Source organism: Megascapheus bottae, chromosome 1 (genome assembly GCF_031878675.1).
Source record: "Megascapheus bottae isolate mThoBot1 chromosome 1, mThoBot2.hap1, whole genome shotgun sequence".
Taxonomy (NCBI): Eukaryota; Metazoa; Chordata; class Mammalia; order Rodentia; family Geomyidae; genus Megascapheus; species Megascapheus bottae.
In genome coordinates this window covers 103,668,409-103,737,415 of record NC_143509.1, presented here as the reverse complement: position 1 = coordinate 103,737,415, position 69,007 = coordinate 103,668,409, and the positions used below count along the sequence as shown (strand labels likewise).

The window sequence follows — 69,007 nt, the reverse complement described above, 5'->3', positions numbered from 1 at the left end:
AATCTCAGTGTAGTTTTTGTTTGCATTTCCCTCATGGCTAAGGATGTTGAACATTTCTTCATGTGTTCATTAACCATTTGTACTTCTTTTGAGAACCGTCTGCTCAATTAATGTGTCCATTTTGTAATTGGATTGTTTAAATTTTGGGCTCTTTGTGTATTATGGATATGAATGCCCTGTTGGATGAATAGCTGGGAAAGATTTCCTCTAATTCTGTGGGTTGTTTCTTGATACTGGTAATGTTTCCTCTGATGTGAAAGGAGGTTTTTAATTTGATGTAATCCCATGTGTCAGTTCTTGCTCTTATTTCCTGAGCAATTTCAGTCCTATTCAAAAAGCCATTATCTGATCCTGTGTCTTGAAGGGTTTCCCATGTTTTCCTGTCATCACTGTAAAGTTTCAAGTTTTACATCAAGATCTCTCAGGGCTTGTTCTGGAAGATGCTGTAGGCTGAAGAATAACTCATTGCACGTACTAGCCCTGAAAGCTCCCAGCCACCTCACTGCCATCTCTCATAGTGTAAATACCCCAGTGCTCAAGTCTATCAGTGGAGCTCCTTCTCTGCGCAGAGGACGGGTCCCGGAGCTGTGGGGTCTGTCTATCCCAGAAGTACTCCTTGAGAAGGATGTGAATTGGAGAAAAGGCCCACCTAGGAGGCAGCCTGCACACAGGGCCAGCACCATCGAATCCCCAAGCCCAAGGGTATCAAGTGGGTGTGGTGTCCAAGCTCAGAGCCCTCCTGGGAGCCTGGACCCCACAGGACTGCAGCTGTGTTTCTGCACAATAATAGAAAGCATGCTGCCCACAGGAATCCACTTCTGTGGCAGGGAGTGGGTTCCCCCTTAGCTGTGCCCTGTGACTCAGCTGGGTGTGGATCCCTAGACTTCAGATACTGGCCTACAGCCTGGATGGCAGGGCAGCCGACTCCACCAGGTGCAGGGGTGTTCAGACAGAACAGGCGGGGCGCTGCAAAGAGAATGAGAGACGTGGGGACGCAGTTATGCTGGGCTCTGTGTAAGCTATGTGTGACGTTTGTGTCACTTGTGGGATGTTGATTTTAGTGGAAGAGGGACACGTGAAAAGAGCCTTCCAGAAAGAAAGATTCAGAGCCAATTCCAAGAGATACAGTGCTCTGGTCTTTCCAGCACCTCCAAGAATTGACTGCCTAGAGGTGGGGCACCACGTGCGGGAGGAGCGTGAATGCGGAGACATGCTGTGGTCTCAGTGGAAAAGCCTCAGACAGACTGACAGACGCTTGCACACCCATGGAAAGTTGGACAGGCAGCTGAGCCACATGGATTCCCATTTGTGCGAGCGCTTCTTGCCGCTGCAGTCTCCCCGGGTGATCCCTGTACCTACTGCTCTCCTCCTCTGAGGCCTCTGGCAGGCTGTCTCCCCGTGTGCTGCCAGCTCAGAGCCACCTGCTCTCCTCCATGCCTAGGCCTGCCTGGACAGGGCAGCTCCCAGACCCCACCCCGGCCTGGCCTTTCCTTCAGAGGAATGGGGGCCTTAGCTGCCAAGGTCTCCGGCTGGCTGGTCGCCCCACCCCTCCCCTCTGAGTGACATCCTATCCCAGGTGAGTCAGGGTAAATCAGCCGGTCCCTGCAGGTTCCATCCATTACTGAGGTTTCCACTTGGCCTAAGTGTTGTTTTGTTCCCAGTAATCCTTCCAGATGAGGATGCCTGACCCTGGAGCATGGGGCTGTGGTCCAAGTGACACTGTAGCTGTCCTCGCTGCTGTGACAGGCTGGTGTGGCCCGTGACCTGGGGTCCTCGGTGACTTTTGAGCTGTAGATACCAGCTTAGTCATAGGACCCCAGGGCTGGAGCTACAGAATAGCAGAATAGCATCTGTCTGTGGCTCTGGGGGCACAGGGATCCTTTCCCCCACACAGGCCCTGTCTGTGAGCGGGATGGCACCTACATCCTTCTCCGGCAGCATGGCGCCCCGTGGCCTCTCAAATCTCCGCAGATGGGAATGTCCTCTGCTTGGAACCAGAGTGTCACAGGGGCTCCAGAGCCAGGCTTCTCGGGTTCACCGAGGGATTCCCCTGGATCTGACAGGATATGGAAAGTCTTGTTCTGGCCAGAATTGTTTACCTCATCCTGGGAACATCCAGCTGAGCCTTTTGGAAGAGTGGAATTCCCCTCTCGGCGGGTGCCATATTGCCTGTTCCCTGTGGCTGGGCCAACAGCAAGGATGGGATTCTACACATGTTGACCTTCCTCGTCCGCACATGGCCCCGTGTGAGTACTGCAGCACTAGAGCGGCCTGTGGTCCCCGTGGAGACTTTCCCTGTGGATCTGGCCTCTCTCTCCATCCTGGCCCCAGCCGCCCCGCCCCGCCCCGCCGGTGTGCCCATGCCTCCCACCGCGCTCCACCCGCTTCTCGTGCCAATCGCCACCAGAGGGATGGCCTGCTGCACCTCTGTCCAACCTGGCGGTCCAGGGCAGGGCCTGGGGTCCACAGCGGACATCCTGTGAGTTTAAGTTCGTGTTCTGACACTCGGGACTCCGTGAAGGTTCTTATCAGGCTGGGCCTGGTAGGTGCTGGGCAGAGCCTTGCCCCCCTTCAGAGAGCATGCCATGCTGGCTTCCTGCCGTCCCTCCTCCCAGCTTCTTATCAGCTTATTGTCCTTTACGTAAGGACTCTTCCTGCGCAGTCACGCAGAGCGATGAAGTCACCGCTCTACATATCTGGCCAGAGGATTCCAGGAGACTTCCTATTTGGGGAGTGAAAAGGAACGCGGCCTCCCGGGCCTCCAGGAAGGGGAAAGCCCTGGCTTCCTGGTGCGAGGGAACAAACAGGGGCTGTGGCTCTCAAACACAGCTGAGCACGTCAGAGCGGGCCGCCTGGGACTCACACAGCCAGCCAGGCCCGGCCCTGGCGCCTCTGTGTTGGTGTCCCAGCCCTGTAGGACATGCCATGGGGACACATTGGGACCTGGGTGTCAGCCCAAGCTGAGGCCCCCCCCACCCCAGGTCTGGGCCTACCCTTGGCCTGCACCCCTGCTGCTGGGTCCTGCACCCCTGCTGCTGGGTCCTGCAGAACGAGTTGGAGACTCAGATCTTCTCCTCCACGTGGGGCTCAGAGTCCCTGGAAGAGCTCGTTGGGCAGCCTGACCCCAGGCTGTGTGGCCTTCTTGCCTGGCTTGGCTAGTGGCTGTTGTGGGGATGGTGGGGAGAGAGGGCTGGTGCTTCCTCTCTGCCTCTTGTCACACCTGTAAGACTGCAGGGGTACTGGCTGGCAGCAATCCCTGTCCTCTGTCCTCCAGTCTGGGCTGGAATCTGCCTTGACAGGGGCTGCAGCTCCCCTTGGGCTTTGCTGCCCTGTTCACCTTAATTTGACTCAGCATTGTCTGAGGGTCCCCTCTGGACAGATGCTGGGTACCTGATGTCCCCAGGAGCCCCGATGGTGACAGTTGGCAAGAAGTGGCCCAGCTTTTCCTCCCCAGGTGTGAGTTGCCGAGGTCCCCGAGTGCCTCCCAGTGAGTCTGAGAGTTGCCATTCGACCTTTTCTGTTGCTTCTTCCATGTGGACTCTGGGGTTTGAATGTAGGGCCTTGTGCTCTCTAGAGAAGTGAGCTGCATCTCCAGCTTCCTGTCCTCCTCAGAGTCTTGAATCCCATCTCCAGAGCCGTCCATGAGGCTGGGGTTCGAAGGGATCCCACAAGCCTATTGCTCTTGTGAAGAGCTCTCCCAGATTCTTTGCCCTTGTTCTTCTGGGCACTCTAGCCATTGCTGGGTAGAGCGGAGGTGGGGCGGCCCTGCCACCTGAAGTGGCCACTGCCTCTGATTGCAGAGCTGTGGGAAGGGGCAGGAGCCTAGGGTTAGACAGAGGGTCTGTTACTCATGGCCCAGAAACACCTTGGCCAGCACCTAGAGTGTTGGCACAGCCCTGGCAGGGCATGCTTTTTGTTTTCCTACGCTTCCTGGCTCAGTTGAGCCCAATGTTACATAAAACTCCTTATATAACCAGGGCACACACAGAGACAGTACACGGAAAGTACTGAGCAAGTCGAAAAAGCCCCAGAGGGCCTGGAACCTGGGCAAACAAAGGCCAGGGAAGTGGTGCTCCACTGCCAGGGAAGCACCGGCCACCCACAGGAAAGGGATGCGGGGAGGGCACGAGAGAGAAAGTGGTTAGACAGACAGATGCAGGGGCAGTCACAGGGCCGCTGAGCGTACCACCCACGTGGCCTGTGGATAAAGCAGCAGTGTTACCTTCCAAATAAGGCTATTGCAGGGGACCCGACTGGGGTCAAAATCGAGGTGTCAGTGGACCCTGCTGCATTCCAGGCTGTTGGGAAAGCGCTTCCCTTCCCTTCCCAGCCCTGTCACTTCTGTGCCTGCCTCCTCCATCGTACCTCTCTTCCTAGCCTCACCGCTTCTCCTCTTCTGAGTACTTGACCTTGACCAGCCATCAACAAATAAGCCCCCATCGCCAGCTGCAGACAGGGGCACTGTCTGCCTGGGAAGCTCACGCTCTGTTCCAGGTCCTGGCTCTGCCTGTGAGTCAGCTGTGAGCTCTCGAGCTGACCCGGCAGCAGGGGGGCTCTGCCTCCCAGGCAGGTGTCACCCTCAGACCCCTGGGCCCACCCACATGCCTCCCAGCCCCTTCCCAAGCCAGGCACCTCTGTCCCTGCCCCTCACCTGTGGCAGAAGGGGCAGAGCGACATGCAGGTCCCACACCTTCTTCAGCTCCTCCGCTGCCGAGTGGAGGTGGAGGCTGCCTCCGCCTGTGAGCGACTGAGCTGGGGGCACAGTGGTCCCCAGGTGGCCATGTGGGGTGACTTAAACAGCTCCCCGTTCTACGTCTGGTCTCACCATCCTGGCATCCCCAGGCCCACTGCCCCCCCCCCCGGGCATCCAGTTCCTCTGCTTCTCCTGGCCAACGTGTAGCAATCCACGACGGTACCACCTGCCTGAGGTCCCAGGTGGGGAAACTGAGCTCGGGGAGGGGACCGACTCATTTGCTTCTCTTTTCGGATGGGTGCTGCCATCACTTTTCCCTACTGGTTCTGAGCCAAACACAGCCCCAAAACAGCTTCTCCCTAGGCTGAGTCTCTACTTCTGGCTTTCTGGTCATCAACCCCTGGACACGTGGGTCCAATCCTGGTGTCTGTCACCACCCCACCTTGTTTTCTTTGCCGTGTCCGGCTCCCTCCTGGAACCTTGTGTGGCTGAGGTTCATGCCCAGTAGCTCCACATACCCACTTTTAGGGCAGTTTTTATCCAGAGTGGTGCCCAGGTGCCCTGGCCCTCTGCTTTACTGTCTGATTAGTCCCTTCCACTCTGCTTTCTCATTTCCTTGTTTCAATATTTTGTCATAGTCCATGCTATTGGCGTTTCCCCTAAATCTCTCTACCATTCGGTGGCTATTTAGAGATTCCCACATACTGACCTCTCAGGATGTACTCACCGTTCACCCATGGCCACCTCAATGTGGAATCCTCATTCCAAACAGACCGTGCTGGGAAGGGCCGTGCAGTGTGTGTAGTGTGTGGTTTAAACATGAAGTGTCCCCTGCGCTAACTCATGGGCTCAAGAGGGCTCTGACGCATGCGTCCATAGACGCCTGCTGTGCAGGTGCTCCTGGGAAGTGACAAGGAAGTGACACCAGCATCCTGCAGAGTTCCTTCCTCCTCAAGCTACAGCGCAAGCCCACAGTGACAGCACTAAGACCCCACTGACAACACTATACTTTTTTTTTCCTTCGGTTGTGGGGTTTGAACTCTGGGCCTGGGCGCTGTCTCTGAGCTCTTCAGCTCAAGGCTAGTGTTCTAACCTGGAGCCACAGCGCCACTTCTGGTTTCCTAGTGTGTCGTTGGAGATGAGAGTCTCAGGTCCAGGTCTGGCTTTGAACCTTGGTCCTCAGATCTCAGCCTTTTGAGTAGGTAGGGATACAGATGTGATGCTGGCCGCAAAACTATGCTTCTAACTACCAACATTCCTGCATAGTGAAAGGTTTTGGTTTTTTTTCTGTGTGCGTGTGCGTGTGTGTGTGTGTGTGTGTGTGTGTGTGTGTGTGTGTGTGTGTGTGCCAGTCCTAGGGCTTGAACTCAGCGTTTGGGCACTGACTTCTGACAGCACTACTTCTGACTTTTTTGTGTGTATGTGGTACTGTGGGATTGAACCCAGGGCTTTGTGCATGCGAGGTGAGCACTCTATGAAGAGGCTACACTCCTGGCCCCAGGGAAAGCTTTTTTTTTTTTTTTGTGGGTCATGGGGCTTGAACTCTGGGCCCGGGCACTGTCCCTGAGCTCTTCAGCTCAATGCTACCGCCCTACCCCTTGGGTCACAGCCCCACTTTCTGTTTTCTAGAGGTTAATTGGAGATAGGAGTCTCAGGTCCATTTGTGCCCAGGCTGGCTTTGACCCTTGATTCTCAGATCTCAGCCCCTTGAGTAGCTAGGATTACAGACGTGAGCCACTGTGCCTGGCGCCAGTGAAAAAATGTTAAAAAATAGTTTAAAATGTATCCCCAAATCTATGGTTCTGTTTCTGTTTCTTCATTGCGGAAGCCCTGGGAACTTTTCTCCTGGGTCACTTTTCCGGTAGTCTGCGGACTTCCTGGACTATCTCTCTTGGAGCAGGCCTCTGGTGGCCAGCTCTCCTAGATTTCTTTTGTTTGGGATTCCTGAGTGTGTCTCCCAGCATGTGGTGTCATTGAGTGACTGTCCTTGCCTTTACTGCTTCTACTGTCTTTTTTTTTTGCCAGTCCTGGGGCTTGAACTCAGGGCCTGGGCACTGTCCTTGGACACTTTTTGCTCAAGGCTAGAGCTCTGCCACTTGAGTCACAGTGCCACTTCTGACGTTTTCTGTGTATGTGGTTCCAGGGAATCGAACCCAGGGCTTCATGCGTGCTAGGCGAGCACTCTACCACTAGGCCACACTCCTGGTCCTCATTCCACTGTCTTTTGGACTCAATGTTTTTATTTGCTTTCACATTTTCTATATTTGTCTATTTTGTACTTGATTTCCTCTTTAAATCAGTAGTTCTTTTGTTTTCATCCTCTCTCTCCTTCCCTCTCTCCCTCTCCCTCCTCCCTCTCCCTCCTTTCCTCTCCCTCCCTCCCTCCTTCCCTCTCCTGACTTGCACAGGGGCTTGAACTCAAGGTTTTGTGCTTGTGAAGCAGGCACTTTACTTGAGCCATTCCCCAAGTTCTTTTGCTTGAGTAACGTTTCAGGTGGCCTCAATGTTCCCCCAGGACCAGCCTCAGACCTCAGTCCTCCTACCTGAGCAGTGGGGCCTCCAGGTGTGAGCCGTCAGTGGAAGACTTGTGGAAGTCCTTTTGGTGGACTGAGCTGGCTCCGAATGGCTGTCTCTGGAGTCTCTGGGATTCCAGGTAGGCACCACTGGAGACTGACCTAGCCTTCAACAAACTTCTAAAGAGTTGATTTAGGTTTTTAGAAAGATTGAGAAATGAGCCGAGAGGTGCTGACGCCCCTGCCCTCCCAGGGGAGGAGGGTGTGTGCATTTATCAGTATTTGGAGAACTGTGGTAATTCTAGAGAAAGATTGAGAAGAAAATACAGAAAATTCCCACACAGGTTCTCCCTGACCCCTTAGTTCTGATTTAACCAGAATATCATGTGCTCTGCAGCCTCTTCCATTCAGAACCGTCACATGTTATGCAGTTTCTGCTGTCTTTTCATGCCTTCATGACTTTTGATGAAAAGTAGAATCTGATGAAATCCAGAGTTTACCTCATGTGGAAAGTGCTCATGCCTTAACGCCTGTGGAGTTGCAGGATTTACAGAGCTTATGCCACACTCCCTAACCACCCAGGATACCCCACTGCCCTCTGCCCAGTGGTGGCACTTTGGTGTGGCTCCCTGGTGGTGCAGGCATTGTTCTGAGCAAGCAGCAGAGGCCGGTCCACAGGGGCTGGGCTGTGGCCGCGGCACAGGGCTGAGGTCTGGGGATGGTCAACGGTGCTCTTGTCATCATGGAGACTAAACAGCTGTTGGTGGGTGGTTTTGGATTGCAAGCCAAGCAGCAGAGAGCGGTGGGAACAGCGATCCGGTTTAATTCAGAAACTCATAAACCCACAGAGCTGTCCAAAACTGGTCATTCAGAGGGAGGGGGAAGTCTACACAGCTGAGAACTACCTCCAGGGCTGGCAGCTGGGCTGAGGGGAGGGAGAGGAAATCTGGTGTGGTTGTGGGTGGCAGGGAGAGGGTGGCAGAGGGGAGGCCCTGGGAAGGCCAAAGGGGGAGTTTGGCTTTGCTTATGGCCTTGTAGGATGTTATCAGAGTGTCCTCATTGCTGGAAAAGAGGGTTGGGCTGAGCCACACCCAAGCCTCCTGACCAAATGGGTACATGTATGAGATGGTGGCAAAACCAGAGGTCATAAGAGGCTGTGGTCTGGGCGGCAGGAAGCTAGTGGGGGACAAGGGGGGACCTGTTCTTGTTCCTTTTCCCAAGTTTGGGCAAGTGCAAGGAAGCTCTTGATTCTGTGACCTGGATTCTTCCAGCAGCCAGTGTTGTGTGAGTGTGACACGGTGCCTCACCATGCACCCCAGTTCCCATCTGTAGCCTGAAGGACTCAGCCAGAGGGCAGGTGCGCCTGCCATGTGGTCATGGTCGCCATGTTAGACCCAAGGGCACAGCCTGCAAGATCATAAACCCCAGGGGCAAACACCATCTCCCGGGAGGGAATCATTTTTGGAAGAATACTGGCGTGATGATGGCCGTGTGGAGGGAAGCAGTGTGGCCTGCTCTCGTGGGCTGTCACAGTCAGCGAGGGCACAGTGCCCAGCGGGAGCCCGGCCCAGGAGACCCGGGTCTCCTCGTGACGCATGCTGCGTGAGCTGACAGGGCACGCACAGCGCTCTGCGGATTGCAAGGTATCGGCATCTTGACCATTCTAGAGTGATGAGATTCCAAGAGAAGTTAGTGCTTTCCTCCTCCCATCCCGTGTGCCCGCTGCTCAGACCCAGACTCCACATGGCTGTGGGGGGACAGTAGTCCATGGCTTAGCAACTGAAGCCTCAGCCAGGTGCAGTGGCTCAGGCCTGTAATCCCAGCTACTCAGGAGGCTGAGATCTGAGGATCCTGGTTCAAAGCCAGCCCTGACACTAAATTCCATGAGACTCTTATCTCTCACTAACCACCAGAAAACCAGAAGTGGGGCTGTGGCTCAAGGGGTAGGGTGGCCTTGAGCTGAAGAGCTCAGGGACAGCGCCCTGGTTCAGAGTTCAAGCCCCACAACCAACAAAAAACAACCCTGAAGTCTCCTTTGAGCTGTGGGCATATCACAGCTCTCCTGCTTGTCCTCTCTCCTCTCGTTTCCTCCTCTTCCACCCTTCCCCTACTCATTCCTTTGTTGAAGAAGCCTGGCTACTTGTCCTGTAGAATCTTCCGTTCTCTGGATCTTGTTGGCTGCATGCCCTTTGTGTTCTTTAACTGACGTATGTCTTGGTGCTGGAGATGCTCATAAGGTATTGGAGCAACCCAGAGCTTTTTTTTTTTTTTTGGTCAATCATGGCAGTGTCCCTGAGCTCCCCAGCTCAAAGTTACCACCCTACCCTTGAGCCAAGCCCCACTTCCCATTTTCTAGAGGTTAACTGGAGATAAGAGTCTCAGGTCCTTTTGTGCCGGGGCTGGCTTTGAACCTGGATCCTCAGATCTCAGCCTCCTGAGTAGCTAGGATTGCAGGCGTGAGCCACCGTACCAGCTAACCCAGAGCTCTGATTAGACTTCATTGATGAGGATGCTGGCGGTGTGGATGGGGATGAAAATGATGATCCGCTCGTTGACACAGTGGTGCTGGTAATGGTGATCGAGGTAGGGAGTTGTGGTGATGGTAGTGGTGATGGTGGTTATGTGACGATGCCAGCGGTGATTGTGGAGGTGATGAGTGTGGTAGAGGTGGTGGGGGTGGGGGTGGAGGTGGAGGTGGGGATGGTGGTGATGGTGGTAGTGGTGGTGGGGGTGGGGGTGGGGGTGGTGGTGATGGTGGAGATGGTGGTAGAGGTGGAGGTGGAGATGGTGGAGATGGTGGTAGAGATGGAGGTGGGGATGGTGGTGATGGTGGTGATGGTGGTAGAGGTGGAGGTGGAGATGGTGGTGATGGTGGTGATGGTGGTAGAGATGGAGGTGGGGATGGTGGTGATGGTGGTGATGGTGGTAGAGGTGGAGGTGGGGATGGTGGTGATGGTGGAGATGGTGGTAGAGATGGAGGTGGAGATGGTGGAGATGGTGGTGATGGTGGAGATGGTGGTAGTGGTGGGGGGGGTGGGGGTGGTGATGGTGGAGATGGTGGTAGAGGTGGAGGTGGGGATGGTGGTGATGGTGGAGATGGTGGTAGAGATGGAGGTGGAGATGGTGGAGATGGTGGTAGTGGTGGGGGGGGTGGGGGTGGTGATGGTGGTGATGGTGGTAGAGGTGGAGGTGGGGATGGTGGTGATGGTGGTGATGGTGGTAGAGATGGAGGTGGGGATGGTGGTGATGGTGGTGATGGTGGTAGAGGTGGAGGTGGGGATGGTGGTGATGGTGGAGATGGTGGTAGAGATGGAGGTGGAGATGGTGGAGATGGTGGTGATGGTGGAGATGGTGGTAGTGGTGGTGATGGTGGTGATGGTGGTGGAGGTGGAGATGGTGGTGATGGTGGTGATGGTGGTGGAGGTGGAGATGGTGGTGATGGTGGTAGAGGTGGAGGTGGAGATGGTGGTAGTGGGGGTGGGGGTGGTGATGGTGGTGATGGTGGTAGTGGTGGTGGGGGTGGGGGTGGGGGTGGTGATGGTGGTGATGGTGGTGGAGATGGAGGTGGGGATGGTGGTAGTGGTGGTGATGGTAGAGGTGGGTGGGGGTGGTGATGGTGGTGATGGTGGTAGAGGTGGAGGTGGAGATGGTGGTAGTGGGGGTGGGGGTGGTGATGGTGGTGATGGTGGTAGTGGTGGTGGGGGTGGGGGTGGGGGTGGTGATGGTGGTGATGGTGGTAGTGGTGGTGGGGGTGGGGGTGGGGGTGGTGATGGTGGTGATGGTGGTGGAGATGGAGGTGGGGATGGTGGTAGTGGTGGTGATGGTAGAGGTGGGTGGGGGTGGTGATGGTGGTGATGGTGGTAGAGGTGGAGGTGGAGATGGTGGTGATGGTGGTGATGGTGGTAGAGGTGGAGGTGGGGATGGTGGTGATGGTGGTGATGGTGGTAGAGGTGGAGGTGGAGATGGTGGTGATGGTGGTAGAGATGGAGGTGGGGATGGTGGTAGTGGTGGTGATGGTAGAGGTGGGGGTGGTGATGGTGGTGATGGTGGTAGAGGTGGAGGTGGAGATGGTGGTGATGGTGGAGATGGTGGTAGAGGTGGAGGTGGGGATGGTGGTGATGGTGGTGATGGTGGTAGAGGTGGAGGTGGAGATGGTGGTGATGGTGGAGATGGTGGTAGAGATGGAGGTGGAGATGGTGGAGATGGTGGTAGTGGGGGTGGGGGTGGGGGTGGTGATGGTGGTGATGGTGGTAGAGGTGGAGGTGGAGGTGGAGATGGAGGTAGAGGTGGTGGTTATGAACTGGCAATCGTGGTGGCTATGGTGATGGAGGTGGTGAGATGCTCTTTCTGGTGGGGTATGCTCCACCAGTGTCTAGAGTAGTTCTGAAGCCTCTGTGTGGGTCCAGGCTTGCCACTGGGAGGCCCTCGGGGGTCACTGCCCGGCTTGGTCTCCCGTGGGGCCCTGTGAGGGTCGGGGTCTGTCAGGCACGCAGGACCAGGCCAAGGCAGTGGCACAGCTGGGTCCAGAGGGCTTGTCTCTCGAGGGCCATGGCTCTGGGTGATTTTCTGACCCCTGTAGCCTCGTGGCTGCCCCAGGTTCCTGTGTGGTTGGCCGGGAGCACACCGGCATCTTCTCGGGTCTCACAGCTGGCCCACAATCACCTATGTGGCTTCAGGCCCTGTCCATGGGGCAGGCAGGCTACCTGCGTTAGGGAGTCTGGGAGAAAGAGCCTGTGGGGAGGGGCTGGCTGCCCCACCTGCCCGGGGTCGGGGAGAGTGAAGCCATGTCCAGAGATGGCCCACCAGAGCTCAGCTCGCACTCTGTCCTGCAGCCTGGCTGAGAGATGGTGGGGCAGGGAAGAAAATGAGCTTGGCGTCGGGCGTCAGAGGGAAGAGAGCTGTGGTAGGAAAAGGAGCGCGGTAAGGTAGCAGCCCCTCTGCCATTCATCTTTGCTCGCTCACTCGCTCGCTCTGCGGTCACCAGGCTGCGGTATGGGCACCGTCTGGCCACAGCTGACAGGATGTGGCCCTTGTCACCCAGGGCCTGCCCCTGGCAGCTGAGTAGACCTGGCACCTCAGCCACAGAACTCAAGTCCCAGCCAGCTGGCAATGTCCTGCCGTGGCATCCAACGTGAATGCTGTGGCCACAGCATGCCAGGAGGGCCGGGGCGGGACAGCTCCAGAGTCTTAGCCATGCCGCACCCGTGAATCATGCCCCTGGCACCTCCAGCCCGAGCAGTGGTTTGTCAAAGCCCCGAGCTGGCCAGCTGCCCCAGGCCCAGCCCTGAGTCAGGAGCCGGCAGCCCCAAGGGCTCTGCTGACAGAGCAGCCAGCCAGTCAGGCAGTGGGGTGGGTCTGTGAGCCCACACGGGGCTGCCTGTCTGCAGGGGACACAGAGAGAGCGCCAGCACCCCAGAAAGCTGGGTTTGTTCAGACCATGGCCAAGCCTGATTATTCTTTCTCCTCTTTCGTTCTCTAAACACTGGCTTTATGATTTTTAGAGCAATTTTTTTTGTAATAGAAAATGGATCAGAGAGTAGATTCCCACATTGTGTGCCTCTCCCACCATCTCCCTGTCACTGTTGTCTTGCCTTGATACGGGACACTCAGCACAGCTGTGAACCAGTACCTGCACGCTCCCCAGAACTATGTCCACGGTGAGCCAGTACCTGCACACTCTCAGGAACTAAGTCCACGGTGAGCCAGTACCTTCACACTCCCCAGAACTAAGTCCACAGTGATCCAGTACCTGCACACTCCCCGGAACTAAGTCCACGGTGAGCCAGTACCTGCACGCGCCCCAGAACTATGCCCACCATTTCCCTCAGCTTGTTCTGGGGTTTGGACAAGTGTGTCATGGCAGGCCTGGCCCTTCTTAGGGTTGACAGAGTTAGTCGCTGCCCCAAGCCTCTCCTCCTGCCCTGAACGGAGGCAGCCCCTGATGGCCCGCTGTCTGTGGCTCTCCTTCCCCAGGCGTCTTGTGCTTAGGGTCACTCAGCCTGCGCCAGCCCAGCTCTCCCCAGATAACACCCCGTGTGCCATCCTCTCAGCTCTGCACAGGATGCTGTCCTCGAGTTGAAATCCAGCCCAGCTTCCCTTCAGCCTGGATGTCCTGGGCTTGAGCTCAGGGCCCGGGCACTGTCCTGGGGCTGTCTTGAGGCTAGAGCTCTACCACTTGAGCCACAGCACCACTTCCGGATCTTTCTGCGTATGTGGTACCAAGGAATCAAGCCCAGGTCTTCATGCATGCTAGGCGAGCACTTAGCCACGCTCCCGGCCCCAGCCTGGACCCTTCCTTCAACCCCAGGGCCTCCACAGGCAGGGAAAAAGGAAGAGACAAGGAGCAGAGGGTCTGGGGATTGGATGAGTGGCTCAGCCCCCACTGCGACAGATCAGGAAAGCTTTCTAGGCCTGCGCCCGCTCCCTCACCCTGTGCCTCCTCCCTGAGGCCTGCAGCTCCTCTGGGTGGCTGCTGAGAGAAATCTTCCATACGGCACCGGCCTGTCTTCTCTTCCTCTGGCTGAGGACTCGGCAGATGGCCTCTCCCAGCCCCGCCACGCCGGTGTGCAGTGCCAGAGGGACAGTTGCATTTTTGTGCTGTACATGTGAGCACAATCGTGTGTGTGTGTGTGTGTGTGTGTGTGTGTGTGTGCTGGGAGTCTTGGGGCTGTGTGCGGCCGTGTCCAGGCAGGTATGTGAGGTGTGCACATGTGGCGTTTCCTGTGAGCGTGGGGCCCCCTCCCCCCCGTGCTGGGAGAACAAGCCGGGACTCCGGTCACCCCTGCTGCTGGCAGGACTCCTTCTTCCCGAGTCTTGTCTTTCAGAGCTAGGTGGCCTCCGTGTCCTCCCTTCCCTGCTGTGATTGTGTGGCATTTTCCTGCTGTCTCCTGGTCACCGGGGCAACAGAGGCCACACATGGCAGGGTGGGGGTGGGGGGGCTGGGGGGTGGTAGGTGTTCCCTGGCTGCAAAGGGCCTGTGGGCAGAGGCTCAGCCAGGGCTTTCTGGGGTCCAAACCATTAATTTGGTGTTTGTGATTCACATCTGCCAAGAGAACTGCTGATGGGTTGAGACCACACCTGACGTGGACGCGCTGATGTGGACGCTGCGGGAGAGAAGACTTCTTCCTGCCGGATCCCTGGCCCCTCTGCAGCCTCCCCTGCCACCTCAGAGGCCAGGCTGTCGGCCTCACACCCCCACCCTGCAGCCTCCTCGCCGCCCTGGATGGGGCCGCTGGGCCAGGCCCACCAGGAGAGCCTCCACGGAGCCCCCGCGCTCCTCTGTCAGGAGGTCACTGCCAGGGCTCCCCGCCCTCCTCCTGTGGGCAGGCCTGTCCCGAGCCCACAGGCCATCCTCGTCCCCCAGACCCTGCTCGTCTCCCTTGCTGTGCTGTGGACATCCATCACGTCACCAGAACACGCTGCTGGCTGCTTCCCCCCAGGGGAGGCTGGGCCGAGGCCGGGAACACTGAACACCTTTGAGGGGTGTCTGCCAGCGGAGACCACGCGGCCATGCTGAACTCCGGAAGGTCTAGCGTTGCTCCTTTGCATGCCTAGAAATCTCGCAAGATGAGGAAACTGAGTCAGGGGAAGGAAGTCATGAATACCTGGTTCTGGGACCCCAAGATGAAGGGCCAGCTGATGGCCACCGTGTCACAGGGCCCCGGGCCTGTCCTGCTGTGGCCAGAGCCTGCCGTCTCCTGGGAGACTCAGCTGGACGGGGCCCTGTGGTTCCCTGGACCGGTGCCATCCCTCTCAGAAGAAGGCTGACCCGGAGACCCCGTCCGTGCAGTGACGGGTGGGGTGGCGTCTGCAGGTGGAGGATGAGGCCAAAAGCCAGGCCTCTTCAGGAGGGCGTGGAGAAAGGTGGGGGTTCCCCGGCTGCTGCTTCTCCGTCCTGTCCACGGCCAGCTTAGACGCACACAGGGACTGGGGAACAGTGGTGAGAGAGCATGGCGTTACCCTGTCGGACAGCATCACCAGCTCCAGGGAGGCTGAGAGTTCAGGCCCACGACCCTGAGGGCTGGGCCAAAGGCCGCAGACCAAACACTGCACACGACACTTATAACTGAGAGACTGTCTTCAGAGCCTGGGGCTGGAGAAGGCACAGGGGAAGCAAGCTCCTCCCTCATGCCAGGAGTGGGGTGACACTTCCCCAGCCCTAGAGGCTGCAGCCCCACTCTGTGCCCCCCACTCGGCTTCTGTTTGGGCATGGCAGAGGGAGGATGAAGTTGAGGGCCCTGTCCCACAGAATCCCCAGGGTCCTCCGGCCTTCCCTCACCAGCCCAGCCCAGGCCCTCTGACCTGTGACCCTCCCCATTCTAGCCTGTACTCGGATGCCACCGTCCCTTTCTTTCTAGGACCCTATCTAAGCTTGAATTCAGACATGTCTGAATTCAAAATGACTAAGAAGTGTAGTGTGGAGGCCAGGGACTCCACAGCCAGCTATGCCCGCTCCCCCTGACTTTCCTCGGCTCCCCCAGTCAGGGCGTCCCAGCCAGGCCCCCGAGCTCCTGGGGGTTTCTGGCACATGGCCTGAGAAGTGGGCCGCGTGTGTACTCAGGGACAGCCAAGACCCTGCAATTCCTTTTTTTTTTTTTTTTTTTTTGCCAGTCCTGAGGCTTGAACTCGGCCTGAGCACTGTCCTTGGGTTTTCTCAAGGCTAGAGCTCTACCACTTGAGCCTCAGCACCACTTCTGGCTTTTTTCTATGTATGTGGTACTGAGGAATCAAACCCGGGTCTTCGTGTATGCTAGGCAAGCACTCTACCACTAGGCCAGACTCGCGGCCCCAAGACCCTGGGATTCTTAACTCTGCTGCCGCCGTGCTGCGTGAGCCTGTAATAACCTGGCAGGCGTAGGTTTTTGTAAACGATGCTTCACCTGCTCGTCCGCCTGTGAGTGGTTACGACCACCTGCATGTGGTTTCATCCTTGTCATTGGATGTGGACATCATAAAGTGACATCAAAGGTGACTAACACCTGTGTGTGGTGTTTACCTTTAAGATCTCAACCCCACGGAAGGGTGCAGCTGCTCTATCAGCCGGAAAGTGGAGAGTAGCCGCTAGCTGACTCCTAGCTCGGTTCACTGAGTGCTGGTGAGTGTGGCTGGGGGGGCTGAGCCCCCCCCAAATGGCTGGGACATTACAAGCTGAGGAGAGCATCCATCTCTCCTGCCTCTGAGGACATGCTGAGAACTTACCCAAGCCTTGGCAGAGGTCAGGGGCAGACTTGATTTGGGACATTTAGACCTGGTAGTGGGCTTTTCAGTGGTCGGGAGAGGCTGGGCTGACTCTGAAGACAAAGGGAAGGGGGCTTACAGATCAGGAGAAGGGGTGGAGCAGGACTGGATGACAAGTCAAGCACATGTCACCTGTTGTCACAGGCCCGCCAGCTATGGGCCAGGAGTCTGTAAGTTGTCACTCAAACCAGAGTTCTTGGACACTCAGGGCAGGTCTTGAGAGCAGGAACAGAGCCCAGCTCTCTCGTCCCTCCACCCTCCTGGAGACCCCAGGACCCTCTGCTCATGGTGTGAAGACACGGAGAGCTGCTCTCACCGGCGCCGGCTCTGCTTGGAGCCCTGCACTTTCCCCACCTTCATTCCCAGCTAGAATCGTCTGTGATTGCGAGGCTTCCTTTACAAGAGGGCAAGCTGATTCCCAAGTGGGAAGGGTGGACATTTGACCATTTGCAAAGGTGTGTTATGGTGGCTCTTGGCGTGTGGCCGCAGGCGACAGGAGGAGGAGCAGCTGTGTCCATCTGCACAGGGCCTGGGTGCACAGCCGAGGCCGTGGGCTGAGCGTGGCAGAGGGCCCTCCCTGCTCCGCCTGGGGCCTCTGGAGGACAGGGCATATGGCAGGTGATGGAACACAGAGCGGAAATGGGGGCTGTGCAATCAAGCCATGTTTGACCACTTATGGAGCCCTGGATTCAAAAGCCATCTAGATGGTGTTAATGAGACAGCCTGGCCACGCTGTGCTGCCTGCCGGGCTATAGCTCTACCTGAGCTCTTACAGGTAGAAGAAGAGTGCAATGGCTTGGTCAGGGCCCGTGGCCTGGTGTCTTGGTGGAGTCTGTGTTAAGTATGTAAGCACCCTGCTGGCCCTGTGGGTGGGCTGGGCTCTGTGCCTCGAGTTTCACAGGACAGCTTCAACTTACTAGTCATTACAAGTCCCAACAGAGCACATGACACCTCAGTAACACAGCTGGAGAAACTGAATCCCACACGGGAGGAGATACGTGCTATGATTATTTCAGTGCCAGTCCTGAAGCGTCACCTTTGGTCTGGGCACTGTCTCTGAAGCTTTATGCACAGAAAGGTGCTGTACCTCTTCAGCCACACCTTGACGTTGAGCTTCTGGGTGATAATTAGAAGAAAAAGCCTCACAGACTATTCTACCTGGGCTGGCTGGTGATACACAACTCCATGTGTTCAGAGTAGGGGCCTGAAACCATGCCGTGGGTGGAAAGGGTCTGCAGGCCTGGGGGACGAGAAATAGGAGATAGGAGCCAGGTCCACATGAGAGCCGAGGCCAAGTGTGGAGCACTGTTCACGTGTGGAGGGTTCACGTGTGGAGGGTTCACGTGTGGAGTGTTCATGTGGAGTGTTCACGTGTGGAGGGTTCACGTGTGGAGGGTTCACGTGTGGAGTGTTCACGTGTGGAGGGTTCACGTGTGGAGGGTTCACGTGTGGAGTGTTCACGTGTGGAGTGTTCACGTGTGGAGGGTTCACGTGTGGAGTGTTCACGTGTGGAGTGTTCATGTGGAGTGTTCATGTGTGGAGTGTTCACGTGTGGAGTGTTCATGTGTGGAGTGTTCATGTGTGGAGTGTTCACGTGTGGAGTGTTCATGTGGAGTGTTCACGTGTGGAGTGTTCACGTGTGGAGGGTTCACGTGTGGAGTGTTCACGTGTGGAGTGTTCATGTGTGGAGTGTTCACGTGTGGAGGGTTCACGTGTGGAGTGTTCATGTGGAGTGTTCATGTGTGGAGTGTTCATGTGGAGTGTTCATGTGTGGAGTGTTCATGTGTGGAGTGTTCATGTGGAGGTGTGTTCATGTGGAGGTGTGTTCATGTGTGGAGTGTTCATGTGGAGTGTTCATGTGTGGAGTGTTCATGTGGAGTGTTCACGTGTGGAGTGTTCATGTGTGGAGGGTTCACGTGTGGAGTGTTCACGTGTGGAGGGTTCACGTGTGGAGGGTTCATGTGTGGAGTGTTCACGTGTGGAGTGTTCATGTGGAGTGTTCATGTGGAGGTGTGTTCATGTGTGGAGTGTTCATGTGTGGAGTGTTCATGTGTGGAGTGTTCATGTGGAGGTGTGTTCATGTGTGGAGTGTTCATGTGGAGTGTTCACGTGTGGAGTGTTCATGTGTGGAGTGTTCATGTGTGGAGTGTTCATGTGGAGGTGTGTTCATGTGTGGAGTGTTCATGTGTGGAGTGTTCACATGTGGAGTGTTCACGTGTGGAGTGTTCATGTGGAGTGTTCATGTGGAGGTGTGTTCATGTGTGGAGTGTTCATGTGTGGAGTGTTCATGTGTGGAGTGTTCATGTGGAGGTGTGTTCATGTGTGGAGTGTTCATGTGTGGAGTGTTCATGTGTGGAGTGTTCATGTGTGGAGTGTTCATGTGGAGTGTTCACGTGTGGAGTGTTCATGTGTGGAGTGTTCACGTGTGGAGTGTTCATGTGGAGTGTTCACGTGTGGAGTGTTCACGTGTGGAGTGTTCATGTGTGGAGTGTTCATGTGTGGAGTGTTCATGTGGAGTGTTCACGTGTGGAGTGTTCACGTGTGGAGTGTTCACGTGTGGAGTGTTCATGTGTGGAGTGTTCATGTGTGGAGTGTTCATGTGGAGTGTTCACGTGTGGAGTGTTCATGTGTGGAGTGTTCATGTGTGGAGTGTTCATGTGGAGTGTTCACGTGTGGAGTGTTCATGTGTGGAGTGTTCATGTGTGGAGTGTTCATGTGTGGAGTGTTCATGTGGAGGTGTGTTCATGTGTGGAGTGTTCATGTGGAGTGTTCACGTGTGGAGTGTTCATGTGTGGAGTGTTCATGTGTGGAGTGTTCATGTGGAGGTGTGTTCATGTGGAGGTGTGTTCATGTGTGGAGTGTTCATGTGGAGTGTTCACGTGTGGAGTGTTCATGTGGAGTGTTCATGTGGAGGTGTGTTCATGTGTGGAGTGTTCATGTGTGGAGTGTTCATGTGTGGAGTGTTCATGTGGAGGTGTGTTCATGTGTGGAGTGTTCATGTGTGGAGTGTTCATGTGTGGAGTGTTCATGTGGAGTGTTCACGTGTGGAGTGTTCATGTGTGGAGTGTTCATGTGGAGTGTTCACGTGTGGAGTGTTCATGTGTGGAGTGTTCATGTGTGGAGTGTTCATGTGGAGGTGTGTTCATGTGTGGAGTGTTCATGTGTGGAGTGTTCACATGTGGAGTGTTCACGTGTGGAGTGTTCATGTGTGGAGTGTTCATGTGTGGAGTGTTCATGTGGAGTGTTCACGTGTGGAGTGTTCACGTGTGGAGTGTTCATGTGTGGAGTGTTCATGTGGAGGTGTGTTCATGTGTGGAGTGTTCATGTGTGGAGTGTTCACGTGTGGAGTGTTCACGTGTGGAGTGTTCATGTGTGGAGTGTTCATGTGTGGAGTGTTCATGTGGAGGTGTGTTCATGTGTGGAGTGTTCATGTGGAGTGTTCACGTGTGGAGTGTTCACGTGTGGAGTGTTCATGTGTGGAGTGTTCATGAGGAGTGTTCATGTGTGGAGGGTTCACGTGTGGAGTGTTCATGTGTGGAGTGTTCATGAGGAGTGTTCACGTGTGGAGTGTTCATGTGTGGAGTGTTCATGAGGAGTGTTCACATGTGGAGTGTTCATGTGTGGAGTGTTCATGTGTGGAGTGTTCATGTGGAGTGTTCATGTGTGGAGTGTTCACATGTGGAGTGTTCATGTGTGGAGTGTTCACGTGTGGAGTGTTCATGTGTGGAGTGTTCATGTGTGGAGTGTTCACGTGTGGAGTGTTCATGTGTGGAGTGTTCATGAGGAGTGTTCATGTGTGGAGTGTTCACGTGTGGAGTGTTCATGTGTGGAGTGTTCATGAGGAGTGTTCACGTGTGGAGTGTTCACGTGTGGAGTGTTCACGTGTGGAGTGTTCATGTGTGGAGTGTTCACGTGTGGAGGGTTCACGTGTGGAGTGTTCACGTGTGGAGTGTTCATGTGGAGTGTTCACGTGTGGAGTGTTCATGTGTGGAGTGTTCATGAGGAGTGTTCATGTGTGGAGTGTTCACGTGTGGAGGGTTCACGTGTGGAGTGTTCACGTGTGGAGTGTTCATGTGTGGAGTGTTCACGTGTGGAGGGTTCACGTGTGGAGTGTTCACGTGTGGAGTGTTCATGTGGAGTGTTCACGTGTGGAGTGTTCATGTGTGGAGTGTTCATGTGGAGTGTTCATGTGTGGAGTGTTCACGTGTGGAGGGTTCACGTGTGGAGTGTTCACGTGTGGAGTGTTCACGTGTGGAGTGTTCACGTGTGGAGGGTTCACGTGTGGAGTGTTCATGTGGAGTGTTCATGTGTGGAGTGTTCATGTGGAGTGTTCACGTGTGGAGTGTTCACGTGTGGAGGGTTCACGTGTGGAGTGTTCACGTGTGGAGTGTTCATGTGGAGTGTTCACATGTGGAGTGTTCACGTGTGGAGTGTTCATGTGGAGTGTTCATGTGTGGAGTGTTCATGTGGAGTGTTCACGTGTGGAGTGTTCATGTGTGGAGGGTTCACGTGTGGAGTGTTCACGTGTGGAGGGTTCACGTGTGGAGGGTTCATGTGTGGAGTGTTCACGTGTGGAGTGTTCATGTGGAGTGTTCATGTGGAGGTGTGTTCATGTGTGGAGTGTTCATGTGTGGAGTGTTCATGTGGAGGTGTGTTCATGTGTGGAGTGTTCATGTGGAGTGTTCACGTGTGGAGTGTTCACGTGTGGAGTGTTCATGTGTGGAGTGTTCATGTGTGGAGTGTTCATGTGTGGAGTGTTCACATGTGGAGTGTTCACGTGTGGAGTGTTCATGTGTGGAGTGTTCATGTGGAGGTGTGTTCATGTGTGGAGTGTTCATGTGTGGAGTGTTCATGTGTGGAGTGTTCATGTGGAGGTGTGTTCATGTGTGGAGTGTTCATGTGTGGAGTGTTCACATGTGGAGTGTTCACGTGTGGAGTGTTCATGTGGAGTGTTCATGTGGAGGTGTGTTCATGTGTGGAGTGTTCATGTGTGGAGTGTTCATGTGGAGGTGTGTTCATGTGTGGAGTGTTCACGTGTGGAGTGTTCATGTGTGGAGTGTTCATGTGTGGAGTGTTCATGTGGAGTGTTCACGTGTGGAGTGTTCATGTGTGGAGTGTTCATGTGTGGAGTGTTCATGTGGAGGTGTGTTCATGTGTGGAGTGTTCATGTGGAGTGTTCACGTGTGGAGTGTTCATGTGTGGAGTGTTCATGTGTGGAGTGTTCATGTGGAGGTGTGTTCATGTGGAGGTGTGTTCATGTGTGGAGTGTTCATGTGGAGTGTTCACGTGTGGAGTGTTCATGTGGAGTGTTCATGTGGAGGTGTGTTCATGTGTGGAGTGTTCATGTGTGGAGTGTTCATGTGTGGAGTGTTCATGTGGAGGTGTGTTCATGTGTGGAGTGTTCATGTGTGGAGTGTTCATGTGTGGAGTGTTCATGTGTGGAGTGTTCATGTGTGGAGTGTTCATGTGGAGTGTTCACGTGTGGAGTGTTCATGTGTGGAGTGTTCATGTGTGGAGTGTTCATGTGGAGTGTTCACGTGTGGAGTGTTCATGTGTGGAGTGTTCATGTGTGGAGTGTTCATGTGGAGGTGTGTTCATGTGTGGAGTGTTCACGTGTGGAGTGTTCATGTGTGGAGTGTTCACGTGTGGAGTGTTCATGTGTGGAGTGTTCATGTGGAGGTGTGTTCATGTGTGGAGTGTTCATGTGGAGTGTTCACGTGTGGAGTGTTCATGTGTGGAGTGTTCATGTGTGGAGTGTTCATGTGGAGGTGTGTTCATGTGTGGAGTGTTCATGTGTGGAGTGTTCACATGTGGAGTGTTCACGTGTGGAGTGTTCATGTGGAGTGTTCATGTGGAGGTGTGTTCATGTGTGGAGTGTTCATGTGTGGAGTGTTCATGTGTGGAGTGTTCATGTGGAGGTGTGTTCATGTGTGGAGTGTTCACATGTGGAGTGTTCACGTGTGGAGTGTTCATGTGTGGAGTGTTCATGTGTGGAGTGTTCATGAGGAGTGTTCACGTGTGGAGTGTTCACGTGTGGAGTGTTCACGTGTGGAGTGTTCACGTGTGGAGTGTTCATGTGTGGAGTGTTCATGTGGAGTGTTCATGAGGAGTGTTCATGTGTGGAGTGTTCATGTGTGGAGTGTTCATGAGGAGTGTTCACGTGTGGAGTGTTCATGTGTGGAGTGTTCATGTGGAGTGTTCACGTGTGGAGTGTTCATGTGTGGAGTGTTCATGTGGAGTGTTCATGAGGAGGGTTCACATGTGGAGTGTTCATGTGTGGAGTGTTCATGTGTGGAGTGTTCATGTGGAGTGTTCATGTGTGGAGTGTTCATGTGTGGAGTGTTCATGTGGAGTGTTCACGTGTGGAGTGTTCATGTGTGGAGTGTTCATGTGTGGAGTGTTCATGTGGAGGTGTGTTCATGTGTGGAGTGTTCATGTGTGGAGTGTTCACGTGTGGAGGGTTCACGTGTGGAGGGTTCATGTGTGGAGTGTTCATGTGTGGAGTGTTCATGTGGAGGTGTGTTCATGTGTGGAGTGTTCATGTGTGGAGTGTTCATGTGTGGAGTGTTCACGTGTGGAGGGTTCACGTGTGGAGGGTTCACGTGTGGAGTGTTCATGTGTGGAGTGTTCATGTGTGGAGTGTTCATGTGGAGTGTTCATGTGTGGAGTGTTCATGTGTGGAGTGTTCATGTGGAGTGTTCATGTGTGGAGTGTTCATGTGTGGAGTGTTCATGTGTGGAGTGTTCATGTGTGGAGTGTTCATGTGTGGAGGGTTCATGTGTGGAGTGTTCATGTGTGGAGTGTTCATGTGGAGTGTTCATGTGTGGAGTGTTCATGTGGAGTGTTCATGTGTGGAGTGTTCATGTGTGGAGTGTTCATGTGGAGTGTTCATGTGTGGAGTGTTCATGTGGAGTGTTCATGTGTGGAGTGTTCATGTGTGGAGTGTTCACGTGTGGAGTGTTCATGTGGAGTGTTCATGTGTGGAGTGTTCATGTGGAGTGTTCATGTGTGGAGTGTTCATGTGTGGAGTGTTCATGTGGAGTGTTCATGTGTGGAGTGTTCATGTGTGGAGTGTTCATGTGTGGAGTGTTCATGTGTGGAGTGTTCATGTGTGGAGTGTTCATGTGGAGTGTTCATGTGTGGAGTGTTCATGTGGAGTGTTCATGTGTGGAGTGTTCATGTGGAGTGTTCATGTGTGGAGTGTTCATGTGTGGAGTGTTCATGTGGAGTGTTCATGTGTGGAGTGTTCATGTGGAGTGTTCATGTGTGGAGTGTTCATGTGTGGAGTGTTCATGTGGAGTGTTCATGTGTGGAGTGTTCATGTGGAGTGTTCATGTGGAGTGTTCATGTGGAGTGTTCATGTGAGGAGTGTTCATGTGTGGAGGTGTGTTCATGTGTGGAGTGTTCACATGTGGAGTGTTCATGTGTGGAGTGTTCATGAGGAGTGTTCATGTGTGGAGTGTTCATGTGTGGAGGTGTGTTCATGTGGAGGTGTGTTCATGTGTGGAGTTTGTCCCTGGGTTCCGTCGTGTTTGTGTGTACATGTGTGATCATGCGTGATGGCGTGTCTATGTGTTTGGTCTGTCCACGCTTGGGCCTGTCTCTCTGGTTTGGGTCCCTGCACTGAGGGAGTGCCTCATGTCGGTATGTAGAGGGTGTCTCTGAGTGAGGGACAGAGCTGGGGACGACCTTTGTGGGTTGACATACCCGTGGCCTAGTGCCAGGTCCCATGCCTGTGTGGCCCACCCCCGTCCCTCTGCAGGAAGCCCCCCTGACTCCCTGGCAGCCTCTCAGACCCCTGCTTGACCCCCCCACGTGCCAGGCCTGTTTGGGGAGCTGCTGGCCTCATGGAAGGGCATCCTTTAAAATGATGTGACCCATGCGCCAGGAAAGGGCCCGTCCCTCCTGTACCCAGGTGGTGTTTGCACGCGCTGTGCCCTGCTACCCTCTCACATCTCTCCTTGCCAAAATGAGAATGGTCCTGTTGAGCTGGCCCACCGGCCCGCATAGCGCCCATGCTGGGTCGGGAGCTCAGGTCCCCGGATCAGAGCAACAAAAACCCTGGCCTGGGGCCGGGAGTTTGGCCTAGTCATAGAGTGCTTGCCTAGCCTGCCCAAAGACCTGGTTCGATTCCTCAGTACCACATACACAGAAAAAGCCGGAAGTGGTGCTGAGGCTCAAGTGGTAGAGCGCTGACCTTGAGAAAGACCAAGGACAGTGTTCGGACCCTGAGCTCAAGCCCCAGGACTGGCCAAACAAACAAACAAAACAACGCTGGCCCTTGGTCTCGTGCACCTTTGCTTCTATTGTTTCTTTTTGCTGCTTTTCTTATTTTATCAGTGTGCTGCTCTGCAGCAGGTTGGCCCTTCCCAGACGAGCCGGCTGCTCCAAGCTGTCCCTGTCATTCTCCACACCCACCTGCAGGTGTTGAGAGGACAACACCGCCATGTGGCCCCAGGCCTTGCTCCTGCGCCTGGGAGAGAGCTGCAGTCCCCATGTGCTCCACTTTGCAGGGCCAGTGTCCATGGGATGCCACTCCAATAACCAGGAGCTTAGAAGTGACCATGGGACACAGGCTAGAGGACAGCCCGTTCACCCACAGGGCTGCCCTCCCGGCCCAGATGCCAAGCTGTCCTGATTGACTGCTTTCATAAACCAGAGAGGAAGACGTCCCCAGTGAATCGGCCTGCAGGTTTAAGCAAGAGCCCCTGGCTGCTCCGTGAGTTCTCGGGGCTCAGTGTGGTAACAGGTCCACAGTGGAACAGCACACAGTAAGAAAGACGAGCACTTGCAGTCACGCAGCTGCTGTAGAAACGGGATGCTGGGTGCCGAAGGCCCTGCGCTGCCTTACGCTTTAACCTGTGGAGAGCCTGAAGTCAGCAACACGGATCACTGCGCTGTGTAGGGATTCCTACACATGGTTCAGACAAGTGTGTGACAAACTTGGGCTCCTCTCAGGGACACTCCCAGCCAGGCAGGCGGTGTGGTCTCACTGCCATCTGCCATGAGGAGGAGGGGCATACTTTCTCACAATCTGACGTGTGTGTGTGTGTGTGTGTGTGTGTGTGTGGTCTGTAGCTGTGTTGCCTCCCTGACTGTCCTTATCAAAGGAACCTGAATCAGAATACTAGCCGGGAGCCCACAGCCACGGCAGCCTACTTCTCCAGTACCCATGGCTTCCATGTCCAGTGGGGCCACAGACAAAAGGCGCGTGTGCTCCACCCTCAGGGTTGCCTGGCTTTGCTTTCAGGCACTACTACAAGCGTTCAGTGGATGGACCCTGTGTGTCAAGTTACTCGGAGACAGTAACCTCCCTTTCAGGCCATATCTCCCGATCTCGGGCTTCCAAGAGCCCCTTTGCTTTCCTGTGTACCCAGCTGGTGTGCTGGCAGCTGGAGCGGCCTGGCTGCCCTCACCGTCCCTCCCACCCATGTCTGGTTAAAGACGTTCGCAGCCTTGGGAGGCAAGCCTCCGACAGGCTTCCTCCCCTCCCAGTGGGGCTTCTCAGTCACTCCAGCAGCCAGGCCAGCCTGGCCGTGCCCCGGGACCACCCCGCTCTAGAGGGATTGGGCAAGCACTCCTAGCCGTCCCAAGACCCCATCCTGCCTAGGACAGCCTGATCTTGGGGTGCCCACAGCCCCAGGAGCCGCCTCACAGGGAAGTGGGGGGCTCAGTTCTGGGAGGTGACCCTAAGGCTCAGCTGGACAGCGCAGGGCACCAGCAGCAGAGAAGGGGACTGGACAGCGTGGCTCTTTTCCTAACAATAGTGGGTGGAGATGGGACCCAGGGCCTCTGGCAGGCAGTGGTGTTTGCCTGGCCAGGGCCAGGTGACTGGGAGGAGCGAGTGTGTGTGTGCAGTCAGAAGTTATAATGACAAGGAAGGCATTCATGGGCTGGATTCCAGCGTGTCTCTCTGGGAGAAGGAAGGAGCTGAGTCACTGAGGCTGGGGGTGGCAGGGGTGGGATTGGATGACAGGTGAGGAAGCTTCTGGACAGGCAGGCTTGTGCTCTGGGGCTGACTGAGGGAATGTGGGCACTGAGGGGTGGTGGGCCCATGGAAGCCCTGGCTGTGTGGCTCTGGCGGCATCTCCGGTCTGAGCTCGAGTCGGCCGTGGCTGTGGCTGAGCACGTGTCCTCCTGAGCTGAGGGTCCCGGCCATCTCAGACCATGCGTCCTGGTTTGTTGAGGTCCCCGGTGGGTCCTTGGCTGGCATGGGAGGGTGTTTGGTGGCAACCCCGAATCCTGCAGCCCTCCCCATGGCCGAGCCCTCTGAGGACCCCCAGATAGACCTCTGGGAGCCCCTGGACAGGAGCTGCTCCCACCAGGAGCACCAGAAAGGCAGCCAGCAGGGTGTGGTGTGGAGAAAGGTCACCAGGTCACAGAGGCCTGCAGGGCCCTCGTCTCTGGTCAGGTCAGGGTGGAGCGGGCCTCTCCAGCCGGAAGCCAAGAAGTCCCAGAGCTCTCTGTGGGCTCTGTCTTTCCTGTGTTTATTCTGGTTCTCTAAGTAACCCAAGCTGACCAACCAGCGGCCCCAGCCATCCCAGCGCTACTTTAACGCACGAGGTATGGCAGGCCATAGACCAGGAAGAGGCTGTCACTGGTGAGATCATTGGTTAGATGGACCGGAGGAGGGGGGCATGTCTCCTCCCTGTCCCCCTCTTCAGGTCCACACAGGGAGCCTGGCTTGGCCAGACTGCAAAGATTCAGCAGGAGGCTCAGAAGGGGCTTCGGGAGGTTCTGTGGGAGGAACAGGTGAAGCCAGGCCAGCTGGCCTCCAGCAGGATGAGGGCGTGGACACTGTCCCTGCTTGGAATGAGGGGGTGTGGCGTGGGGCTCAGGGTGTGTGAGCTCTGTAGTGGTGGATTCTATTGGAAAGACCGTCCTCAGGGTGTGGAGGCTCATGCCTGTAATTCCTGCACTTGGGAGGTTGAGATAGGACGTTCATGGGCTGGAGACCGTCCTGAAGTACACAGGGAAATCTGGTCTCAAAAAACGTGAGAGAGCTGGGGCCAGGAGTATGGCCTACTGGTAGAGTGCTCGCCTAGCAAGCACGAAGACTAGGCTCGATTCCTCAGTACACATACATAGAAAAGGCTGGAAGTGGTGCTGAGGCTCAAGTGGTAGAGTGCCCAGGCCCTGAGTTCAAGCCCAGGATGGGGGGGGAACCCAAGGCACTGTGGCTCACTTCTGTAATCCTAGCTACTCAAGAGGCTGAGAGGGGGCTGAGGACCCCCAAGTCCAAGGGAGGTCAGGAGTCTCATCTACAGTTAGCAAAAACCTGGTCTTAGAGAAGTGGCTCTTGTGGTAGAGTGCTAGCAGAGAATGAATGCTAAGGGAGGGAGAGAGCCCTGGCCCTGAGGTCAGGCCCCGGTACTGAGATTAAAGAGAAAGAGAAGGAATGGGAGGAGGAGGAGGAGGAGGAAGGAGAGGAGGAAGAGGAAGAGGAGGAGGAGCGGAAGATGGTTTCCCCTCTCCCATGCAGGGATCCTGTGTCCTCTAGGAGCTGGCTTGGCCTGTGAGGGACTTCCTCAGTCCCCATGCCACCCAGCCTGGCCTGCGGCTCCTGCGGCACTTTGACACCCTCCCCTAGGATTTTCTGACTGGGACTCCCTGGCACCACATGCCAGCACCTGGGCCCTGGGCGGGTCTGGCTCATTCTGCCTCCACAGTGTCTTCCGTGCATCTTGAGCTGGGAGGAGTTGGATTTCAGGACTTGCCCACCCACTCTTGGTTCTAGGGGTTCAGAGGGGACTCTGGGCCTTAACAAAGGGCATCTTGAGGCGGTCCTGGCACTGCCCAGCCTTCCCAGAAGTGGTGTCCTGGGTGCGTTGTATTGCCTCCCTGCTGAGAGGCCTTCCGAGCCACCCGCTAAGCCTGTCTCCTTTTCCGTGGCCGGAGGCCCCCAGAAGGTGGGAGCGCAGAACTCATGACTTGGGGAGGGCATGGGGTTCAGATCACCAATGGTCACTGACCTGTCCAAGGGCCAGAATGGAGGCCAGGTCTCTGCATCCTGCTCAGGCAACTGTGGTGTTTTGAGTCCCGGGCAGGTGCATCTGCCAATCCCTCTGCCGAGGGCTCCTGCTAGACAGATGGCCGTGCGGAAGCCGTTGGCGGCGTTTGGGCCACAGTGAGATGCGTGGGTGCGGATCCTGGCTTCAGCTCCCTCGCTGAGACACATTCCTGGTCTCCTCCTCCGAGCAGGGGAAATGACAGCAGGAGCCGTGGAGGGGAAGCGGGAGTAAACAGCAGCTGCCGCCCCCCACCCCCAGGCCCTGGGAGGAGGGGACCGGGCTGGTGGGGACCCAGAGCCCGCCAGGCCGGGCCAGGCGGGAGCAGGCTCCAGATGCTGAAAGGACATGCTGCACCAGCCTGGGCCTGGCTCTGCTCCTGTCATTTTCCAGAGCTGAGGGCCAGAGGTGGAGCACAGGAGCGCAGAGAGAGTACATTTAGAGAGCCGAGGACTGGAGCCGCAGTGGCTGGCGGGGGACGCAGCCCCCCAGGTCAGTGAGGCCGTTTGTGGTCACGCTGCACCTGGGGGGACCTTCTGGAGGTGTAGCCATCTCCCGCTGGCCCTACTCCCTGCCTCAGGACTGGGGTGCGGCCTCCCTCGACACTGCAGAGGGCTGGGGGCTCCAAGACCCCTCGGCTGCCTCAGGCCTGGGGAGCTTCTGCAGAGCTGACATGTTTCCATGGCCTCTGAGATGCCCTTTTGCCCATCTGGACTCTCGCCAGCGCCGGCCACTGCTGTGGCCTTTGTTGACATGCTGATTCATTTGAATCAATTCTTTTCAAAGCAGTTATGTAAAGAGCAGCTTTCAAACTAGAGTCCAAAGAAACCGCTTCTCCTGGAGCCAGGGATCATGTCCCTTCTCCCAGCATCCCCTCAGCATGTGTACACTCTCCTCTCTCTCTCTCGCTCTCTCATGCCAGCGCTGGGGTTTGAACTCAGGGCCCGAGTGCTGCCCCTTAGCTTTTTCCACTCAAGGCTAGCACTATCCCACTTGAGCCATAGCTCCACTTCCAGTTATTTGGGGCTTAAGAAGTCTTGTGGGCTTTCTTGCTTGGGATGGCTTTGAACCACAGTCCTCCAACTTCTGCTGAGTAGCTTGGATTAAGCCTAAGCCACTGGGGGCCTGACCTGCGAGTTGGTTCCTTGTCTTGAGTGAGCTCTCAGGCCAGCACTTCCATCTCTAAAAGAACTGTCTCCAGCTGACAGGTCTTCCCGGAAGCCCGTAGGTCAGGCAGCGGAAGACAAGTCTTATAGCTGTCTCCTGTATGTCTCATATCCAAGGGTTTGAGCCCACCCAGGGCCTCCGGATGTAGCCATATATGTAGTGGTGAGTTGTCTTCCCAAAGGTAGTCAAGTAAAGTGTTGGGGTGAGCCTGAGTTCAACATAGCAGAGGGATTAGGGCACAAACATGTGCCATGTGAGGACACAGGGAGAAGACACTGTCCACAAGCCAAAGAGAGGGGCCCTGGAGGGTCCAGCTGGGCACCCTGCCCTCATAGCCTGGGGGACTGGGAGAGGCTGCGCTGGGGGAGGTGGCTGCTCTGCCACCTCAGGATACTTGAATGGTGTGGAGGCTTGTCACAGTTCATGAGCGCAGCCCTGGCATTCTGGGCTGGGTTTGCTGCAGCACAGTTCTGGTGTGGGGTCCCCATTCACAAGATGCTGGAACTCTACTGAGGAACAGAAAGACCATCACACATGAATGCAACTTGCCAACCAGAATAAAGGAAACTTCTTGAGATGCTGGAGGATTTTCCCGGCATGCTCCACTCAGCTGGACGGAGACTCAGGTCAGGAGCCCTGAGCCCCAGGGCACTGGGCCCCCCCAGCCACAGCTCTGGGGCAGACAAGAGCCACATCCATCATCAAGTGGGTGGCTTCATTACCAGTCTGAGTTCTAGTACATTCCATAGCGGATGCACTGATTCAGCCAGCTGTGAACTGCAGGTGAGTTTATTTCCATCCTGGTCAAAACAAGGCAGGATCAGAGTTAGGCTGAGCTCTGACAAGTTAAAGGAGCAAACAGGAACATTTTGCCTGTGCCATCAGAGATCTGTGACACAGCTTTGAGTGGAGAGGGGCGACTGCCCTTTTGTTCTTGCTGCCCGGTGGATGCCACTCTTCTGAGGTCCTGCGGGGTCTTCCTGGCTCTGTGGATGAGTGGCCGGCTGGAGGGGCCACCTCTCACTTGCCACAGTGGCCTGCCTCACGGCCTCTGGGACTCCAGCTTGTGGGGGAGAAGAGCCTCGGTGTGGGGCCCTGGGCTCCTGCCTTGCTCAGAGTAGCCTGAACTGGCTTTCGTTGGGTTCTCTAAAGGACCGGCTTGAATGTGCTTTCTTTGGATGTGACCCGGGAAGCGCGTGATCTCCAGTGGATTTGTGAAGAAGGAGACTGCTGGTGGAAGGGCGTCCATGCAGAGGGGCCAGCAGAACGCACACGGCATCTGGGAGGCCCCGAGCAGCCATGGCACAGCTCCCGCCGTGTTGGCGGAGCTTTTCCTTGTTCCAGAACGTGCTCAGGAAGGGGCGTGGGCTGGCCACCCTGTGGGCAGCCCCTGAGCTCTGCTCTGTCTTCCGGAGACCTGGTGGGGGCGGTGAAGGTGGGTCCCGGGAGGACAAGGCGGGCGGGAGGGCACAGGAGCTGCAGAGCTGGTGCTGCAGGTCCCTCCTGGGGTCAGGCTTTGCTCTGGCGGCTGGGCAGGTTGCTGGGGAACCAGGGCAGGTGGCCTGGAGGCCTGGCCGCGTCCCCTGGCTGAGCATCTGAGGGGCGGCCTGTCTCTCCCGGATCCTCTTCTGATGCGGAGCTCAAGTCCACGGGCGGCCCTCCTCCCCCGTGTGCAGCTGGTCAGGTCATCCGACGCTTCATCCTTTCCAGCTCTGCAAACTCACCCCAGCCTCTGTGGTCAGGACGGAGGGAGAAGAAGAGGCACACACACATGAACACACGTGAACACACATGTGTGCAGTTCACATGTGCACACAAATTCACACAGGCTTTGGGCTGAAGCCACACCAGCCGTTGGTCCAGTGACTCATTGAAGAGCTGCATCTGCTCCGTGGCTGTCCTGGGGTCCCAGCGCCATGTGAGAACCGACATTCCAGAGACTGGGGAAGGAGGTGTCTGGGTCGTGGCTAGCCAGCGTGGCCCTGCACGAGCAGGGCTGGGGGTCCGGGCAGCCGCCATGCTGTGTTCCCATGCTCCTGTGCTGCTGCCTTTCCATCTGTGGCCTGGTGGCTTTCGTGTGGTCTGTCTTCCTGGACCACCCATGGTGGCACAGCTGGCATGAGTTTACCCCAGCCTTCCCTGGGCAGGGGGCCTCACAGGGCTGCTGCGAGGGGCTGTGAGGGGCGCCCCGCTCCCCACCCTGGGAGAGGGCAGGACACAACCCAGGGCCCAGGGGGCAGCTTCTGCTGGGCCACCTGCCATCCGCACCCCCTCCAAGCACTTGCCTTGTTCCGTGCTGGCCCTTTCCCATGCCCGCTCTCAGAGTGACAGTGTGGCCGTGTGCAGGCATGTGTGTGTGTGCGTGTGTGCATGCACACAGTCACACTGGCATTTGGACGTTCCCTTGTCCCTGGGAACATCAGGCAGACACCTGACTCTCTCCGTTGCCATTTCCTTTCCCTCTTTCTTTTACTGGTGCTGGGGACTCAACCCAGGGCCTCACGTGCTGCATCCGTCACCTTCTTAACTCAGGCCTCTCCAGCCATTCAGGCCTCCCAGATGCTGCTTTGTGGCCCGGGAGGGCTAGGAGACAGGCCCAAGCCGTAGAGCCAGAGGCCAGGCCAGAGGCTCTCAAGGCCAGGAGCACAGTTTCCAGGAGAAGGGAGGCCGCACCTGCTGGGCCCCTCTCCAGCTGTCCAGGTGGCAGGTGGCAGGCAGAAGGCAGTGGTTCTTCCTGGCTGGTGGCTCATAGCCCTCTTGCCCTTTGTCCTCTTTGAACATGACAACATGACCTAGGGAAAAGAGAGGGTGTGTCCAGCCTGAGAGCAGCTCTGATCCCAGCCTCTGGGAGGGCAGGGCGCTGCTCTGTTTGCCTTTAGTTCATTGCTGGATCAAAAGGCCGAGGAGTTCAAGGTTGCCCTTCTTATCACAGGTGAGATTGAGCGAGGACCTGAATGGCACCGGGGCCAGTGGCCTTGGCACCGGTGGCCGCTGGCGTCTGTTGGGTGACTGCCGGCGTCTATCACCAGCTGGTCTTTGGTTAGAGGCAGTGATGGCTTCTCTGCTCTGGCACTCACCTGTCACGGCTGGGGAATGGTGATAAGCTTTTTCACACCAACTCGCAGAAGCAGCAGCTCAGGATTTCTCCACCTTTCAGCGGCAGTGTTTATTCCCTGAGAACCAGCCTGAGGAAGGCCCACCCTGCCTCCCCGCCTCCCTCCCTCCCTCGCAAGGGTGCTGCTCAGGTCAGAACTCGGGAATCACTGGCCTCTGGGCAAAACCCCACATGGACAAACCAAGAAAAATGGGCAGGAAGGGTGCAAAGAACTGATGCTATTGTAAAGGGCTCTCAGAATGAACTCAAAAGCCCTTTGACACTGTTTGATTTTGCCCATCCACACAGGTTCTTTTGTCTGGTCACAGAGCCCGGGAGCCCGCCCTCTCCTGCAGTTCTGGTGACTTTCCTGGAGGACCTCTGCTTCACTCTTGAAGGTTAACATGGCACCCCCTAGGCAGACGAAGGGCATCCCGAGACATGCTGGAACTAGTGTGGATGGCAAAGCTGTCTTGGTCTGTCCTGTGATGCTGCAACACGTCACCAGGGGCTGGACAGTCCGCCACGCATGGAGACGCTCAAGGGGTGAGACTGTCGGGGGAGGTGGGGGAGAACGCGAGGTGGGGGCATCACATACTGCAACAGCCCCCATTCCCCAGACAGTCCCATTAAGTCTCAGCCCCTGACACCTCAGCCTGGGGTCCTGTGTCCACACGTACTTCGGGGCCACAGTCACAGTCACAGAACCCTCTTTGCTGCTCAGTAACAGAGTCCACCTAGAGAAGCAGAGCTGAGAGATGTGAGTGAAAGGACGGAAGGACAGAAGGCATGGTATGAAAGGACAGAAGGACAGAAGGCATGGTATGAAAGGACGGAAGGACAGAAGGCATGGTATAAGCGCCTGGACGTAGCTTGGCCTGAAGCCCATTGCACCCTGACCTCACCATGTGCACCATTTCTTCTATCTACAGCCAAGGATACCTGACTGCGCCCACTGCTAACAAAAAGGAGTGGCAGCAGACGAGAACGAGACTCAGCGGCAGCACACGTGCAGCGGGAAGGGGGAGACGGACCAGACGTGGAAGAGAGGAGTTCGGGCCTGCTCTCTGGCGACCAGGCTGTGCGGGGGCTAGCCTGAGCCTGTCCCCAGACCACAGGATGTGACAGGGAAATCCCAGCTCCCCGCCTAAACATGTGACTGCGAGGGAGACCGGGAAGTCACCCTGGGGAGGGCACTCAGAAGGGGAGACCCCCAGGCAAAGATGGTCCTGGGGAGCAGGAATCAGGGTGAGGGGTCTGCGAGCCAGGGGTGACGGACAGCTGCCGGGCAGGGGAGGGCCCTCTTGAGGGCCTGGCGGCAGGTCCTGAAGACACCTGGCTGGCACTCGGCTCTGAAGCCACGCAGCTGCTACACTTCAATACAGCAGCCCAGGAAGTAAACATAGGTAGGGTTCTTGCTTCTGAACATAGCAAAGTATTTTTAAAATAAAAATTCTCCAAGTTGGCAATGTTTAAGGTCAGGAGAATCCCAGCTGTCTCATGTATCAAAGGCCCAAAGACAGGTTGCCACCTTTAACCATGCACTCCATTTTAAAGGCTCTGCAATCAAGAAGTCAATGCTTCTCCTACAGCGTTAAGCAGAGTGGGGGAAGGGGTAGGAGGAGTGGGATTGTTACAATTTGGAAAAGAGTAACCCGGATCAAGATACATTGTATTGGCTGGGAATGTGGCTTAGTGGTAGAGTGCTTGTCTAGCATGCATGAAGTTCTGGGTTCGATTCCTCAGTACTACGTACAAAGAAAAAGCTAGAAGTGATGCTGTGGCTTAAATGGTGGAGTGCATGAGTGAAAGAAGCTCAGAGACAGCACCCAGACCCTGAGTTTAAGTTCAAGCAAAAAAAAAAAAAATCCAAACAAACAAAAAAACAAAAAAAACCCCATAGTGCTGGGCACAGTGGCTCACGCCTGTAATCCTAGCTACTCAGGAGGCTAAAATCTGAGGATCAAGGTTCAAAGCCCGCCCAGGCACTAAAGTCCATGACATTCATATCGCCAATTAGTCACAAGAAAACGGGAAGTGGCACTGTGGCTCAAGGGGTAGGACGGTAGTCTTGAGCTGAAGAGTTCAGGGACAACATCCAGGCCCAGACTTCAAGATTCCATTTTCAAAATAATCAGCAAAAAGCCAGACTGAGCACCAGCTCAGTGAGCAAGTAAGCTAGTACTGGTAAAAGATGGAAAAGGGAAAGAAAGAAAGAAAGAAAGAAAGAAAGAAAGAAAGAAAGAAAGAAAGAAAGAATATATTAAACTATTCATAGAGGTCAGCCCAATTTTAAAACATATCTATTATACATATTAGTGGAACTAAAAACATGCACCAAATGTACCATACTCATTCATGACTAGAAGAGTGGTTAAATTATGAGGGGTGTGTGTGTGTGTGTGTGTGTGTGTGTGTGTGTGTGTGTGCCTAGTTGCTTTCTTTTTTCTTTTTTTTGGATGGTTCTTCTTGTGTTATTCAGGCTGGCTCTGAATTCCTGTGCTCAGGTCACATTCCTGCGTCTGCCTCCTAGGTAGCTGGGTCTAAAGGCCCAACTCATAGACCATTTTCTTATCAGGAAACATTTTAGAATTCAAATCACTTAATGTGCACTAATCATTGACACTAACGTAAAAGAAGCAAGTGTTTGAGAAGCTAAGCCTTAGCAACAATGCCCAACCAAGACCAACAAACCCACTGTACATTGGAAGCAATAAAGCAATTTGAGTTCAGTAGCAAAGGTGTAGCGCTGGGCTTGGTGCTTCTAGGTGACCCGGGGCGCCGTGGAGAGGCGGCTGTCACGGCTTCGGGTCTAGGGAGTGGTGACTTTTTCGTTGGGTCAGTGCCCTCTCCCGCTTCTCCCCTTAGTTGGTGGCTTTCTTCCCAGGAGTGGTGAATGCCCCATTCAGAAGGGACAGTGGTGCAGGAGGTGGAGTGGCCTTTCCCAGGCCACCCAGCAGGTCCAGGCAGGAGAGAAACTGGGGTGGGGGGCCGCTGCTGCTCCTGGGGATACGGCACCCGGGAGCCTCTGGCATGTGCTCCCCACGTTGTGCTTTCTGTGGATGGTCAGGATCAGCTCCCCCGCTGTGGGGCGGGGCTGGCATGCTGACTCACCGTCCCTGCCCTCTCCCCCCCTGCCCTCTCCCCCGCAGCATGCCACGCTGCCGGCCTGGGTGGGTGGGGGCCTGGCCGAGTTCCCTGGGGCCCAGTTAGAAGGAAGGAGCCTGGGCCGGCAGCTTTGGCTAGGTGTCTCCACAGCCCCAGACCCCCTCCAGTGGACACTGGCACTGGACACAGCCAGGGCTCTTCCCCTAGTATGTCCCGTCTGTCCTGCTCCAAGCGCCCCTGAAGGCCTGGCTCCCGTGAGAACTTAGCACCTCAAGATTTCCAGCCCGTACACCATGGCCAGCCAGGGTCTCTCTAGCTGCCATCCATCAAGGCACAGTCCCAGGACCAGCTGTGGCCACACTCTCGCTTCCACGAGGATATGGGGGACTCTAAGCCAGCCAAGGGCCTCTCAGGCCCGACACGGCTGCCTAGAGCGGGCGCCCAGGCGCCCCGACTGCAGCTCAGCCTGGCCCAGTGCATATGCTTGTGCCAGCTCCCCTCCGTGCACTCTACGCAGGGCTGGCCGCCCAGGGCTCCTCCGGCATTGGTTTAGGACCTCAGAAGCCGACCCTGCGGCCAGGGGTCTCAGACTCCAGTGGTGCCTTCTTCTGGACCCACGGTCACCCAAGACCGCTGGCCCTAGGAGGCCCCGGGCTTCTGCTCTCGCCTCAGTCCAAGCACTCGGGGGTAACGCTGCCTTCTAAGGAAAGCCTATCTTTCCCCGGACCACGTGTTCCTGCGTTTTGGGACTTTCTGCCCCATACTGGAGAGGTCAGCCTGATCCTGTGCACCGAAGCCACTGGCCCCCGCCCCATGCTGGCCCCATGCTGTCCCCTGCCCTTGGTTCTCTGTGGCTCAGTGGCTGGGGGTGCACGGGACGTGGGGGCTGCTGGCTGCAATGACGCCCTCCCATCCTCATCGCATCAGCCCGTGCATTTTCTTTTTGAACAGTGTCCTCAACACCATGGAAACCGGGTTAGGGAGAGTGAGAACACCTCGTGGCAGAGCACAGCTGCCCGCTGACGGCCTTGCGTCCAGGTGGGGAGCCCTAGCGTTGCCTTGGTGACCTGGCCCCAGCCTCCCTCTGTGGCGGCCGCTCCCTCTGGCTTGCTATGATGGAGATGGGGCGGGGGTCTGAGGGCCTATCTCCAGGTCCCTGCCAGTGGCTCACCCTCGGCCTCCAGAGGCCATTCCTGGCTGCGCTGTGCTCGGGGTGCTGAGCTGGCTTCCTGTCTCAAACCCAGTGTCTCTCAGACAGACACCATGTCTCAAAGCAAATCTCCTGGGAGCAGGGGTGGGCAGGGAGAGACTGGCTCCACTCACCCCAGGCCACGGTCCTCTGCTGTGAGGTCACCTTTCTAAGAGGTCCCAATACTCAGGATAAAAAGACCAAGGAGCCAACCTGATGGCGGCCACTCCCCTGCCTCTTGACACTGCAGGGGGCTGCAGCGAGGAGAGAAGGGTGGGATGGGCCATTCCAAGGCCCCATGCTGACTGCATACCAAGGCTAGCTGGGCTTCTGTTTGTATGCACTTCTGCATTCTCGACACTTTCTGCAGCACACCATCAGCCATCTGTGTTCTCGGAAGGGTCTCCTGAAGGATGCTCTTTAGCATCCTGACAATACGTCAGCGCTGGTGTCACCAGCACACTTCCTGGCATCACTGAGAGCAGCCAGCTCGGGTAACTAGGAATTCTGACAGGGGACTGACTGCCTCACTGAACCTCGGCTAAAATGCATCATGAGTGCATCCTAGCATCCGTGACTGAGGTCAGTCTCTTACTATGTCTGACATCCAGTTAAGTTTTATCACAGGCAGATAAACACAGAGGGAAATAGTCACGTGGGAGGTAAAGGCATACATACATGACCCTTGTCACAGCTGTGCGTCCACACACACATGGTTGAGAGATGGGAAAGCGGGATGTGTACAGACCCCGTGCCGTCCGCATGGAGCTGGGCTGCCCTCAGTATCAGGAAGAGTCAGTTTCCACAGAGGGTCTTGGAACAAACTCCTTGTGGCCAGCAGGAGACTACTGTCATCTTAATCCTGAGAGCTGCCCTTCCCCAAGACAATTCCTCACAATCCAATGTCAGAAACCGGAGAAGGGAGAGGAGAGGAGGAGGAGGAGGAGGAGGAGAAGGAGGAGGAGGAGGGGGAGGAGGAGGGGGAGGAGGAGGGGGAGGAGGAGAAAAGAGGTCCAGCTGAGGGCCCATTCATCCTGCTCACCTGGGTCCAGCTAGGACCCATGGAGGCCATGGCGAGTGCCAGACTCGCTGTCCACTTTATTTATTCCTCTTAGCCTGATGAGAATAGGGCAGGTCACGCCCCCACCAGAGTTTGGACTTAGCTACTTGGGGTTGTGAGATATGGCAGGCATGTTTCCGTGAGGGGACTTTCTGCCCTAGGCCTCTGCTTCTCTGCTCCCTCTGGCAGCTCTCACGCCAAGGCCTGGCCTCATCTCCTTTGCCCCAACTCTAGGAAACCCCAAACATCTCCAGAGAACAGGCACACAAACATTTAGGCAGCCCATGGTAAGTACATTGGCCATGAGCATGTCACAGAGAATGCCACCATATTTGTTTCTCCAGACTTGGAGCTTGTCCTGAGCTCCCCCTCACTGACTGGCTCTTCTCAGAGTCCAGGAGGGGGAGGAGAGTGGCTGCCCACTGCCCATTCCCTGTCCTCAGCGTGTGTGCACCGCTCTGCCTCAGAGGTCATGCCCGTCCAAGCCGCATTCCCTGCCAAGCTCTGGTCCAACACCCTCATTTATCTCCTCCCTACGTCACTCCCTGTGAACGTGGCTTACTCATGGTGTCCTGTCTGCACTGTCAGGAGGATGGTCCTGGACAACAGGGACCTGTAATGTCCCCACCCCCCGAGCTCCCGGTCTGCTACAGTGCCTGGGGCCCATCAGGTACCTCTCAGGCCTTGGGTCACGTAGTCAAGGCTCTTCCAGAACTCGATTGAGTCCTGCCACTTCCTCTCTCCCTTGGGACCTGTCCCTTCCTCCGTGAGACACGTCAGCAGTGTCTGTCTGCTTTCTCAGCAGTCCCTTCCTGCCCACACTGCCTAGTGCAGGTCCTAGGAGTTGTAGAAAATTGTCTGTTTGTTTTTTTTCTTTTCAGAAAACTGATGACAGCCATCTCCCACAGCCAGGGAGAAGGAGCGGCTGCAGCACAGCCTGGAAGGGGGCTTGGTGCCCTCCCAGCCCCCCGGAGGTCTGCTGGGGTCCCTTCTCATCTGAGCACCCATGCAACTGCAGTATGGAGTAAGGCTCTGTTCCCTGCTGTGGCTTGACCAACCTCTAAAGGTCACCTGATGGCATCCCAGACCCCAGATTCTGCTGCCTTTGGAGGAGGAGCCTCTGGAGGTGATTAGGAAGAGATGGGGTCACAGGGCCCCTTGGCCCAGGTTTTGACCTGGCATGAGGCTGTCGGAAGAAGACAGTGCAGCCTCCAGAGCTGTGAGCCAAACAAACTTCTCTTTAGAAGCCATGCATGTCTCGGAGATCTTGTTGGGGCGTTAGAAAGCAGACGAAGACGCCCACCAACTCTCTGGCGTCTATTAGCAAGCAGAAGAGTGGCACGTGTGGGTCAACTTGAGCTGCTCTGCGGGTGGCTGACGGTGCCTTCAGGGTTTTCTCTGCCTCGGAAGTCCCCCGCCAAGTCGTCTCCATTCTGGCCCTCCTGACCCTCACGGGTTCTGGGTGATGGTACCCAGCTCCAGCATCCTCACAAACCCAGACCCTTAGTTAGAGACACAGACCTCAGAGGCCTTTGGCCCGCAGCTTTGATGGACCCGCTTGAGCATCCAAACAAGCCTGTCCTCTATCCTGTCTGTCTGTCTGTCCTCTATCCTTTCTGTCTGCCTGCCTGCCTGTCTGTCCTCTATCCTGTCTGTCTGTCTGTCCTCTATCCTGTCTGTCTGTCCTCTATCCTGTCTGTCTGCCTGCCTGCCTGCCTGTCTGTCTGCCTGCCTGCCCGTCTGTCTGTCTGTCTGTCTGTCATCTATCCTATCTGTCTGTCATCTATCCTGTCTGTCTGCCTATCTGTCTGTCTGTCATCTATCCTGTCTGCCTGCCTGCCTGCCTGCCTGCCTGTCTGTCTGTCTGTCTGCCTGTCTGTCTCTATCTGTCATCTATCCTGTCTGTCTGTCTGTCTGTCTGCCTGCCTGTCTGTCTGTCTGTCATCTATCCTGTCTGTCTGTCATCTATCCTGTCTGCCTGCCTGCCTGTCTGTCTGTCTCTATCTGTCATCTATCCTGTCTGTCTGTCTGTCTGTCTGTTTGTCTGCCTGCCTGTCTGTCTGCCTGCCTGCCTGCCTGTCTGTCTGTCTGCCTCATCTATCCTGCCTGTCTGCCTGCCTGCCTGTCTGTCTCTCTGTCATCTATCCTGTCTGTCTGCCTGTCTGTCATCTATCCTGTCTGCCTGCCTGCCTGCCTGCCTGTCTGTCTGTCTGTCTGTCTGTCTGTCATCTATCCTGTCTGTCATCTATCCTGCCTGCCTGCCTGCCTGCCTGCCTGTCTGTCTGTCTGTCTGTCTGTCATCTATCCTGTCTGTCATCTATCCTGCCTGCCTGCCTGCCTGCCTGCCTGTCTGTCTGTCTGTCATCTATCCTGTCTGTCATCTATCCTGCCTGCCTGCCTGCCTGCCTGCCTGTCTGTCTGTCTGTCTGTCATCTATCCTGTCTGTCATCTATCCTGCCTGCCTGCCTGCCTGCCTGCCTGTCTGTCTGTCTGTCTACCCACCTGTCGTCTTTGGGCTGACCGTCTTTCCAGGCGTGTCCAGGCGGCTCGGGCCTCGCGTCTGGGCCCCCCAGGGCTGGGGACCAGAGGCGACGGCCTAGGCGTCCGGGGCTGGGGCCCTGGGTGGAGCGCGGGGTCGGAGGTCGGAGGTCAGGGGGCGGCGCGGGCCCGGACCGCGCGGCGGGGCGGCCGCAGTGCCCGCGGCGCCCGGCAGGGGGCGCGCCGGCGTTCGCGCTCGCGGACCCGGGCGGCCGTGCCCCTGACGTCACCGCCCCGCGGTCGCCATGGCGACGGCCTCGCCGGCGCGCGCGTCAGAGCCGCCGGTCTCTTGGCAACCGCCCGATCTCCGCGCCCCTCCGCCCGGCACCGGGCCGCGCGTCGCGCTGGCGTCAAAGCGACGTCAATGGGCTGAGTCCGGCGGGCGGGGGGCGGGCCGGGGGCGGGGCCCGCGGGGCGGGGCGGGGCGGCGCCGCGTGCGGCCGGCGGCGGCGGCGGCGGGGCGCTGACATGCGGCGCGGCCCTGGCGGCGGCGGCAGCGGCAGCGGCGGCGCGAGCGGCGGGCGCCGGGGCAGCGCGGGCGGCGCGAGCGGCGGGGCGGGCGGCGGGGCGCGCGGGGCCGGCGGCGGCCCGGCCTGGGCGCGCGCGGCGCGGCGGAGGTGAGCGGAGGTGAGCGGCGCCGGCGGGCGCCCCGGGGTCCCCACGGCTCGCAGGTGCGCGGGGCGGCGGGACGGAGCGGGCGGCGGGGCGGGCGGCGGGGCGGGCGGCGGGGCTCCGGGAGGCTGGAGCGGAGCCGACCTCGGCGACAGGTGTGGGGCGCGTCCCGCCGGGGCCGGGCCGGGGTGGCCGCGGGTCCGCCCGCCCGGGGAGCCGGGCCGTGGGCAGCCGACCGCGGGCCGGCGTGTGTGGGAACTCGGGGGGCCGGCGGGCTGCGGGGAGCGACGGGGGACGCGAGGTCCGGGACGGGGCACGGCGGGGCCGGGATCGGGGAGCGCGGGGCCGGGCCGGGGAGCGCGGGGCTGGGGAGCGCGGGGCCGGGACGGTGGCTCGGGGCCGGGCCGGGCCGGGGAGCGCGGGGCCGGGGAGCGCGGGGCCGGGCTGGGGAGCGCGGGGCCGGGGAGCGCGGGGCCGGGACGGCGGCTCGGGGCCGGGGAGCTCGGGGCCGGGCCAGGGGAGCGCGGGGCCGGGGAGCTCGGGGCCGGGCCGGGGAGCTCGGGGCCGGGCCGGGGGAGCGCGGGGCCGGGGAGCTCGGGGCCGGGCCGGGGGAGCTCGGGGCCGGGGAGCGCGGGGCCGGGCCGGGTCGAGCCCCCGCCGAGCGCCCCTCGCTGGCCCGCAGGTGCGCGCGGAGCCATGGTGGTCGTGTCGGAGTTCGGCGAGTCGGGCGCGGGCGCGGGCCGGGCCCCGCCGAAGCCGCTCCGGGTGGGCTTCTACGACGTGGAGCGGACCTTGGGCAAAGGCAATTTTGCGGTGGTGAAGCTGGCGCGGCACCGAGTCACCAAAACGCAGGTGCGCGGGGCGGGCGGGGACCGGGGCTGGGGGACTCGGAGCTCGGGACTTGGGGGCCGGGGCTCGGGGACCCGGGGACCGGGGCCGGGGTTAGGGGCTCGGGGACCCGGGGACCGGGGCCGGGGGACTCCGGGCTCGCGGCCCCGGGAGCCGCGCGGACGCCCTGGCTCTTCCCGGCTTTGGATCGCTGGTCGTCCGCTAAGTCTTGGGTTCGGGGAGGAAAGGCGGCGCTTTGTGCCCCGCTGCTGCGTGGCCTGCAGTCGTTAGAGAGTGACCAGAAAGACAAAGGAAGGACCAGACGACAGAGCAGGACCGGCGGCGGCCGCGGCCGGCCCCCACCCGGGCTCCTCCAGAGGACAGAGCCGCCCCCATCGCCCCTCCTCTTGGTGTAACTTTCTGGAGGCCTTCGATGGCTGGGGGAGGGGGAAGTGTCCGCGAAGTCAAGAAACAACCCTTTCCCTTGAACCACTGTTTTTCTTTATAAAATCCGTAGGTGGCAATAAAAATAATTGATAAGACTCGACTGGACTCGGGCAATTTGGAGAAAATCTACCGAGAAGTCCAGCTCATGAAGCTCCTGAACCATCCGCACATTATCAAGCTCTACCAGGTAGGTAGGGGCTCCTCTCCTCTCCTCCCGGCCTGGGGCGCCCCTCCGGCAAGTCCCCCACAGCCTGGCTGGGTTCCTGCAGGTCGCCCCTTCCCTAGATGTGTGTGGGAGTCCGGGAGCTGCTTGTGTACTGTGGATTGCTGATGGCAAGCTGTGCAGATGTAATTACAATTATTTTCTAGCTTTTGGTGGCACTTGAGATTTGCTTCATTAAAATTGGTTCCAGATCTTAATGGATCTCTGTGAGAATCACACCTACTGTGTGACTGCTGGTCAGGCTCTTGAGTGCAGAGAAACGTATCTGGGAGAAACCGGAAGCTCCCACCTTTGAGATAATGATTGAACTTGAAAAGCCACCGTTCCAGCCAGTTTTCTTCAGCTTGTCTGTGCAGTGGTAGCGGGAGCCTTTGTCTTCCCTGGCTAACTCTTCAGGGCTGGGTGGAGAGGCAGCAGGCACCACCTAGAGTTTGTCCTCCATGCCTTCCCCTGCCTGTCTACTGGTTTGTTTTTATGACTTTATTTTTGTTTGAGTGTTGAAATTATTAATGGTGTCTTTGAGAAATGAGGAATCAGGGTACAACATAATCTCTTTTGAATTCTTCTTAGTGATAAGGACAAAATGGAGGCTAGTTAGAGGATTTGTTTTAGTGCAAGAAGACAGAATTTTGTAATTTAAAACGATCCACCCACTGGCTCTTGTGCTCTGTAAGGGACTTGTGTTTCACCGGTCACCTCTGCGCGTTGGCTCAGGGCTCTGGCTTTATTGTGCCCAGCCTCAGCCCCTCCTGCCTGTCTCTTCTTCCTTCCACTTTGCTCACTTTGTGGGGCTCTGCTGAGAGACAGAAGCCAGGTGGATGTTCCACCACTCACTGCCCGAGGGCCTGGAGGCCACGCACTTCGTTCTTCCTGTGGGCTTAGAAGTTTAACCCCACAGCCTTTTTCACCTCCCCTGTTCATGGAGAACAGGAACTGGCAGTGATCTTGCCATGTGTGGAGGACAGTTAAAACTGTCCACTGAATTGTCAGAATTCAAATAGGACTTTCCCTCTTCAGTTTACAGCTCAAAGCAACTCTCTTTAAGAGTGCTTTTTGAAAGAATAACTATGTTATTTTTTCCTGTAAGAGTATTATTTTTCTAGTTCTGAAGTATTTTATAATATACACAAAAATCAGACTGTTTAATTTCCAGTACTGAAGACAGACTTGAATTTTATCTAGTTTCTTTTTTTTTTTTTTTTTTGGCCAGTCCTGGGCTTGAGCTCAGGGCCTGAGCACTGTCCTTGGGCTTTCTCAAGGCTAGAGCTCTACCACTTGAGCCTCAGCACCACTTACAGCTTTTTTCTATGTATGTGGTACCAAGAAATCAAACCTGGGTCTTGGTGCATGCTAGGCAAACACTCTACCACTAGGCCAAACTCCCGGCCCTTTTATCCAGTTTCTTAATGAAGCGTTAAGATTTTTTTTAAGGAGATAATATAAAATTCTTGATCAGTGAGTAAGCCTTCGAGGTGTATGTTGACACAGACATGTGCTGAGTATCTCGAGCCCTCTGGCTTACCTAGCAAAGCTCTGTTCTCACGCCAGAACATTTGACAGTACGTGGGAATGGACCATTGGTTTAAACAACCTGTTGCCTGCTAGGCTTTTGGAAGGTGGGCAGGATTAGAGAGACCATCTCTTGAGGTGCCCCAGCGGTGTGTGAAACAGCCTGTGTCACAGAGGCCAGGTACAAAGTGCAGAGCACAGCCAGGGCAGGCAGGCAGGCAGGCAGGCAGGCAGGCAGGCAGGCAGGCAGGCAGGCTGGCTGGCAGGCTGGCTGGCTGGCTGGCTGGTTAGTGTGCGGTGTGTATGAGTCTTTAAAGTTCTCTTTCTGAACAGGCATTTTTCTTATTTTATCTTCATTGAATGCACTTGATTTTTGCTGTTTCCCCTTAAGGAGGAGTCCCGGGGAAGTTAAAGATTTATTGGGGTTCACATGGATAATTGAAACCTGTGGTCAGTTCCTTTCTCCTGTGACTAAATGTTAGGTCTTTTTTTTTTTTTTTTGTTGCTCTTGTTGCTGCTTTTTAGGTTATGGAGACAAAGGATATGCTTTATATTGTCACCGAGTTTGCAAAAAACGGAGAAATGTTTGGTAAGCAACACTTGTTTGACTCCCTGTTGAAGCCTGCTCTCCCAGTGTCAGGCTACTCCACATTCCTCCGTGCAGACCCTGGGTATCGGGTTAGAGCTTTGTTTCGTGTCTCCTCAGATTATCTGACTTCTAACGGACACCTGAGTGAGAAGGAGGCGCGGAAGACATTCTGGCAGATTCTGTCCGCCGTGGAGTACTGCCACGCCCACCACATTGTGCACCGCGACCTCAAGACGGAGAATCTGCTGCTAGATGGCAACATGGACATCAAGCTGGCAGGCAAGGCTGGCAGGGCGCATGGGGAGGCCGAGTGGCGGGCGGGGGGGGGGGGGAGCACCGCAGCCAGAGCCTAGAGCCTGCCCAGTGCTGGCTGAAGCCACTTCCAAACTGATGACCTTGTTGCTTTGCCTTTCAGATTTTGGATTTGGGAATTTCTACAATCCAGGGGAGCCCTTATCCACGTGGTGTGGGAGCCCCCCGTACGCAGCCCCTGAAGTCTTTGAGGGAAAGGAGTATGAAGGCCCCCAGCTGGATATCTGGGTAGGAGCCTGTGTGTGTGGGCGCCGCTCTCCCCAGGGCTGTGTCCCAGGGCCTACCAGGCCCTGACCCCCGCCGTCTCCTGTTCCCAGAGCCTTGGGGTGGTGCTGTATGTCCTGGTGTGCGGCTCTCTTCCTTTCGATGGGCCCAACCTGCCAACGCTGAGACAGCGGGTGCTGGAGGGGCGCTTCCGAATCCCCTTCTTCATGTCCCAAGGTGAGTGCGCCTGACCAGCCTGCTGGGGCGGCCTCCATGTGCCCACTGGCTGCCTTTGTCAGTCTGCTGTCCAGTGAGAACTAGGCCCAGGTGACTGGGCTGCCAGAGAAGCCACGGAGCCTCTGGCTGGTCCCCGGCCCGCTGTCCCCTGGTGCCTGCTGTAGAGCTGCCACACCCCTATGGGAGCCCCAGGCCCAGCCCTCCTGAGGCGTCCTACCTTCTGGCATGGCCACCCAGAGCTCCTGTGTCCCTCCCCACCCTCCAGACTGTGAGTCGCTGCTCCGTCGCATGCTCGTGGTGGACCCTGCCAAACGCATCACCATCGCCCAAATCCGCCAGCACCGCTGGATGCGGGCGGACCCCGCGCTGGCGCGGCAGGCCGGGCCCGCCCTGCCCGTGCAGGCCTACTCCTCCAACCTGGGCGACTACAATGAGCAGGCACTGGGCATCATGCAGGCCCTGGGCATCGACCGGCAGAGGACGGTGGAGGTGAGCAGGCTGCGTGGTGCCCGCCTGTGACGGGGAGGTGGCAGGGCTCCCCCACAGCTGGTCTTGCCAGCAGAGTTAAAGTGGGAGTGTGGCTAATTTAAGGGCCGGCATGTCCCCTCCTTCAAAGGACATGACACATGCCCAGGAATAACCCAGAGCAGCCTTGTCGCGGGGCCCCGGTGGCCGTGCAGAGTGAGCTCTGCCTGGTCTCAGAGCGGCTGCTGTGCTCTGAACCCACATTTGTGCTCCAGTCCCTGCAGAACAGCAGCTACAACCACTTCGCTGCCATCTACTACCTCCTGCTGGAGCGCCTCAAGGAGCACCGTGGCACGCAGCCCTCTGCCCGGCCCACGCCCAGCCGGCAGCCCCGGCCCCGGAGCTCGGACTTGAGCACGCTGGAGGTGAGGGTGCAGCCGGCCTCCGAGCCCCTCGCCTTGCGTCCTTGGCACTGGGAACTCCTTGCTTAGACCTGAGAGTGGGGGCGGGCCTGCCCTGTGCCCATCCACCCCTGCGGTGGTGCAGTGCCCCGTGCCTGGGCTTCCCTTGCCACTGCTGGAGGCGGGCACCGGGTGGCCTCTGACGGCGTCTCCCTCCCTGATGCCGCAGGCCCCTCAGGACGGCTTCCCCTGTGATCCCTTCCGACCGTCCCTGCTGTGTCCACAGCCCCAGGCCTTGGCGCAGTCTGTCCTGCAGGCAGAGCTGGACTGTGACCTGCACAGCTCGCTACAGGTACGGAGTGCCGTGTCCCCCTCCCCCAGGCCCCCCACCACCCCGCTCTCCAAGCCCCAGAAGTGACCGGTGTGTGTCTCCTCCTGAGCAGCCCCTGTTCTTCCCTGTGGAGCCCAACTGCAGTGGCCTGCCCTGGCCCCGCCCCGCCTCTCCCAGTAGCCTGCTGGACTCAACCATCAGCACGGAAGCCAGGCAGGGGCCTGGCCTGGAGGAGGAGCGGGAGGCCCAGGAGCTCCTGCTGGGCCCCTCGGGCCGAAGACACACGCTGGCCGAGGTCTCCACCCGCTTCTCCCCGCTCGCCCCGCCCTGTGAGTCCACCAGAGCCTGGTGCGGGTGGGCTGGGAAGGCTGTGCCAGGCTCGCTTGTAAGGGACCCTTTGCCTCAGGCGGGCCTGGCTCACGAGCACTGTCCTTTGCAGGCATAGTGGTCTCCTGCTCGGCCTCGGCGAGTCCCTCAGAAGGAGCGAGCTCCGACAGCTGCCTCACCTTCTCCTCGAGCCAGGGCCCTGCTGGGCTCGGGGGCGGGCTGGCCACCCAGGGGCTGCTGGGCGCCTGCTCTCCCGTCAGATTTGCCTCCCCATTCTTGGAGGCCCAGTCCGCCCCGCCTGTGCTGCAGGCTCAGGCGGGCCCGGGTGGAGCCGTCCTGTTCCCTGTCAGCTTCCAGGAGGGGCGGAGGGCGTCAGACACCTCACTGACTCAAGGTGAGAGCCCTGCGCGCATGTCCTTCTCTCTGGGCCTCCTGTCTGGCAGTGGCAGTGGCAGTGGCACCCCCCCTTTTTCACTGAGCTTAGCAGGACTAGAAGGCTCTCGGCCTCCTGGTCGACCTGGCTGCTGAGCATGGCAGACCGTGCTTCAGCTGCTCCTAAGAGCATGGGGCACCGTGCCAGGCAGCTCCTGCCCTGCGGGTGGGTCAGGAAAAGATCCACCGTGAAGGTGGCTCCACACGTCCCACACCAGGGCATCGAGGGCCTGTGAGCCTGTCCGCCCACCAGATACATGGCAGAGTTAGGACTGCTTCCCACACCTGGGGACAGAAGGCTGGGCATGGCGGAGGGTGGAAACTGAAGGGGCTCGGCGCCCAAGCACTGCCGGCCTCTGGGAGAGCTGCGTGTATCACACGTGCTCTTTTCTTCCCTCCTCTCCTCCCAGCGTGGACCGTAGCTAGCAGAGGGCCACAGCTGGGCCCTGGAGCTGGCTGATGCCCGCTTGTGTCTCCTCAGGGCTGAAGGCCTTCCGGCAGCAGCTAAGGAAGAATGCAAGGACCAAAGGGTTCCTGGGGTTGAACAAGATCAAGGGTCTGGCGAGGCAGGTGTGCCAGTCCTCCGCCCGAACCCCCAGGGGCGGCCCCGGCACCCTCCACACTCCTGCCCAGAGCCCGAGTCTGCAGAGCGGCTCTGCCGGCGGCCGAGAAGGCCTGAGCCTGCTGGAGGAGGTGCTGCACCAGCAGAGGTAGGACCGCCAGCCGCACTGCACAGACCCTTCCCTGGCTCCCGCCCCGTGTGAGGCTGACAGCCTCACAGCCTGGGCTGTGCTTCAGGGAGGACGTGGGCATGGGGCAGCGGGCATGGCTGGCCCATGACGGGAGACGCTGCCACAGCAGCCGGGGTGGAGAGGGACTGTCAGGATGGCCCAGAGCCACTCACAGGGTGGGCGGGCACACCTGGGCAGAGTCGGCCGCCTGGGTCTCTGAGTGCAGCAGCAGCAAGACTTCCACCCTCTCCATCTTGCTCTTCAGGCTGCTTCAGCTCCAGCACCACCCAGCGGCTGCATCCAGCGGCCAGCAGGCCCTGCAGCAGACCCCGGCCCCCTGTGTGCTCGCCCCCTGCGACAGCCTCCTGGTGACCGGGCTCCCGCTGCTGCCAGCCCCTCTGCTCCAGGCGGGCGTGTCTCCCGTGGCGTCGGCAGCGCGGCTCCTGGACGTCCACTTACACATCAGCTCGGACCAGGTGCCCCTCCCCGCCAGGCCCCTGCCGCAGTGTCTGGCGGGGCTGGCGCCAGGCTGTGACCCCACCGCGCTGCCGCAGGGAGACTGCGAGATGGAGGACCTGACTTCCAGCCCCCGGGGGACATTTGTCCTGGTGCAGTGAGGGGCCTCATCGCCTGACTCTTCCAAGCAATAATTTCAGATCTGTGAAGATGGTTTCGGACTCAAAGCCAAGAACTTTCTAGAAGCGAAACAAGCAATACATTAGTTGTATGGGCCTTTTAGTTTATTTTGGTTTTACTTTTTCTTGCACTGAGTGGCCTCGACTATGGAAGCTTCTGGCAGAAAAATCACTGGGGTGTTGTGAGGGTGGGGATGGGAGGGGAGCAGGGCCAGGGAAGATGGCTGCCACCCCAGACAGCAGAGCAGAGGAACCGGAGTGAGCCAGCCTTGGCCACAGGCCACCACCGCCAGCTCGGGGGAGCCCGCACGCTGTCTGCAGGCGTGTGTGTCTGTGTTGATGGTGTCCTTTTTGGTTTTCAAGTTGTGTGTTCTCCACTTACTGGACCGTCCGTGCTCTAGTGAAAAAGGAACTTGCCGCCTCCGGTGGGCTGGAGCCGCTCGGGCTCGACCCAGGGGCGGCTGCAGTCTTGGGATTCTCCCGGTCAGAAGGCGCGGAATTTTCTGTTCAGCCGAGCTGCTTCCACTGCTGAGGGTCAGCTTCCAGATTTCTCCCAAGAACCGCGTGGGAGTGGAATGGAACGGAAGGCCCAGACACAGACTGCCCGGGGCCCTTGTCCCAGACCCACGTACCTCAAGGACACCAACGAGTTTTCTGCTGGATCTCATTTTCGCTGCTAATAACTAAATTCTTATGCATTTCATTGCCGGGGTCCAACAAGGACTCCTGCCCTGGGGAATGGTGCAATGTCGTAGCTCGGATGGGCACAGGTGGGCAGAGCTTGCTGGACCCTGCCATCCTTGGCCAGGACCCTCCCTGGTGAAGCTGCCCCTGGCACGCAGGCCCGGGGTGCTGTGGCGTGGCTCTCCTGCAAGGACGATGAAATGAGAAGTTCAGTCAGTGTCTGTAAAGCTTTGTTTCTGTTTTTTAAGCAAATACTGTATATGTGTACAACCAGAAAACAAATGGACACGACTTATTTTTTATATTTTGTACCACACTTTTGTGTTTCTGGTGTCAACCTCGCTCAGTCACGTCTGCACCAGGCTGCACTGAGGAGGGACTGCGGAGTTGCCACCTGGGCACAGGGTGGCGACGAGAGGCTGCCGCCCCACTGGCAGACCAGAGCCTCCGCCCTCCCTCGGCGCCCACCCCTCTCCCTGCCAGGTGCCTTCAGCTTACAGCCTGCAGTGTTATTAGGAAGGGGAAAGGCGAGTGTTTCTAAAAGCCAAAGATTGACTGAGTTACTTGAGGGCAGGAAGGGGCCACAGTGGTCTCCGGTGGTCTCTGTGCCACGTGGTGAGCCTACCACCGATGCCACCACTCTGGCTGGCTCAACGTGGACAAAGGATTTCCCCCGGAGTGGACTGGTTCCTGCCACAGAGAACACCAAAGTCCCGCCTGCCGGCTGCGTCAAAGAGCCAGGGGTGGGCACACGGCCCGGCCTCGACCCCGTGTCCACAGAGGAAGCTTAGTGGCCCGCTTAGCTCCCCGTCCCCTCCCCTGCGGTTCCTGTCCCCAGGCCACAAAAGCGAGGTCTCGTCCCCTGCGTGTCTGAAGCAGTGGCATGCACTTTACTCTCACGGTGGGTTTTGTTTTGGGGAGGAGGCAACCCCGAGTTGCCTCCCTTAGTTTTAGCAATGTGTGTCGTGTAGCTGCGTGAAGACACTACGTGATCTGCTTGATGTGTACATAACTGTTTTTTTTTTTACTACACCTGAATTGTTTCATTTCTTATGTTCACATGAGAAATGTATGCCAAATGGTTAGTTGATGTATGTTTTTTAATTTAATATTTAAATAAAATATTTGGGGGGAACCTGGCCTTTTCTCATAATTCATCTCTGCAGCCTCAGCGTGGGCCTGTGTCACCATCTGAAGCTTCAGATGTTACAGGGTATGGGGCGGGGCGGGGGGAGGAGCAGGGCCCAGCCCCCCAGGCCGTGACTCTCCCTCCAGGCTTCTGCCTCCCCCTCTCCCTGACTGTTCGGTGACTCTGCTAATAAATGGAGGCTCTGGGAGAATCACACAGAAGTCACCACTGCCTTCCAGACACAGCTTGTTACAGGAAGGAAAGCTGCGTTCCTTCTGGTAAAAGTTCATCAGCTCTGCCTACCAGGTGTGGAGATTACAATGGAGGCCACGGGAGAAAGAAAAACCCCAAATTACATACAGGTCCACTGCGACCCCGCAGTTTCTCCTCGGGTCTTCCCCCAAAGACTTGAGAGCGGGACTGGAGATATTTACACGGACGTGTTCATGGCAGGATGACTCACGAGAAAAGCAGAAGCAACCTGGCTTATCAGTAAAGTGCAGTCATCCACAGTGCCGAGCATTATCCAACCTCAAAGAAAGGCAGGGGCTGGTGACTCACCCGGAATCCTACCTGCAGGGAGGCTGAGATCTGAACACTGAGGTCCAGGCCAGCCCGGGCAGAAACATCCATGAGATTCTTATCCCTGCTTATCTAGAAAAAAGGAAGTGGTGTGATTCGAGTGGTAGCCTGCCAGCCCAGCCTTGAGTAGAAGACATACAGCAACCAGTCCTGGGTTGAAGCCCCAGTGCTGATATATACAAAGACGGAGATTCCAGTGTCTACCTCCAGAGCTGAGCAAGTCCACACCAGAGCGGGGCCTCTGCTCAGGGACCTGGCTGGAGACGGGGCAGTGCCCAACTGTGCTGTATGCCCTGGGCAGTCCTGGCGGGCACGGCGTCTGAAAAACCCACACCGGCCATGCTCACAGAGCATATGGCTTGAGACATGCGTGATGTCAAGCAAAGTCGAGCCTTCCAACCCCTGGATGCGCTTGGCTCAGACGTGCTGGACTGATAACGTGCTCGGGTCTCCATGTCGCACACCGCCATGGGTGACGCCTTCCCCAGCAGCTGTGGAGGCGTCTTCTCAAATCCTCTACAATTCTGAGGTACCTCCACGGTGCTGTACCGCCCGGGACCCTTGAATTCTGCCCTGAGGTCGTCGATTTATTCAAAGCCCCTCGCCGCTCCCATGTGGTTTCTGCGGGGAGTTGGGAGGCTGTGTTCCTGTCTGCAGCCGGAGGCCCCGGCCTCACAGGTTTCTTCTGGGTAAGAGGCCGGGGGGCCTCCCAGCCGTCCTCCCAGACCTCCTGATGCCCCTGAGCCAGCGGCAGTGTGAGGGCCAAGGCCCGCAGGCTCAGCCTGCTGCCACCATGCACCTGGTTTTGCAGGGACATGGGCCTGTGATGTTCAAGATGGCGCACACGACCCCATCTGAGAGCCTCGATCCAGACACACACAGTGAGCACGGTAAGTACCGGACAGTCGGAGGCGCCCTCAGCAGGCAGGGGCAGAGCACCCCAGCAAAGGGCAGCTGTCAGCTGGTGGGCTGCTCAAGCCCCACCCGCCTCCCACACGCCCAGCCAGCTGCCCCAGCAGGACAGAGGAGTGGTCACCCCTTGGGGCCAGCCGCAGGCTGGCTGCTGTTGTGCCCCTGGGTGTGGCGGGGGGACTTTCTGGGTGTGCCTGGAGAAGGGGGACTGCCTCCTTGCACCCTAGTGCATGGCAGCACAGGGGTCACGGGGTGAGGGGGATCCCCTAAGGGCACTGAGGAGGAACTGAATCTGACTGCGGGGTTGGGGGGAGGGGAATCGCAAAAGCACAGGTCCCTCTGGCTTTTCTTCCACCAAGACAACAGGATGTGTCCCCTGGAGAGGGGCCAGCCCAGAGCCACTGAGATCCCCATCTGTTTTTTCTTTGTTTGTTTTGTGGGTCATGGGCTTGAACTCAGCCTAGGCCCTGTCCCTGAGCTCGTCAGCTCAAGGCTGCTGCCCTACCCTTGAGCCAAGCCCCACTTCCCATTTTCTAGAGGTTCATTGGAGATTAGAGTCTCAGGGCCTTTTGTGCCTTGATCCTCAGATCTCAGCCTCCTGCTAGGTTACAGGAGTGAGCCACCAGGCCCGGCCCCATCTTTTTCTTTTTTTTTTTAACTTTGATTGGGGAAGGGTCTTTGGTGCAGCCTGGGCCTAATTAGTCTAATTAGTCTCTTACTTGAGGGCTTCTTTAAGAGCCCATAGACCATCTCCAAGGTCAGCCTGTGTTCCAAGGTCAGCCTTGTGCTCTGTGGGCTGCTGTTGGAATCAGGAGAAGATAGTGAAACAGAAGGACTGAGTCAGGGGGCCAGGGAGAGATGGAGTTTATTAGTTCATTTCCTCATCCTTGGGTAACTGTTCTCTTTCTTACATGTGCGCACATTCTCTCTATCTCTCTCCCAATCATAGGACTTGAACTCAGAGCCTGGGCAATGTTCCTTAGCTGTTTTACTAAGGGCTAGCACTTTACCACTTGAGCCACAGTCCACCTCCAGCTTTTTGGTGGTCAACTGGAGTTAAAGGTCTCTTAGACTTTACTGCCCAGACTGGCTTCAAACTATACGATGCTCAGATCTCAGCGTCCTGAGATTATAGGATTATAGGCGTGAGCCACTGGCTTTGATTCTCCTTAATCATCACGATGTCACTGTCTGGAGGTGATGTTTGTCAAAGCTGAAAGGACTTACCAACACTCAGGCACCCAGGTGGCCAGAAGGTTGGATGCCTTCCATGTCTCTTCCTCAGGGCCCCCGTAGGCCAGTCTGCACCTCGGGCCCAGGCCTGCTCAGGGTGCCTCAGCTGGGTGTGGTCCCGTCTGCTGGAGATGTTGGTGCTGGCTGATGGGTCAAAAGCTACCTCCTTTCATCCTGGGGCGGCACTCACGGCGTGGGTGCATCCTGGTTTATTTACCTGGTGACAAGAGTTTGGGGCGTCTCTAGCTTGGGGTTGTTATGTATAAGGCACGCCAGTACTGTTTGGAAGGTCTGATTTCTCCAGGGTAACGCAGGCCCAGTGCACTGCTGGCCTGGGTGGCTCAGCGCCTTCAGACTCAGAGGACCCTCCACCCACGGTGTCAGGTGGCTGCGCCAGCTCACCTCGCCAACCTACCATGCAGGAATCCTGTGGGTTCCACCTTCCCGCCCTCACCTGGTTTTGTCCACGTCTGTGTGTCAGCCAGGCCAATTGTCTGTAGAGATCTCTTACTGTGATTTTATTTTGCCTCCCCCACTTTTTCTCTCGGTAATTTGGAGACAGAATCTCACTATATAGCCCAGGCTGGCTTGGAACTAATTCCATGTGGAACTCAGGCTTGCCTTGAACTCACAGTCTCATGTCATTACAGGCATGTACTACCACCGTGCCTGGCGCATTTTCCTCTGATTAGTGATTCTTAAAATCTTCTAATGAGTTTACAAATGCATCAGCCACTCTACGTGTCAAGGTTGTTTAAATTTACTTTCCCTCCCTCCCTGTCTTCCTTCCCTCCTGCCCTCCTTCCAGATAGTCCTTTTTTGTGTGTTTAGTGCTGGAGGTGAGTGAGCCCAGGCTTCACGTATACTGAGCCTGTGCCATGCCAGTGAGTTCCACTCCAGCCCTTGCCAACTTTTAATAGATCGTTTGAGTTTTCATATAACTTTTGTCTGAATTATGGAGAGCTTTAGACACTCTGCACAGATTTCCCTTTGATATGTAGGTTTGTGTGCAGATATATTTACATATATACATATAATATATATTATATGCAGAAAGAAAAAAATCTTTCAATTGAAGAGTAAAGCATTAAAGATTTTTTAATCATTGAGCTTGTGAATTCTAGCTTATCATTTTATACTTCTATGATTAGTGTTCTTGTATTATCTAAGAAATGTCTGTCCGGTGCCAGGAGTTTGGCCTAGTGGTAGAGTGCTTGCCTAGCATGCACGAAGACCTGGGTTCGATTCCTCAGTGCCACATACATAGGAAAAATCCAGAAGTGGTGCTGTGGCTCAAGTGGTAGAGCTCTAGCCTTTGAGAAATCCCAAGGACAGTGCTCAGGCCCTGAGCTCAAGCCCCACAACTGGAAAAAAAAGAAAAAACGTCTGTCCCTAATGTTCCTTTATAAACTTCAGCATGGACCTGTCTGTTCTCACAAGCTGACTGAATGTGTGTATTTCTGCAAACTGGTTGTATCTCTCCCTAAACCGTTTGCTGGATTCTTTGTGCTTGGGCTTCTTAAATGTGGCTGCAGTGCTGTTCCAATTTCCTTTCCTTCTGAGTGGGGTTGTGACATCACCGATTCCTGTTGTATTTTGTAGAATGGCAAGGTGGCTTTATTTTTATGACAACCACAACAACAAGAGTGAGGGGCTGGGAAGCCCCAGCCTGGGTGAGCGTCTCCCCTGGGACGCAGGGAGGTGGGGACTGTGGGTCCCTCTAAGTAGGGCGCGAGGCTTAGCCTGGCTCTGTGGCAGGACTTGGAGCGTCCACGTGGGATTTCAGACCCTGGCTGTGGTTGGGGCTCTGGGCTGCTACCCGGCGTGACTCGTGGCTCATCCAGAGGACCTTTCCTTCTGCCCGTGGGAGCCCCACGGCAGCTGGTGCCTCTGGGGTCTGAGGACTCAGCGAGGACGACAGTGCCAGGATGTACCCACAGTGAGCTCCGTGCCCCCTGTGCCTGCTGGGGTTTCTGCCAGGGCCTGTGCTGGTGACTCAGCTGAGCCCGGGTTCTAGCCCTGTCCAGGGCGTGCCTGCTTGCCAAAGAGCAAGGGGGAGAAAGAAGGGCTTTGGTGGACAGACCTAGCTATCCAAACATGTCCAGTGTCACCTGACCTATGAGGTTCAGAGCCCCCCTCTTGTGATAGCCCTGGCCCAGACCCCCACGTCTCCCCCCACCCCCACCCCAAGTCGTCTCCAAAGCTTGGCTTTCAAAGAAAGTCTCGGTCAGATGGTGGGGGCAGTTTTGTGTGTAGGAAGCGGGGGCACCGGGCTGGCTGTCCCCGGGAGCTCTGCAGACAGCGGGGAGGGGGGGGGTCTCCGATCCTTGCCCGTCCCCAGGGCTGCAGGCAGGCTGTGCAGTGGCATCCAGGCGGGCGTGCTCGGGACATTTAATGGGCAGCTCTCCGCGTGGGGTGTAATTAATTTTCCTGAAATAGCGCAGCAGCCTGGAGTCTCTGCATCTGAGTCAGGCGGCGGTGATGGCCTCTCGTGGGCATGGCATGCCGCCGGCCCCTCAGAAGTCAGGGTGCTCACTGACCCTTGGCCCTGCTGTGGAGCACTGAGGCCCGGGGACCTTGTGAGACCCAGGACGTCAGGCCTGGGGTGTGGGAACAGACGGGACTCGGAGGCCCGGGGTGTGGAGTGACAAAGCCGGGGATGGCCAGACGGGAGCCCAGTGAAGCCTGCATGAACTGAGGTGCCTGCACCCGCCACGTGCCCCCCACGAGGAGAAAGCCTCAGGGTTCTATGATGGCAGGCAGGTGGTCGTGGGCACAGGCAGTCCCAGGTGGCCAGGGCAGAAGCAGCTGACTGGTTCTGGCCACCCTCTCGGTGGTGGTTCCAGATGGTCCAACAGAGATGTGGTGGACGCTGCCTGCCAGGACTCAGGGGGCCGCTGGTGTCCTGTGCCACCTTGCTCTCTCCCTGAGCCCCACTGTCACTCAGGATGTCGTTGGAGCTCCTGGCCTGGCCCGTGCTGCTCTGGCTGCATTTGTCTCATTTCTGCCCCCAGGAGGCCCCAGCCAGCTCCTTGTTCTGTCCCCACCCCATCTCTCCTGAGCTGGCCACTGGCTTCTGTCCCGGTCCTGCAGGTGGCTGTCCCAAATGCTTTCCATCTGGAGCTTTGCTCTGCAACAGAGGCCCAGAGGCCAGAGGCGCCCTGCAGCAGTGTAGGACGGAGCTCTGAGAAGGTCCTCGGGTGACTGGCCTGGGGCAGCTGGCCGCAGATGGACACTGAGGCTCCAGGGAGGAGCCAGGGAGCACAAAATGGCGTGGGTGGCCAGGGTAGGCATGGGTGGAGTGCCCGCCTTTTGCCTGGGAAGGAGCTCGGGCGGGGGCCCGTCAGGCCTCCCATGGCCCTGGCACATTTTTGCCCATTACACACCTGATTTTACCATCCAGGTCTCTAGGATTCTGGGAGAATGAAGCCCCTCAGTGTGCGGTCAGTTCAGTACGGCAGGGAAACTCAGTCGAAAGTCAAAGCACACACCCTCCTTTCGTGAAGGCTTCAGGCCCCACCGCCAGGGGCCCCCGCGAGCCCCGGCCACCAGAGCCGAGCCCACTCCTCTTGTCTGCTTCTCTGCAGCTCCGTGAGGTCATCCATCCCCAGCAACATGCCCCAGGGCTCCCTCCCCAAACTATCGCATTTCTGCTTTGAAGCAGAATTTTGCTGCAAGTAGAGACATCTTTAAATAAACACAGCCTCGTGTTGGGGCAGACAGAGGCCGATGAAGAGACAGAACAGTGCCAGGCCCTAAGCGCAGCTGGGCCTGTCGTGCTGCCTGGACCTCCTGCCCTGCTGGCCCTCTTCTGTCTCCTTCTCCTGAACCCCAGACTCAGTGCTCCCAAGCCTGAGGTGAGGAGGAGGAGAGAGTTCAGAGCACCTCCTCCACCCTCTGCAGTGTGGCTCTCAGCACAAAGCAATCACTGAGCGCTTTTCTGGGGCCAAGGTCTCACTGCCCAAGTTGGGGGGAGCTGCTCCTGCTTACCTCCCACCAGTCCCCACCTGTTTACATAAACACAACCAGCCATCTGGAAGCCCCGGCTTCATCTTAGGAAATGGCTTCCTCCTGAGCAGGGGCCCTGAAAGCTCATGGAAGCCTCAGACCGGGAGATGCACTCTTTTTCCCACGCCAGGAGGCTGGAAGTCTAGGATTGACCCTGCACAAGGAAGGCCTGTACAGGAGGGCTGGCACAGGAGGACCTGCACAGGAGGACCTGCACAGGAGGACCTACACAGGAGGACATAGACAGGAGGACCTGCACAGGAGGACCTACACAGGAGGACCTGCACAGGAGGACCTGCACAGGAGGACCTGCACAGGAGGACCTACACAGGAGGACATAAACAGGAGGACCTGCATAGGAGGACCTACAGAGGAGGACCTACACAGGAGGACCTGCACAGGAGAACCTGCACAGGAGGACCTGCACAGTAGGACCTGCACAGGAGGACCTGTAAAGGAGGACCTACATAGGAGGACCTACATAGGAGGACCTGCACACGAGGACTTGGACAGGAGGACATGGACAGGAGGACCTGCACAGGAGGACATGGACAGGAGGACATACACAGGAGGACCTACACAGGAGGACCTACACAGGTGGACCTACACAGGAGGACCTGCACAGGAGGACCTACACAGGTGGACCTACACAGGAGGACGTAGACAGGAGGACCTGCACAGGAGGACCTACACAGGTGGACCTACACAGGAGGACCTACACAGGTGGACCCGCACAGGAGGACCTACACAGGAGGACCTGCACAGTAGGACCTGCACAGGAGGACCTGCACAGGAGGACCTACACAGGAGGACATGGACAGGAGGACCTACATAGGAGGACCTGACAGGAGGACCTGCACAGGAGGACCTGCACAGGAGGACCTACACAGGAGGACCTACACAGGAGGACCTACACAGGTGGACCCGCACAGGAGGACCTACACAGGAGGACCTGCACAGGAGGACCTACACAGGAGGACCTGCACAGGAGGACCTATACAGGAGGACATGGACAGGAGGACCTGCACAGGAGGACATGGACTGGAGGACCTACACAGGAGCACCTACTCAGGAGGACCTGCACAGGAGGACCTACACAGGAGGACCTACTCAGGAGGACCTGCACAGGAGGACCTACACAGGAGGACCCACACAGGAGGACCTACACAGGAGGACCTACACAGGAGGACCTACACCGGAGGACCTGCACAGGAGGACATGGACACGAGGACCTGCACAGGTGGACCTGCACAGGAGGACATGCACAGGAGGACCTGCACAGGAGGACCTGCACAGGAGGACCTGCACAGGAGGACCTACACAGGAGGACCTGCACAGGAGGACCTGCACAGGAGGACCTACACAGGAGGACCTACACAGGAGGACCTGCAGAGGAGGACCTGCACAGGAGGACCTGCACAGGAGGACCTGCACAGGAGGGCCTACACAGGAGGACTTGCACAGGAGGACCTACACAGGAGGACCTGCACAGGAGGACATGGACTGGAGGACCTGCACAGGAGGACCTGCACAGGAGGACATGGACAGGAGGACCTGCACAGGAGGACCTGCAGAGGAGGACCTGCACAGGAGTACATGGACAGGAGGACCTGCACAAGAGAACATGGACAGGAGGACCTGCACAGGAGGGCCTGCACAGGAAGACCTGTACAGGAGGGCCTGCACAGGAGGACCTGGACAGCAGGGAAAGTGTTTGCCCCACTAGGGGTAAGCCCAGAGCAGTGCCCCCTGCTCACCCATTGCCAGAACCCTGGGCACATGCAGAAACCACTGTAGGTCTCTCGAGTGCCCATAGCTAAGAAGTGACACTGTTGTAATACGGGGCTCTGGCCCAGTAAGCCGAGCAAATGCAATGCCTTGAGCTTGACAGCTGGGGTCCCAGAGCTTCCTGGGGGTGACAGGTCCCAGGCACCAGGCCCAGCCACAGCACAAGCTGGCTCCCTAGCCACATAAGGGCACTGAACCCGAGCGTGCAGGAAGCTAAGCGAGGGTACAGAGTGCATCCCATATGCTGACTCTACCTCAGGGAGGCACGGGCCCCAGAGCCAGCAGGCCAGCATGAATCTCCCTGACAGCCCAGGGCCTGGGTTGCCTGAGGGTGGCTGTGAGATGTGCAAGTTTACATGCTTGTGCACACATGTACATGCACGCACATACACGAACCCAGGAGCCAAAACCTGTCTTCCCTTTGGTTCTGACTCAGTCACCACAACAAGCTGAAAGCACATATGTTTGTTCCTGTGCTCTGTGGCGTGGGTGACTCACCGTGCCGTCCCCAGTCCGATGGGCTGGGCTGGGCTGGTAGCCTGGGTCAGAGGCCCGGTGAGGTTGTTTTTTGTTTTAGTTTTGTTTTGTGCCAGTCCCGGGGCTTCAGCTTGGGACCCTGGGCTCTTTCTCAGCTTTTTTTTTTTTTTTTTTCCTCAAAGTTGTCGCTCTGCCACTGGAGCCACAGCTTCACTTGCAGCTTTTCACCAATTAATTGGAGATAAGAGTGTTTTGGGTTGCCACACACTCTGGGCACCTCAGCTCTCAGCCTCCTGAACAGCTAGAATTGCAGGCGTGAGCCACAGTGCCCGGGCCGGGGAGGGTGGAGTTGGCCAGACTGGGTGGGCAGGCAGAATGTCCGGAGGAGACGGGTAGGGAGAGAGGCTCTCCTTGATGGGAAGCGTGAACTCACGGGAGGTCAGCAGGAGGAGCGGTAGCCAGGAAGGTGAGCACAGCGCCGGGTGGCCACGGGGAGATGTGAGCACAGAGGGAGGTGACCACAGGGAGAAGTGGCCAGTGCTGGGGACGACAGGGGTGGATGGCCACAGGGAAAGGAGACCACAGGAAGAGGTGGCCAAAGGTAGGAGGTAACCAGGAGGGGTGGAACCTCAGGGAGCCGTGACCACAGAGGGACAGGCAGTGGTCAGCAGTGGTCAGCAGGGGCACTTAGGGGTCATTAGTGACCACACAGGGAGTGATGCCTGCTCCAGAGTGGAATGGAAGTGCCCGCCCCGTGTCCTCCCCTGCAGTTAAGGTCCTGTGCCAGGTTCCTGGGGCAGACAGCACCTCCCCGGGGGAGTGGGGGACAGACTCCACCCCAGAAGAGTGGCCCCACCTCTGGGGGAGCGGAAGCCACCCCCAGTGGACGTGGCTCTGTCCCCGCTCTCCTCCCCCTCAGTCCAGTGGTCAGGCCACGTGTGGCTCAGGGATCTGGGGCCGGTGGGAGCCCTGAGCTGGCTGACTAGACACTGTGCACTCAGCAGGGCTCGGCTGTGGGCCGTGGGGCTGCCGTGTGGTACGAACGGGCAGTCAGGGCTCGTGAGGACCCAGGGGCAGAGGGCAGCCTCTCACCCAGCCAGGGGCTGTTGTGCATCCAGGCAGAAGGGAAGGAAAGTTCGCTGCACGTTGGCCAACCTGCAGCCTTCATGTGTGGCCAAGCAAGTCTCAGACCTGCTTGAGGGGAGAGTGCCGCGGGGTGGGGTCTCAGCACTGGGTCAGGCATGGGGATGGTCCCCTAATCTGGGGCACCAACTCCACTGCCCAGGCAGTGCAAGGTCGGAGCTGTGACCGGGCTGAGGTCGTGCTGGCTTCACGGGCTGACTCTGCCTCGAGGGCCAGTCTGGCTTAGTGGAGGCAGGACAGTGTTGTGAGCATCTCATAAGGTGACGATATTAGCATGATGGATATAATAAATATCATACGAATATGGCATATGATGAAAGTATTGTGGAATGCTAAATGAATAGGATATAAAAGCGTGATATAATAATATGAGAAGAGTAGAGTAATTAAATGAAATGCAGTAATGAAATGAAACGAAGAAATATATGGCCAATACAAACTGTACCGAAAGGCTTATGGACACGGGAGATAAAAATGGTGTAAGGACACGTATGACTGTAACCATAGGAACGGCCAGGAGCCGGGCTTACGAGATGCAGCGTCATAGGAGCCCAGACACCTGGGCAGAATAGATAGAGCAAGCAACCAGCACATCCCTGGGCACCACCGACCAAAAGGTGTAACCAATCCAGACCAAGCAAGGACCAAGGCGTAACCAATCCAAATCAAACACGAAGGAGTTTGGGCCGGAGAGGAGCAGGGACCAATATAAACCAAGGAACCAGAACAAGGAGCAGCACTTCTGCTGGCTTTAGCCATGGCTGCGGTTGGAGGATCTTTGGCCATGCAGAAGCTGCTCCTTGCCGGAGAGGACCGACGAGGACCGAGACTCGTCGTGCGGCCCACACCGCAGGACTGGGAGCTGCATCTAACATCTGACGGGCAAGCCCTGTTGGACTTCGGGACCAAGAGATGTGGAGAGGTGAGCCCAGCGGGTGTGCTGGATGGGCAGATTAGGATTAGGCAAGTTAGAAGACAGGACCTAGACAACAGCGTCAACTCTGCTAAGCTATGTGAAATGGATAAACGATGTTGATCATAGTATCTGCCTACTGGTGAATTACTTCGCCTGCTCACGACAGACAGGCACGTGGGCTGGGTGGCACTGGGGTCCCTGGGCAGCCTCCTGTCCCCAGCCAGGCCCCCTAGTCCCTCAGTGTAGCCCCAGCTTCTGCCCAGTGCCCGGTCTTTCCTGGCTCCCTTCCCCAGCCAGGCTGGAAGTGGCACGATGACAAAAGAATCCCAGGCCTTGTCTTTTCCTCAGCGGGTGCCTCACGGTGGTGGGGACAGGCAAAGGCGAGTTCGAGGTGCAAGGTCATCACTCTGCCTGTGTCTTCCCTTTCATAACTCTGTCTTCATCTTATTATTTTCCAGGAGAAAAATAAGCACCTTTGAGCACAAATGGCTCCCTTCAGGACACGAGAGCGTGGGGATGTGCCCGGCCGGGCCTGGCCAGTGTGGGGTCATATTTGTCCGTGCACCTTGAGCTCTAGCTCCAAGGCCTACGTGGATCTGGGTCCCGCGGGGACCCTTGTCAAGTAGCCCCAGTGGCTTTGTCTCTGCTCCTTATCATGCCAGGCCCTTCAGGGAAGCTTAGCCACTGGGCTCTTCCTGTATTTATCTATCTTACGTTACAGTTTCCCGTGACTACAGAGGCTAAGAAGCATCAAGTTTACCCCCAGAGTCCCAAGAGAGCCCCTGGTACTGCTCTAAGCCAAGTCCCAGAAAGGAGGGATCGTGTGTCCAGCTGGAAGGCCTGGGGCAGAGCACAGAGGACACAGGCTTTCTTTGCCCTTAACTTCTTGACAGAACTGGGGCTTGAATTCAGAGCCTTGTACCTGTGCTTCCAGCCCTTTAATGCTTTAGTTTGGTTTTCAGGCATTTTACCCAGACTGGGCTTGGACTGCCGTCCTCCTGTCTCTGCCTCCCCTGTAGCCAGATTCCAGGAGGGAGCCTCTGTCCTCCCATCTCTGCCTCCCCTGTAGCTGGGAATCTTTGATTTCTTACTAAACAGCTAACCTTGCCGTAGCCACCCATAGGTACTTTCAAGCTAAGGGCAGTGACACTCCCGGTGGGTGGGAGCAGGGACAAGACGGAGATGTCCTTCCTGTGTTCTGAGGACAGTGTCTCCATTCTGTGGAAGCAAGGCCAACCCTGGGAAAGCCCCAGGGCCTCTTCCTCCTTCCAGCCCAGCGTGCAAGCCTCCAGAGGAAGCCCTCAGCCCCTTCCGGGAGGGATTCCCCTAACCTCTGAAGCCCAGCCACACCTGGCCTGGCCACCATGACACATCTGTGGTCCCCAGAGGAGCAGCTGTGTCCAGGATCCTTGGGGCCTGGGACAGCTTGGGAGGGGCAGAGTGAAGGCAGCAGGGTGTGTCCTGGCTGGTTGAGAAGTTTGGGATTTTATTCATTATGACTTGGCATTAATATCATGTGTGTGTGTGTGTGTGTGTGTGTGTGTGTGTGTGTGTGTGTGTGCGTGCTGGTATTCGGGCTTGAACTCAGGGCCTCGGCCCTGTCCTTTAGCGTTTTCACTCAAGCTGATACTCCACCACTTGAGTCACAGTTCCACTTCCAGTGTTAATTGGAGAGAAGAGTTTCATAGATTTTTCTGTCGTGGCTGGCTTTGAACTGCCATCTCAGCCTCCCGAGTAGCTAGGGTTATGGCACAAGCTTTAATTTGGATTTTTTTTAAAGTATTGCACTAAGACATTATTGATCCTGATTAGTGAGTTGTCCTGGGAAGCAGGTGCTGGAGCAGAGGGGGCTGGGCCCGTGGCCAGCAGGCCTGGCCTTCCTGGCTTCACCTGGACTCTGGGGCCAGGGCCCGCATGAGCACGTACTCACCGGGACCTTCACGTCACTCAGCTCAGAAGCCTGAGCTCACGAGGACGGACGTGCTGGGTTCCTGTCCCCAGGACCCTGGCCAGCCCTCAGTCCCAATGGAGCCCTGGAAACAGCAGTCAGCACACGGCCAGCTGACTGACCAACAGCTGGATGGCGCGGCAAGCATGACTTAGGACACACTGCACATGACCTTGTCTACCTGTGCTGGCAGGCTGAGATCTGGGGATAGCGCCGTGGTGGACAGCCTGTCCCGTGCAGGGGGAGCGGCCATCCCTCACCCCCTGGAGAGATGCGGAGCTCTCCAGTCCTGGCCCATGGCCACTGCCCTCCAGCCCCTGACCCCTGGACACTCCCTCCCCACTCCACCTGCCCTAAACCAAGGCCATAGGTCAGACCAGGCTTCAGGAAGCTGGTCTACCTGGCGCTTCATACCCACGCACCCCGACCCATGTGGGGTGCTCCCCCTCCTCTCTGGGAGGGCTGGGGCTGGGGCCTCTAAAGGCAACGAGTGTGGTCGGCCACGGCAGCCTCTGAGTGACGTGACCGGCGCCTTCCAGGCCACCCCAGTGTCTGTCAGGATGGACACGCAGGAATGAGAGGATCCGGGACTGCTTGTCACCTTGGCGTGACCTGGTCTATGCTGACTGCAGAAGGCTCACCCAGCACCCCTGCTCCAGTTCTGGAAATGGAGGGCACCAGTCACCTCCTGTTTCTCTCCATGACTGGTGTGCGCACACTCCCTTGTGCTCCGAGGGTTCCTGCTTGGCCAGCCCCTGGCCAGGCCCCAGGCCCCTCCATGTCCCCAGCTCTTCCCGTCCAGCCCCAGAGAGCCAGGCCAGAGCCATGGGTGGTCCTCACAGCTCTGCGTCCACAGCGGGCCAGCCCCACCTGCAGCCCCCTCACTTGGGACGGGAGGCGCCTTTGGGGAGAGGCCTGCCCCAGGTCCTCAGCACGCCCTTGCTGGGTGGATGACTGTCACTGCTTGTGCTGGGGTATGGAGCAGTGTTGGGCAGGGGTTGGGTGGGCTGCAGGCCTGGCTGTGCCACGGCCCCAGAGTGCCTGCTCAAGGAAGTGGTTCAGTAAGTGAGAGCACATGAATGAATGAATGAATGAATGAACTCCCTGAGCAGAGAATGTCCAAGCCAAGCTTTCCCCTCTGGTCCCTGTCAGGGGTCGAGCAAAGGCTCCACCGCGCCCCCTTTCATCTGGGTACGTCCTCGTGCCGGGCGCCGTGCAGCCTGCACCGTGCCGCCCGCCCACCGGCAGAACCAGGTTCATGTCTTCTTGAGTCTGGTGCCTTAGACCACCTGGCCATCCTGACACCCAAGGTTCATCTCTTCTGTGGTGGAAATAGCACATGAGACCCAGTTGAAGTCACTGGCTTTATTGTATCTCAGTTCTGCTTTCCATGGGACCCACGTCCTGTCCAGAACACTGGGTCACCCTGGCCAGTCTCCTCTCCCACGGGCCCCCCAGGTCCCCCCAAGGCCTATCTTGGAGCCCCCTGAAGCCCTGTAAGGGGCAAAACAATACACTTTCTAGTCCCCCTGACGCTGCCCTTGTGAATAGACAGACACCAGATGTGACAGCAAGAATGCCGAATGCCAAGCCAGCCCTGTCTCTGCCCCACCCCCATCTCTCCTCTTCCACCAAGGGATGCCTGGCAAGGAGTCCTGCCAGATGTAGCACCTTCCTCCTGGACTCGCAGCTCCATAGAACCCTAGAACCGGGATCCTTCCTGCCTCGCCAGCGGGGCTGTTCAGTTCCAGCAGCCCCTCCCCAGCTCTCACGAGCCTGGCTCCTTGGGCTTCCCCCCTTTTCCCCCCTCTCTCTCCTCCCCCCTCCTCCCCTCCACCCCCACCCCTCCCTCCCAGTCTTCACTGCTTGCTCATGCCCTCTGTCAGAGATTAATCATGTCTGCTGGCTGCTGTGTGCTGGGGAGGGCCGTCTCTCTCCTCTGTGTGGGTGAATGTCACCGGTCGCTCTGGGGAGCCATGCTGAGTTGAGGGGGACAGGAGGCCCCTACACGGAGTTGGGAAGGCCAAGGGCACTGCCTGGAGGCTGCATCCAAGGCCTTGTTGTTGGAGGTGCTGCCTGCAGCCCAGGCTTGCTGCTCCATTATCTGCAGCCCTGTTTCTGGGCCAGCTGTGCCTCCTCCTTTCTTGAGGGTGTCCACTGAGCTCGGGGTCACACCTAGCTGGAGGTGGTCTGCCTACCAGAGGGGTGTTGACGGAGCAAGCAAGGTATACGCTGCATAAACGTCACAAAAGTGCTATTTCGCTGTTGTTAATTGATTAATGTATTTACTTTGTAGGTGTGTGTGTGTGTGCCATATTAAGGCTTGAATTCAGGACCCTGCGTTATGTGAAGCCAGTGCTCTACCCTCTGAACCACACGGCCCCCACGTTGGCAGCTAGATACCATCTGGCTTTCTCCCTTGCCCCCTGCACTGTCCCTTGTGGAGGGGGTGATGAGAGGCACTTGGGGACATAGATTTGGGGTATCTAGTTTGGGCTTAGGTGTGTGCCACTGCCGCCATCCAGGTCATACAGTTTCCGGGAGACTCCCACCGCCCACACTACCCCGAGCCTCGCGCCCACCCTCCACCTGTGGCAGCAGCTGCTTCGCCTGGATCTGCGGCCGAGCCGGGGCTGCTCCCACCACGACCTTCAAGTCTGTGGCTTCTGCAGAAATGAAGCGAAGCAGGAGGAACACCTCAACAGACCTTGCCCTGCTGGCTGTGCCACTGTGAGGAGGGGCTCCCCAGATACTAGGTGCGGCCCAGGTCCCCAGCAGGGACCTGCCACAGGGTTGTGAGAGGAGGGAGTCTCCTCCTGGACCCGGAGCCGGAGCCAGGCTGCACAAGGCGAGTCTCCCCCCAGAGCACAAGGCCCTTCTGGCCCTCTCCACATAGCCCCGCAGACGGGCAGGGGCCACACAGCGAGGCCTGGCAGGCTCCAGCTTTCCAGCAAGTGGCAGCAGCTTCTTCCAGGGCAGTGAGTGCCAGCGCCCATCTCTCCACCTGCAGAGCCCGGGCGTGCAAGAGCGGAGTCCTGTCTACATATCCAGCCAGCTTCCAGCTGCCACGTCCTGCTGGCCTCCCCCTGCCCGGTCTGGCCTCCAGCTTGCTCCTCCTCCCTCCTGGGGGCCTGAGCTTGCTCCCATGGAGAGCAGGCTAAGTGACAGAGCCGGGATACTGGGGCACTGCCCTCGGTGGGGACTGTGGGTGCTGTCCTCCGAGGGCGTGGTTCTCAGCCCTGCCAGGGGACACTCCGGGGGGGGGGGCTGGAACCCTGATCATGCCTGTCCTGCAGGTACTCCAGAGCCCTTGGCTGGTGTGGACATACAGTGTTCTGGCCCCATGGCTTCTCCACACTCCCCCCGTGTTGGGAAGTGCAATGCAGGCCTTACCAGTGCTGGAACCGCCAAGAGCCCATGGGGGAGGGAGCCAGCCATGCCACCACAGCACGCACCTCAAACCAGAACACAGCGCCTGAGCACCACAGGAGGCCTTGCCGTGAGATGTGGGGGTGGGGACAGTTGCCCAGAGTCCTGGAAGGGTAGATTCCAGTTTCTGGTGCCACTGGGGGTTCATGTCACCATGGGACAGCAGAGCTCACTGCCTCTGAAGAGGCAGGGGCAGGATGGGTAGGGAGGGCGGAGCCCCAGGTCTGCGTATCCGGGGCTCACTCTGTGGTGTACTCTGCTCTACAGACCTCTCTGCCAGGCTCTGTGTGGTCTCAATGTACAAGCAGAAGCTGAGGCAGATCCTTCTGGGGTGGGACATAGGAGTGGTGGAGCTCAGGGGCAGCGCTGACCGCAGTGGGCAGCCGCCTCTGCTGAGGGACGAGTCTGTCTCTCTGCAGTGATGAGAGCCCTGCTTGCTCCCAGCCCTCTTGGGCCCTCAGCTCCTGCCCTTTCTTCTTTTCCAGATCTCAGAGGAGGGGCTGTGCACAGTCTCAACTCCACTCCGGCAGCTCTAGCCCAGGCCTCCTCCAGCCTTGCCACACAGGCTCCTTGGCATTCTAATGACCTCCAGCCCACACAGCTGCCCATGTGGTATCTCGCAGGGGCAGGGCTGGCACTCGGCTCACTTGCTCACATTGGCAGAGATAGCACCCTCTGCTCTGCCCGGCCCCTCTCGGCTCAGCCACCCCAGGTGGTCAGCGTTGGCCCCAGGCTGCTGTTTCCAGCTCTAGGAGAAGGCTCAGGGAGGAGGGACCACGCGGACAGGGACCGTTCCTGACCCCCAGGGTCCCGGCCTCCTGAGGCTCAGGCTTGCTCTGGGCGCCCAGAGCTCCTGAGGCTAACCCACACTGGCTCCTCCACATCTCCGCTAGCCTTGTCCGTTTCCCAGAATGCTCTCTGCCCCTCCCAGCCCCATCCGCCTTCCTCCCCTGCCTGGCCTGGCCTTCCCTATATCTGGGGGTTTCACCAAGTGTGGGACAGGGAGCCCTCTGCCTGGTGGGGGGCATGCATTCCAAACCCTGAGATCCAACATTCCGTCCGTGCCCACCAAGGAAGGGGCAAAAAACGGAAAACAAAGCCAAAGCCTCCCCCCTCCCCGGATCCCCAGCTGGGAGGAACTCTGTCCCCTCTAATTCTCTTCCCAGGGGAAGCTGGCCATTTTCTCAGTCCCCCAAGGTTAGATAGATTCTAATAGGTTCCTGTTTGGCTCATGAGTCAGTCATATGCTCTGACTGCCACCTCCCACCTCTTCAGAAGCCCTGTTTGATGGCTGTTGACATTTTAATTGGCGAGGTGTGGTTATTCAACCCGGCCCCCGTCTGTTGTCCTGGGCTGGGCAGATGCAGATCCCACGAGGGGGGCTGTGGATGTGCCATCCCTCTCCTCCCTCCAGAGTCCCTCACAGGGCAGAGTGACCATGGTGGCCCTCTGCAGCTGCGCTCGTCCATTCCGCCTGCCCGGGGCCAGGTCTGGAGAAAGGCCTCCCTCCCCAGCTCCACGCACTGCAGCCTGTTCACGTCTCGGAGAAGCACAGCTAAAACACACATCTCTCTGTTTACCTCTGTCCAACCTGGCCTTTCTCAAACCTAACCTAGAACTTTGCGGTGGTTGGCTGTTTAATGTCATGTTTATTGACATTCCCGGGACAAACCTTGGTGCTCCACACCACAGCTTCTTACTTGGAGACAATACCCTTGGGTCACAAGGCGGAACACGGAGTCCTGAGCCCCTGGGGGCTGGGGTGGGGGGGGCAGGGCTCCTGTCTTGCCCTGAGGCCACCCCAGCTGCTGAGGTCTGATTCATTGCCTTGCAGACTTCATTTTCATGGTTGATTTCTCTTTGCCCCT

The 69,007-nt window shown here is 57.4% G+C and overlaps 1 protein-coding gene across 2 annotated transcripts; it reads left to right on the top strand.

Moving 5' to 3' along the window:
* Positions 1-41,176: 41,176 nt before the first annotated feature.
* Positions 41,177-50,716, top strand: Sik1 (salt inducible kinase 1). Of its 2 annotated transcripts, none has more exons than XM_090349852.1 (14): positions 41,177-41,224; positions 41,902-42,071; positions 42,565-42,681; positions 44,752-44,815; positions 44,933-45,094; positions 45,231-45,355; positions 45,445-45,568; positions 45,834-46,057; positions 46,309-46,458; positions 46,664-46,786; positions 46,878-47,094; positions 47,205-47,486; positions 48,006-48,234; positions 48,521-50,716. In XM_090349852.1, the coding sequence occupies exons 2-14, from the start codon at positions 41,916-41,918 to the stop codon at positions 48,870-48,872; spliced, it is 2,325 nt and encodes a 774-aa protein (XP_090205978.1). In that variant the 5' UTR covers positions 41,177-41,224; positions 41,902-41,915; the 3' UTR covers positions 48,873-50,716. The 2 variants fall into 2 exon arrangements, with proteins under 2 accessions (XP_090205978.1, XP_090205972.1); XM_090349846.1 differs by having other exon boundaries at positions 41,179-41,234.
* Positions 50,717-69,007: the final 18,291 nt, after the last annotated feature.

Excerpts from the sequence above, each read along its gene's own strand:
- Sik1 (XM_090349852.1), top strand. The coding sequence starts at position 41,916 with ATGGTGGTCGTGTCGGAGTTCGGCGAGTCGGGCGCGGGCGCGGGCCGG. Across the intron at positions 44,816-44,932 it reads AAAAAACGGAGAAATGTTTG|ATTATCTGACTTCTAACGGA; the intron begins GTAAGCAACACT and ends GTGTCTCCTCAG. Across the intron at positions 46,058-46,308 it reads ACCGGCAGAGGACGGTGGAG|TCCCTGCAGAACAGCAGCTA; the intron begins GTGAGCAGGCTG and ends TTTGTGCTCCAG.